Genomic DNA, 72,089 nt, shown 5'->3' with positions numbered 1-72,089 from the left:
ACAACTGCAATTTTCCCAAGTCCCTCTTTGTGGCACCTGACCACACAACTGAACAGTAGTCCAGGTACGACAAAACTAGAGCCTGTCTGCCTTGTTGATAGTCTTGTTTAAAAGGCAGAGTAGGGCTTAATTATGGACAAACTTCTCCCCATTTTAGCTACTGTTACATCAATATGTTTTTGACCAATTTTACCTTTTTTGTAGTTAATAAATCCAATGTGAAACGTGATAACTACAGTATCCTTAACTAGCATTGACATTTTTTATATATTTTTTCAGAATTTAAAATCTCTCTCCCTAATTTCTGAATCAGGCCTGAAACATCAGTGGCTACAGTAGACTATGCTACGAAGGGGGGAGGGGCTACAAGAGACGGAGGGGGGAGGGGCTACAGTAGACTATGCTACGAAGGGGGGAGGGGCTACAAGAGACGGAGGGGGGAGGGGCTACAGTAGACTATGCTACGAAGGGGGGAGGGGCTAAAAGAGACGGAGGGGGGAGGGGCTACAGTAGACTATGCTACGAAGGGGGGAGGGGCTACAAGAGACAGAGGGGGGAGTGGCTACAGTAGACTATGCTACGAAGGGGGGAGGGGCTACAAGAGACAGAGGGGGGAGGGGCCACAGTAGACTATGCTACGAAGGGGGGGAGGGGCTACAGTAGACTACACTTCGGAGGGGGGAAGGGCTACAGTAGACTACACAGAGGGGGGAGGGGCTACATTAGACTATGCTACGGAGGGGGGAGGGGCTACAGTAGAATATGCTACGGAGGGGGGAGGGGCTACATTAGACTATGCTACGGAGGGGGGAGGGGCTACAGTAGACTATGCTACGGAGGGGGGAGGGGCTACAGTAGACTACACTTCGGAGGGGGGAAGGGCTACAGTAGACTACACATAGAGGGGGGAGGGGCTACATTAGACTATGCTACGGAGGGGGGAGGGGCTACAGTAGAATATGCTACGGAGGGGGGAGGGGCTACATTAGACTATGCTACGGAGGGGGGAGGGGCTACAGTAGACTATGCTACGGAGGGGGGAGGGGCTACAGTAGACTACACTTCGGAGGGGGGAGGGGCTACATTAGACTATGCTACGGAGGGGGGAGGGGCTACAGTAGACTACACTTCGGAGGGGGGAGGGGATACAGTAGACTATGCTACGGAGGGGGGAGGGGCTATAATAGACTATGCTACGGAGGGGGGAGGGGCTACAATAGAATATGCTACGGAGGGGGGAGGGGCTACAGTAGACTACACTTCGGATGGGGGAGGGGCTACATTAGACTATGCTACGGAGGGGGGAGGGGCTACAGTAGACTATGCTACAGAGGGGGATGGGCTACAGTAGACTACACTTAGTAGGGGGGAGGGGCTACATTAGACTATGCTACGGAGGGGGGAGGGGCTACAGTAGACTACACTTCGGAGGGGGGAGGGGCTACATTAGACTATGCTACGGAGGGGGGAGGGGATACAGTAGAATATGCTACGGAGGGGGGAGGGGATACAGTAGACTACACTTCGGATGGGGGAGGGGCTACATTAGACTATGCTACGGAGGGGGGAGGGGCTACAGTAGACTATGCTACAGAGGGGGATGGGCTACAGTAGACTACACATAGAGGGGGGAGGGGCTACATTAGACTATGCTACGGAGGGGGGAGGGGCTACAGTAGAATATGCTACGGAGGGGGGAGGGGCTACATTAGACTATGCTACGGAGGGGGGAGGGGCTACAGTAGACTATGCTACGGAGGGGGGAGGGGCTACAGTAGACTACACTTCGGAGGGGGGAGGGGCTACATTAGACTATGCTACGGAGGGGGGAGGGGCTACAGTAGACTACACTTCGGAGGGGGGAGGGGATACAGTAGACTATGCTACGGAGGGGGGAGGGGCTATAATAGACTATGCTACGGAGGGGGGAGGGGCTACAATAGAATATGCTACGGAGGGGGGAGGGGCTACAGTAGACTACACTTCGGATGGGGGAGGGGCTACATTAGACTATGCTACGGAGGGGGGAGGGGCTACAGTAGACTATGCTACAGAGGGGGATGGGCTACAGTAGACTACACTTCGGAGGGGGGAGGGGCTACATTAGACTATGCAACGGAGGGGGGAGGGGATACAGTAGAATATGCTACGGAGGGGGGAGGGGATACAGTAGACTACACTTCGGAGGGGGGAGGGGATACAGTAGAATATGCTACGGAGGGGGGAGGGGCTACAGTAGACTATGCTACGGAGGGGGGAGGGGCTACAGTAGACAACACTTTGGAGGGGGGAGGGGCTACATTCAACTATGCTACGGAGGGGGAGGGGCTACAGTAGAGGGAGGGGGGGTGGCTACATTAGACTATGCTACGGAGGGGGAGGGGCTACAGTAGAGGGAAGGGCTACATTAGACTATGCTACGGAGGGGGAGGGGCTACAGTAGAGGGAGGAGGGGCTACAGTAGAGGGAGGGGGGGTGGCTACATTAGACTATGCTACGGAGGGGGAGGGGCTACAGTAGAGGGAGGGGCTACATTAGACTATGCTACGGAGGGGGAGGGGCTACAGTAGAGGGAGGAGGGGCTACATTAGACTATGCTACGGAGGGGGGAGGGGCTACATTAGACTATGCTACGGAGGGGGAGGGGCTACAGTAGAGGGAGGGGGGGCAACATTAGACTATGCTACGGAGGGGGAGGGGCTACAGTAGAGGGAGGGGGGGGCTACATTAGACTATGCTACAGAGGGGGGAGGGGCTACAGTAGAGGGAGGGGGGGGCTACATTAGACTATGCTACGGAGGGGGAGGGGCTACAGTAGAGGGAGGGGGGGCTACATTAGACTATGCTACGGAGGGAGAGGGGCTACAGTAGACTATGCTACGGAGGGGGAGGGGCTACAGTAGAGGGAGGGGGGGGGCTACATTAGACTATGCTACGGAGGGGGAGGGGCTACAGTAGAGGGAGGGGGGGGGCTACATTAGACTATGCTACGGAGGGGGGAGGGGCTACAGTAGAGGGAGGGGCTACATTAGACTATGCTACGGAGGGGGAGGGGCTACAGTAGAGGGAGGGGGGGGCTACATTAGACTATGCTACGGAGGGGGAGGGGCTACAGTAGAGGGAGGGGGGGGCTACATTAGACTATGCTACGGAGGGGGAGGGGCTACAGTAGACTATGCTACGGAGGGGGAGGGGCTACAGTAGAGGGAGGGGGGGGCTACATTAGACTATGCTACGGAGGGGGAGGGGCTACAGTAGACTATGCTACGGAGGGGGAGGGGCTACAGTAGAGGGAGGGGGGGGGCTACATTAGACTATGCTACGGAGGGGGAGGGGCTACAGTAGAGGGAGCGGCTACATTAGACTATGCTACGGAGGGGGAGGGGCTACAGTAGAGGGAGGGGGGAGGCTACATTAGACTATGCTACGGAGGGGGGAGGGGCTACAGTAGAGGGAGGGGCTACATTAGACTATGCTATGGAGGGGGAGGGGCTACAGTAGAGGGAGGGGGGGCTACATTAGACTATGCTACGGAGGGGGAGGGGCTACAGTAGAGGGAGGGGGGGGCTACATTAGACTATGCTACGGAGGGGGAGGGGCTACAGTAGACTATGCTACGGAGGGGGAGGGGCTACAGTAGAGGGAGGGGGGGGCTACATTAGACTATGCTACGGAGGGGGAGGGGCTACAGTAGAGGGAGGGGGGGCTACATTAGACTATACTACGGAGGGGGAGGGGCTACAGTAGAGGGAGGGGGGGACTACAGTAGACTATGCTACAGAGGGGGAGGGGCTACAGTAGAGGGAGGGGGGGGGCTACATTAGACTATGCTACGGAGGGGGAGGGGCTACAGTAGAGGGAGGGGGGGGCTACATTAGACTATGCTACGGAGGGGGAGGGGCTACAGTAGACTATACTACGGAGGGGGAGGGGCTACAGTAGAGGGAGGGGGGACTACAGTAGACTATGCTACAGAGGGGGAGGGGCTACAGTAGAGGGAGGGGGGGCTACATTAGGCTATACTACGGAGGGGGAGGGGCTACAGTAGAGGGAGGGGGGGGCTACATTAGACTATGCTACGGAGGGGGAGGGGCTACAGTAGAGGGAGGGGGGGGCTACATTAGACTATGCTACGGAGGGGGAGGGGCTACAGTAGAGGGGGGAGGGGCTACATTAGACTATGCTACGGAGGGGGAGGGGCTACAGTAGAGGGGGGAGGGGCTACATTAGACTATACTACGGAGGGGGAGGGGCTACAGTAGAGGGAGGGGGGGGCTACATTAGACTATGCTACGGAGGGGGAGGGGCTACAGTAGAGGGAGGGGGGGGCTACATTAGACTATGCTACGGAGGGGGAGGGGCTACAGTAGACTATGCTACGGAGGGGGAGGGGCTACAGTAGAGGGAGGGGGGGGCTACATTAGACTATGCTACGGAGGGGGAGGGGCTACAGTAGAGGGAGGGGGGGGCTACATTAGACTATACTACGGAGGGGGAGGGGCTACAGTAGAGGGAGGGGGAGCTACATTAGACTATGCTACAGAGGGGGGAGGGGCTACATTAGACTATACTACGGAGGGGGAGGGGCTACAGTAGAGGGAGGGGGGGGCTACATTAGACTATGCTACGGAGGGGGGAGGGGCTACAGTAGAGGGAGGGGGGGGCTACATTAGACTATGCTACGGAGGGGAGGGGCTACAGTAGAGGGAGGGGGGGCTACAGTAGACTATGCTACGGAGGGGGGAGGGGCTACAGTAGAGGGAGGGGGGGGCTACATTAGACTATGCTACGGAGGGGAGGGGCTACAGTAGAGGGAGGGGGGGGCTACATTAGACTATGCTACGGAGGGGAGGGGCTACAGTAGAGGGAGGGGGGGGCTACAGTAGACTATGCTACGGAGGGGCAGGTAGCCGACACACAGACACTGGAAAAGAAGTTCAACTGGCAGGCAGACAGACATTGGAATACGTTTCTGAGTGACAGTAAGGGCTTTGCATAGACGCTTTGTTGCGTTTCTTGTGGGACTGGAAAAAAATGCCTGGAACGTAAAATAATGTTATTAACCGGTTCCCAGCCCTGCCCCACACACACACACACACACACACAAACACACACACAGTCAGTAATGTTGAAGCCCAGTGTGTGCAGCAGTAATTAGTAAACAGGCTATAAGGTTGATTTACAGGAGGGAGACAGAGAGAGAGACGGTCTTTCACTGGCTGATAGACCATTAGGAATATGCTGTGTGGGCACGTGTGTGTGTGTGTGTGTGTGTGTGTGTGTGTGTGTGTGTGTGTGTGTGTGTGTGTGTGTGTGTGTGTGTGTGTGTGTGTGTGTGTGTGTGTGTGTGTGTGTGTGTGTGTGTGTGTGTGTGTGTGTGTGTGTGTGTGTGTGTGTGTGTCTTGAGACAGTATGAGATACCCAAGACAAGCTTTCATTCAATTAATTCACCATCCCCTCTCTCTCTCTCTCTCTCTGTGTAATCAGTTAAAGGTCTATACATCAGATGGATGGACCATCAGGACACCACTATATCACTGGTCACTACCACCTCTACTCTAACGCACACACTCCGGGTCGTTTCCTCTCACCATGTCCATGTATCTCTGTCTCTCTTCCTGTCTCTGCTTCTGATGGCGAGCCTCCTGCAGCCTGTCCTCCTGTCTCTGCTTCTGATGGCGAGCCTCCTGCAGCCTCTCTCCTGTTTCAAACACACACAGGGTTGGGGAGTAAAGGATACATGTAAGGGATTATAATGTAAGGGATTATAATGTAAGGGATTATAATGTAAGGGATTACAATGTAAGGGATTACAATGTAAGGGATTACAATGTAAGGGATTACAATGTAAGGGATTACAATGTAAGGGATTACAATGTAAGGGATTACAAAAAAAACGGTAACTGTAATCCGTTACGTTACCAGCAAAAATATTGTAATCGGATTACAGATACTTTAGAAAAACTAGATGATTACTTTGTACAGTCGTCTCAAATAAAACTGTGAAAGACCTCAGCGTTACTCTGGACATTGATCTCTGTTTTGACGAACATATCAAGACTGTTTCAAGGACAGCTTTTTTCCATCTACGTAACATTGCAAAAATCTGAAACTTTCTGTCCAAAAATGATGCAGAAAAATTCATCCATGCATTTGTTACCTCTAGGTTAGACTACTGCAATGCTCTACTTTCCGGCTACCCGGATAAAACACTAAATAAACTTCAGTTAGTGCTAAATACGGCTGCTAGAATCCTGACTAGAACCAAAAATGTGATCATATTACTCCAGTGCTAGCCTCCCTACACAGGCTTCCTGTTAAGGCAAGGGCTGATTTCAAGGTTTTACTGCTAACCTACAAAGCATTACATGGGCTTGCTCCTACCTATCTTTCCGATTTGGTCCTGCCGTACATACCTACACGTACGCTAAGGTCACAAGACGCAGGCCTCCTAATTGTCCCTAGAATTTCTAAGCAAACAGCTGAAGGAAGGGCTTTCTCCTATAGAGCTCCATTTTTATGGAATGGTCTGCCTACCCATGTGAGAGACGCAGACTCGGTCTCAACTTTCAAGTCTTTACTGAAGACTCATCTCTTCAGTGGGTCATATGATTGAGTGTAGTCTGGCCCAGGAGTGTGAAGATGAACGGAAAGGCTCTGGAGCAACGAACCGCCCTTGCTGTCTCTGCCTGGCCGGTTCCCCTCTCTCCACTGGGATTCTCTGCCTCTAACCCTATTACAGGGGCTGAGTCACTGGCTTACTGGTGCTCTTTCATGCCGTCCCTAGGAGGGGTGCGTCACTTGAGTGGGTTGAGTCACTGACGTGATCTTCATGTCTGGGTTGGCGCCCCCCCTTGGGTTGTGCCGTGGCAGAGATCTTTGTGGGCTATACTCGGCCTTGTCTCAGGATGGTAAGTTGGTGGTTGAAGATATCCCTCTAGTGGTGTGGGGGCTGTGCTTTGGCAAAGTGGGTGATGTTATATCCTTTCTGTTTGGCCCTCATCGGATGGGGCCACAGTGTCTCCTGACCCCTCCTGTCTCAGCCTCCAGTATTTATGCTGCAGTAGTTGATGTGTCGGGGGGCAAGGGTCAGTCTGTTATATCTGGAGTACTTCTCCTGTCTTATCTGGTATCCTGTGTGAATTTAAGTATGCTCTCTCTAATTCTCTCTTTCTCTCTTTCTTTCTCTCTCTCGAGGACCAGAGCCCTACAACCATAACCCAGGACTACCTGGCATGATGACTCCTTCCTGTTCCCAGTCCACCTGGCCGTGCTGCTGCTCCAGTTTCAACTGTTCTGCCTGCGGCTATGGAACCCTGACCTGTTCACCGGACGTGCTACCTGTCCCAGACCTGCTGTTTTCAACTCTCTAGAGACCGCAGGAGCGGTAGAGATACTCTTAATGATCGGCTATGAAAAGCCAACTGACATTTACTCCTGAGGTGCTGACTTGCTGCACCCTCGACAACTACTGTGATTATTATTATTTGACCATGCTGGTCATTTATGAACATTTGAACATCATGGCCATGTTCTGTTATAATCTCCACCCGGCACAGCCAGAAGAGGACTGGCCACCCCCCATAGCCTGGTTCCTCTTTAGGTTTCTTCCTAGATTTTTGCCTTTCATGTGAGTTTTTCCTAGCCACCGTGCTTCTACACCTGCATTGCTTGCTGTTTGGGGTTTTAGGCTGGGTTTCTGTACAGCACTTTGATATATCAGCTGATGTAAGAAGGGCTATATACAGTGGGGCAAAAAAGTATTTAGTCAGCCACCAATTGTGCAAGTTCTCCCACTTAAAAAGATGAGAGAGGCCTGTAATTTTCATCATAGGTACACTTCAACTATGACAGACAAAATGAGAAAAAGAAATCCAGAAAATCACATTGTAGGATTTTTAATGATTTTTAATTTAATTGTATTATTATATGTACTGGAAAGCAATGGGTTAGAAGAAGCTTACATAACCAACCCGTAAAGTAACATTTTACATCCATATATGGCCAGCTATGTAAACTTTAACATTGATTTATCCTGTAATAGATGTGGTTCAACTGGTAACATACATTTTTGTTTTCTTCTAATGTCTCTTCAGGGGAAAGTAATCTAAAAGTAACTGAATGTAATCAGATTACGTTACTGAGTTTGGGTAATCCAAAAGTTACGTTACTGATTACAATTTTGGACAAATAAAATACAATTTTACTGGTCACATACACATGATTAGAGCAGATGTTATTGCGAGTGTAGCGAAATGCTTATGAAAAATAAATGCTGTGCTCATGGAATGGTATTGTCACGACTTCCGCCGAAGTCGGTCCCTCTCCTTGTTCGGGCGGCGTTCGGCGGGCGACGTCGCCGGTCTTCTAGCCATCGCCGATCCACCTTTCATTTTCCATTTGTTTTGTCTTGTTTTCCCACACACCTGGTTTACATTTCCCTCATTACTTGTCATGTATTTAACCCTCTGTTCCCCCCATGTCTGTGTGTGAAATAGTTTATTGTCGGGTTGGCACTCTTCCGGCTGGTTTGCGCCGGGTTTTATTTTACACCCGTGCTTTTTGACAGCCTGTACTTTGTACTTTGTTATTTTTGTACTTAGTGCTGCCTCACTTGTTCTGAGGGCATTTGTTTTTGTGACGCGGTTGTGTTCTATTCATATATTGCCTCAGTAAAGGGCCTTGTCCAATCATCTATGCTCTCCTGCGCCTGACTTCCAATGCACCAGCTACGCCCACACCGTGACAGGCATACTTTGAGCACTACTGAAAAGTGATATTCACATGTGAAAAATGAATGCCATATGCTGCATTTGCTACAGGCCTATTGTTTACCTTTTTGTTGGTGACAGGTAACTAATAACTGCAAAGAAAATAACCTACCCAACCCTGAACACACACACACACACACACACACATATTGATGTTTTCATGACTTTGATATCTAAGGTAGGGCTGTATACAGAAGAAGATGGTTTGAGAGCAGCATTGGTGACTAAAAAGGAAAAATAAAAGGTTATTTAATTGTTTTGGCACATGACCTCAAATTGAGACTAGAAATGCAGGTGTTTTGAAATGAAATGGTTAATTCCCTAGTTAAAGCTGTGTGTTCATATCCACTCAATATTAGTTCCCGCACTCCCAACACATAACAATGACATTAAAGCTCATTATAATAATGCAAAAGGGTCTTAGTTGACACTCAAATGTTTTATTCTATACCCATTTGAGGAAAGAAACGTTCTTAATTTGTTTGATGATAAGATTAAATATTTCCAGGGGACCTCATGGGGTCCCGACCCCATGTTTGGGAACCACTGACCTAAACTATCCAGGAGGTAGATCACAGGAGGCTGCATATGTTACACAATACACAGTCCTGTAATAGTATAACTAAATATCTCATAAGGAAAAAAATATTGCGTCAGAAATAAGCGTGACAGCAGGTGAACCGAGCAGTGTGCCTCGCATGGTTTGGCCGGGCTAACGTTACTTTACCGACTACCAGAAGTGTCTCATCATGGTTTGTCGGGGCTATCGGCAGCCTCTGGCGGATGTCTGCGTTGACCAGGCGGGACTCTAGCGGAGGCAGCAGTGACAGAGAGGTCCACAGCTGCTTGGCGTGAGACACATCTTCAGGAGACGAGCCGTCAAACACTGTGAAGAAGTATTTATCCAACTCTGTCTCTAACTGCTCTGCCTCTCTCCTCTCCTCCTCCGTTACTCCAGCCCGCGGCTCTGACTCACACATTACGATAGCCAGTGTGTTTTTACCAACCAACAACAGAGCGGATATCACCGAATCATCAATATTATAAAGTAACCGAGCCACAGACGAACATTGATATTGCTAGCTAGCTAAATGGAGAGATGATACAATGTGAAAATGTTTCGTTTTTGGCAACCCGGAAGTGTGGAGAGCGCGTCTGTTACCAAGGCGACAGGACGCTCCAGGAGGACGCCAGCAAAAGCACCGTTTATCTGCCAGGTGAGTGTGTGTTGCATAAGGAATGAGGGGGGAATACATGTAACACTAGTATAGTGTGTGTTGCATAAGGAATGAGGGGGGAATACGTGTAACACTATTATAGTGTGTGTTGCATAAGGAATGAGGGGGGAATACATGTAACACTAGTATAGTGTGTGTTGCATAAGGAATGAGGGGGGAATACATTTAACACTAGTATAGTGTGTGCGTGTGTCTGAAACAGAATAACATATTAGAACGTGGAATAAAATATGTTATGTTGGCAGAATGGTTAGTAATTGCAGTGTGTTTAGACAGCTCTGTCCGCCCCGTAGACTAGTGGTAAGATGAGTGGACGTGTCATAATACTCAAACAACCTGGCAGTCAAACAGGGAAATAGTTCCAATTGTTTTCCCACCATTCATTTTTCCCATAGGGGATTCTAGAAACACTTCAAATAAGGGCTGTGTTTCGTGTTGACTTACCCTGGCGTGACGTTTTGATAACCGTGTAAATCTCTCTCGGACAAGGTGACTTTTAGCAGTAGTACTAGTAGTAGTAGTAGTAGTACAGACAGAGCTGTCCATGTGAAGGTTCTGACAGACAGAGCAGTCTATTGTACTGAGTCTGGTTACCATATCAATGAATGAGACGGTACTGAGTCTGGTTACCATATCAATGAATGAGACGGTACTGAGTCTGGTTACCATATCAATGAATGAGACGGTACTGAGTCTGTTTAACATATCAATGAATGAGACGGTACTGAGTCTGGTTAACATATTAATGAATGAGACGGTACTGAGTCTGGTTAACATATTAATGAATGAGACGGTACTGAGTCTGTTTAACATATCAATGAATGAGACGGTACTGAGTCTGGTTAACATATTAATGAATGAGACGGGACTGAGTCCGGTTACCATATCAATGAATGAGACGGTACTGAGTCTGTTTAACATATCAATGAATGAGACGGGACTGAGTCTGTTTAACATATCAATGAATGAGACGGTACTGAGTCTGGTTAACATATTAATGAATGAGACGGTACTGAGTCTGGTTAACATATTAATGAATGAGACGGTACTGAGTCTGGTTAACATATTAATGAATGAGACGGTACTGAGTCTGGTTAACATATTAATGAATGAGACGGTACTGAGTCTGGTTAACATATTAATGAATGAGACGGTACTGAGTCTGGTTAACATATTAATGAATGAGATGGTACTGAGTCTGGTTAACATATTAATGAATGAGACGGTACTGAGTCTGGTTAACATATCAATGAATGAGACGGTACTGAGTCTGGTTACCATATCAATGAATGAGACGGGACTGAGTCTGGTTACCATATCAATGAATGAGACGGTACTGAGTCTGTTTAACATATCAATGAATGAGACGGTACTGAGTCTGTTTAACATATCAATGAATGAGACGGTACTGAGTCTGGTTACCATATTAATGAATGAGACGGGACTGAGTCTGGTTACCATATCAATGAATGAGACGGTACTGAGTCTGTTTAACATATCAATGAATGAGACGGTACTGAGTCTGGTTACCATATCAATGAATGAGACGGTACTGAGTCTGTTTAACATATCAATGAATGAGACGGTACTGAGTCTGTTTAACATATCAATGAATGAGACGGTACTGAGTCTGGTTACCATATCAATGAATGAGACGGTACTGAGTCTGTTTAACATATCAATGAATGAGACGGTACTGAGTCTGTTTAACATATCAATGAATGAGACGGTACTGAGTCTGGTTACCATATCAATGAATGAGACGGGACTGAGTCTGGTTAACATATTAATGAATGAGACGGTACTGAGTCTGGTTACCATATCAATGAATGAGACGGTACTGAGTCTGTTTAACATATCAATGAATGAGACGGTACTGAGTCTGGTTACCATATCAATGAATGAGACGGTACTGAGTCTGGTTACCATATTAATGAATGAGACGGGACTGAGTCTGGTTACCATATCAATGAATGAGACGGTACTGAGTCTGTTTAACATATCAATGAATGAGACGGTACTGAGTCTGTTTAACATATCAATGAATGAGACGGTACTGAGTCTGGTTAACATATTAATGAATGAGATGGTACTGAGTCTGGTTAACATATCAATGAATGAGACGGGACTGAGTCTGGTTACCATATCAATGAATGAGACGGTACTGAGTCTGTTTAACATATCAATGAATGAGACGGTACTGAGTCTGTTTAACATATCAATGAATGAGACGGTACTGAGTCTGGTTACCATATTAATGAATGAGACGGGACTGAGTCTGGTTACCATATCAATGAATGAGACGGTACTGAGTCTGTTTAACATATCAATGAATGAGACGGTACTGAGTCTGGTTAACATATCAATGAATGAGACGGTACTGAGTCTGGTTACCATATCAATGAATGAGACGGTACTGAGTCTGGTTACCATATCAATGAATGAGACGGTACTGAGTCTGTTTAACATATCAATGAATGAGACGGTACTGAGTCTGGTTAACATATCAATGAATGAGACGGTACTGAGTCTGGTTAACATATCAATGAATGAGACGGGACTGAGTCTGGTTACCATATCAATGAATGAGACGGTACTGAGTCTGTTTAACATATCAATGAATGAGACGGGACTGAGTCTGGTTATCATCTCCATGGTGCATTCCTTCTGTCAGAGGCACTACCTCAGGCTGCTGTCAATCAGTCAGGACCTGCAATCACATTGGAACTCGCATCACCTGTGCTCTTCCCTCACACACAGCTGATTTAAATGAGGTGTGTTTAGCAACAGGCTCTTATACAGAAACGGTTTGTTCTGGGCTCAAGTTGCTGCTAACTGCCCTGAACGAACTGGCTGTTATCTAGAAGAGTCCAGAGAGAAACGGTAACATTTAAAAGCAGATTTGTTTGCTAGGTATTGGGACATTTTGTCGTATGGTTTCTAAAGCTGCAGTTTAATTAAGCCTTTAGGTAGTGTCTGTTGCTAAGGTAGTTGGCTCAAGGTTGTGTTAAGGTTAGGTGGTTTGACGTTCTAACGATGAAGGAAGAGATCGCAGCAGCAGTGTTCTTTGTTGCTCGGCTGGCGAAGCGCCACGGTAGTTTAGATGCTGAGAGCAGAGAGGGGTTTGCTGCTGCCCTCACCTCAGCCCTGTTTGACACCTACAAGACCCACTGGTACCCTCACACACCTGTCAAGGGACAGGCCTACCGGTCAGTAACTACACACACACCTGTCAAGGGACAGGCCTACCGGTCAGTAACTACACACACACACACACACACACCTGTCAAGGGACAGGCCTACCGGTCAGTAACTACACACACACCTGTCAAGGGACAGGCCTACCGGTCAGTAACTACACACACACACACACACACCTGTCAAGGGACAGGCCTACCGGTCAGTAACTACTCACACACCTGTCAAGGGACAGGCCTACCGGTCAGTAACTACACACACACACACACACACCTGTCAAGGGACAGGCCTACCGGTCAGTAACTACACACACACACACACACACACACCTGTCAAGGGACAGTTCTACCGGTCAGTAACTACCCTCACACACCTGTCAAGGGACAGGCCTACCGGTCAGTAACTACACACACACCTGTCAAGGGACAGGTCTACCGGTCAGTAACTACACACACACCTGTCAAGGGACAGGTCTACCGGTCAGTAACTACACACACACCTGTCAAGGGACAGGCCTACCGGTCAGTAACTACACACACACACCTGTCAAGGGACAGGTCTACCGGTCAGTAACTACACACACACCTGTCAAGAGACGGGCCTACTTGTGTTCCGGTGTGTATAACCATTGTGCATGTGTTAGGTGTCTACGTATGAACCGAGCTCAGCTGAGGGACCCTGTGTTGGAGAGGGCGTGTTTACGGAGCGATGTCTGTTACGAGGACCTGGGGTTGCCACGGGAGATGACAATCTGGGTCGACCCTGGAGAAGTGTCCTGCAGGTGAGTGCTATTGTACTGAGGCACTACTATACTGGTATGTCTTACTGTAGACTCTCAACAGATTGTCACCTGGTGTGCCAAATTCAGCCCCTTGGCATGTTAAATGTAGACATAAATAGACAAACTGTAAAACCCACTTGGAATTCACCTCAAAATGATCTATTTTAAGAAATCTATACCCAACTATTTCCATTCATAAATGGACTTATGTGAACATGTACAAATGTAAGGTTTGAAGTTGTTAAATACAATGTCTGTTTGTGCTTCTTGGCTCAATTTGCGGCGTACATGTTCCGTCCCCCGAACCTCCAGAACAACTCAATCTAGTTGACACCTACGCTAGGGTTCCAGAAGGTTCTACTCGGCTCCACAGCACCAGTTTGTGGATAACTGAGAAGCCGGGGTCATGTGTCATTAGGGTGGAGCCAGCCGGGGGTCGTGTTCATTAGGGTGGAGCCAGCCGGGGGTCGTGTTCATTAGGGTGGAGCCAGCCGGGGGTCGTGTTCATTAGGGTGGAGCCAGCCGGGGGTCGTGTTCATTAGGGTGGAGCCAGCCGGGGGTCGTGTTCATTAGGGTGGAGCCAGCCGGGGGTCGTGTTCATTAGGGTGGAGCCAGCCGGGGGTCGTGGTCATTAGGGCGGAGCCAGGGCTAGAATAAAACTGTAAAGTCTGGGGGGGTCCCGAGGAGAGGTTTGAAAAACGTATTGTCTGGTTCAGCTAGAACCTCCCTCTGCTTGTTAACCTGAGCCCAGGGAAAGGGTTTACTGTGTTGTGGCAGGAAGATGTTGTGATGCGTTTCCTGTGTAGGTACGGAGAGCGCAGCGTTCCCTTCTGTGTGATGCAGCTGCAGAGCTGTCACCAAGGTGACAAGGAGTTTTCCCGACGCATACATAATGCAGTGGAGAGGGCTGCCTCCGACATCCAATCAGGTGCGCTGGTTTTCTGTTTCTCAGATAAATATTAGTTTTTCTTACCCTGATTATCAAATGTGTTGCAACATGTATGGGTGGATTGGATTATGCTGAGCTGCGGGGACCGGTCTTTGGCACGTGATGTGAATGGTCAAAGCGCTGATGGAGGAGCGCCCTTCTCAAATTGAACAGTAATCTGCGCAGCTTGGTCATGTTGTCGTCATGGCAGCTTGGTCATGTTGTCGTCATGGCAGCTTGGTCATGTTGTCGTCATGGCAGCTTGGTCATGTTGTCGTCATGGCAGCTTGGTCATGTTGTCGTCATGGCAGCATGGTGCATCGTCTACAAACATCTATTGTCAATAAAATGCATATGTTCTAACTAGTTTTCACTGGAAGGCAGTTCCAAATTAACTGTTCTAGAAGGTTCTACAGTTGTTTTACTGTAGCCTGTAGGGCAGGGATCGTAAACTGCTTTTGATAACACCAATCACTTTATCCCTTGAACAGACTTCTACTCCTTATCCACATCATTTAGGCTACGTCACTTTTGTTTTGAGCCGACTTCGCCGCGGGCTTTGAACGGGGCACCTGGGTCACGCCTGGGAGGCAGCCCTGTTCCAAAACGAATACAACAACTTTTCACCCGGTGCAAGCTCCTCTTACCGGGATAACCCAGGCCAGATAATCGAATCCATTTACTGTGAAAAGTGTTTAATGCTTTGATTTGATCCAATCAGGCTCTTCCTCTGACGAGGAGGGCGGTGACACCAGCATGGGTAGCAGCTGCAGCAGCCTATCCGCTCCCTGCCCTGCCCCCAACCCGAAACCCAAAACCATCCCAACAGTCAGCAACCCCAACAGTGTCTACCAGGTAACTAACCAGGTAACTGCAGCTCTAGAGGTGTCTACCAGGTAACTAACAAACTAATGTTAAGAGCGCTGACGTAACAAACCAGGACTGGACGAAGCTCTAGGGCAGGGGTACTCAACTCAAGGTCCGGAGCCTCCTGGTTTTCTGTTCTACCTGATAATTGCACCCAACCGGTGTCCCAGGTCTAAACCAGTCTAATTTAGAGGGGAACAATGAAGGGGGGAGAAAATGCAGTGAAACTGAAAGTCCAGAGTTGAATTTGAGAGCTCTGGGGATGTGTGGTTTAGATAATAGTTGTCTACTATACAGTAACAGATGTGGTCCAGGCGTTGTAAGAGCTGGCAGGCATCAATGATGTGGTTGTGATGTGACTCGTTCTCTCTGTTCCAGTTCAGTGAGTTCGCTCTAGTGCCACCCCCTCCGGCCTGGGCAGCTTACTCCAACAGGAAGGCCTTCCCTGGGGAGGGCTACCTTCACGGCCCCCCCTCTGGAGGGCTGTTTGCCCAGCAACACAGCAGCCAGTTCCAGCCTCCTAAAGGATTCAAACCCTACAGAGCCACCTCCTCATTCACCGGGCCCAGGCAGGACAAGTACCACTGGGTCAGCAAGAACCGCTCCTAGAATGTCGACCTAGAACCTACTGGAAACTAAACCCCACTGGCTGCTTGGAGCCCAGAACACTTAAAAATATTAAAAAGGTCAAAGTATTATAAAATGGTTAAAGCAATGCTGTTTCAGCATTTTTAAAGTTGCAGTATTTTTATCGAAAAAATATTTTATGTCTTAACTATTGTGATTGTTAAACTGGAAAATATTGCCTGAATAAAATTATTGATTTATTTTTAATAAACTGGTTGTCTGTTTGTAGTGGGGATTGTCTAGGACCTCTTTCAGATGAATGTTTTCAGAGGAACGCTGGGTGCGAGTGTCCAGGTTTACATTGGTCCATATTATTCAGTGGGGTTAATTTGGTTAGTGAATGAGCTTCAATATTTGTAAACCAACTAGAGGTGGGCAGTATACCGGTATGACGTTGTGCCAGGATATGGATTTTTGCCATATTGTGCATATGATAAATTAATGTATGAAATTAAGCGCGTTTGTTATTTTCAGTCACGTGATCCAGCCTAGTGGGCCAATTCAAATTGTTTCTTACTAAAATATTTTTTTTAGCAAAGAAAACAAAGCATGGACGTTACACTCAATCTGCCTGCCAAAGTCAACAAGCATGCAAACATTTAGTGAACTCCTTTCATTATCAAGTGTCAAATCATGCACTGACGACAAGGATAACAACGCTGAGTTGTAGGACGAAGAATAATTTGTTTGAAAAAAGGGGGAACTCTTGTCGTTTGGCTTCAAGATATTCGACCTCGACCAACAGTAAATTGACGCATTGTGCTAGCCAAAGGTGGAAACGCCAGCGGTTTTTACCACCTGAGAACCCTGCATGTGCGCGAATCTACCAGAATGCATGCATCAAGTCCCTAGACGTCAAGCCAGACCTGCACTCCGCTATCACTCAAGGTGTCATTTCTTAGTGGTACTCCCTACGGCAAGACGTGGAATGAGAACGAGTGCAATTACGTATCACATAGCGAAAGACATGGAACCAATTCAGAAAGTTGATTCGAAATCTAGATACCTAGCCGTATCTGCAAAACATGTCTGCCAGAACTCTACACAGAATGCGGGACAGTTGTCAACGAAATCTGTAACGCTGCATTCTCTACCACTGCAGACTTACGGTCAAGCCGGACCACAGAGCCATACATTAGCCTCACGATTCATTACATTGACAGCTGGAAGCTGCAAAGCAAATGCCTTCAGACCTTATTTCCCAGGATAAATAATTGCAGCTGGGCTGAGGGAGGCACTTTCATCTTGGGGCTTGAAAGTCGTGTCAAGTATGTATGACTACTGGCTGTACATGTTGGATCAGAACCCATGCTGACTCTGGTATGCTAGGTTGTACATGTTGTACCTTATATCAGTTAGCAAGGATGGCCATCCTGCTAGCTGATATAAAGTAGTTGAGGATGGCCATCCTGCTAGCTGATATAAAGTAGTTGAGGATGGTCATCCTGCTAGCTGATATAAGGTAGTTGAGGATGGCCATCCTGCTAGCTGATATAAGGTAGTTGAGGATGGCCATCCTGCTAGCTGATATAAGGTAGTTGAGGATGGTCATCCTGCTAGCTGATATAAGGTAGTTGAGGATGGCCATCCTGCTAGCTGATATAAGGTAGTTGAGGATGGTCATCCTGCTAGCTGATATAAGGTAGTTGAGGATGGCCATCCTGCTAGCTGATATAAGGTAGTTGAGGATGGCCATCCTGCTAGCTGATATAAGGTAGTTGAGGATGGCCATCCTGCTAGCTGATATAAGGTAGTTGAGGATGGTCATCCTGCTAGCTGATATAAGGTAGTTGAGGATGGCCATCCTGCTAGCTGATATAAGGTAGTTGAGGATGGCCATCCTGCTAGCTGATATAAGGTAGTTGAGGATGGCCATCCTGCTAGCTGATATAAGGTAGTTGAGGATGGCCATTGTACTAACTGACAATGAGAATACACAAGGACCACTCACAGCAAGCTGCCAGCCAGACTTCCTAGTCTACATCATAGCTCCTCCCATCAGCTGAAGGTTGGCCAGTTTAACCAAACGGTGCTCAGACGGCCTGCCGGAGACACAGCAGGGTTCTGACGAAGAGTGGCGACGACTACAACTCAGACAGGGAACTTCTCCATTGGACAACAATACACGACATGCAAAAGAGCCTCAAACACTCCTATTTCCTCCAGAAAACAGAATAAACGGACTGAAAATGACATGGTTAAAGGGATGCGTGTGTAATAAGGTGGAATTTTAGGATGTGTGTGATATGCTTTTCTGTTATTTAACCGGTTTTACCCTCATTCATCCCCAGAAAAGTATATTGTTTGGTGTCTGTGGAAGACGTTATGAGAGTGTACAAAGTACCCTCCATTTATGTGGACAGTTGATTAACTCGTGCCCTGCCATGTCACCGAACAATGCAGATGATGAATGGGGGCTGACCCAGCCTCAGGAACTATTCCATCACCCGAGCCAATCAGAGCACTCCTGATGGGAGGCCTCACCTCTTCCTGTCCAGTACTATATAAACTGAATGTGTGAACATGACTTGTGTTCGGATGGCGACCAGACATATGATTGCTGTCAATTATGTGCTACAAAATCATTCCAGGACTACCCCCCGCCGGGACCTTGATACTGGACTTCTGAAATGCTTTGTTTGGACTCTACACCATGGAGAGCTCCCTGAAGACCATTGGTACCAGACAGGATATATGTACGAGTATCCAGCTCCATCTCAGACAGGATATATGTGTATGAGTATCCAGCTCCATCTCAGACAGGATATATGTACGAGTATCCAGCTCCATCTCACCTATCTTTTCCCTGATTTGAATGTGAGCGTGTAACCTACAGGCTTGTTATAGTCCTATAATCCCTGATTTGAATGTGAGCGTGTAACCTACAGGCTTGTTATAGTCCTATAATCCCTGATTTGAATGTGAGCGTGTAACCTATAGGCTTGCTATAGTCCTATAATCCCTGATTTGAATGTGAGCGTGTAACCTACAGGCTTGCTATAGTCCTATAAACCCTGATTTGAATGTGAGCGTGTAACCTACAGGCTTGCTATAGTCCTATAATCCCTGCGTTGTTTCCTTCTGAAATATCAAGAGTAACTCTTTGATTTTAGGCCCTCTAATCCCCATTCCCTGTTTCTGACTCAGGCTAGAGAATCAATCACATTAGTAAATCATTTTGCCATCAAAATCTCCATTATTAATGTGTACTGTTATCACTCTAAGGTGTAGTCCCGAAAAGTTAGACAGCTAAACTCTTAACAACACTAACGTCCAAGGAACAGGCAGGTGTTGTCTTTTGGCAGGTTTAATGCAAAGTGTATAACTAACTATAATAACTAATACTTATGTCATGTAATAAAATGCAAATTAATTACTTAAAAATCATACAATGTGATTTTCTGGATTTTTGTTTTAGATTTCGTCTCTCACAGTTGAAGTGTACCTATGATAAAAATTACAGACCTCTACATGCTTTGTAAGTAGGAAAACCTGCAAAATCGGCAGTGTATCAAATACTTGTTCTCCCCACTGTATATCCACAGTAAAACAAGTACTATATCGACATAACCTGAAAGGCCGCTCAGCACGGAAGGCACTGCTCCAAAACCACCATAAAAAAGCCAGACTACAGTTTGCAACTGCACATCGTCTCGGTGAAAGATCATACTTTTTGATCAAAGATCATACTTTTTGTAGAAAAGTCCTCTGGTCTGACGAAACATAAATAGAACTGTTTGGCCATAATGACCATCGTTATGTTTGGAGGAAAAAGGGGGCGGCTTGCAAGCCGAAGAACACCATCCCAACCGTGAAGCACAGGGGTGGCAGCATTGTGTTGTGGGGCTGCTTTGCTGCAGGAGGGACTGGTGCACTTCACAAAATAGATGGCATCATAGGGAAGGACAATTATGTGGATATATTGAAGCAACAGCTCAAGACATCAGTCAAGAAGTTAAAGCTTGGTTGCAAATGGGTCTTCCAAATGGACAATGACCCCAAGCATACTTCCAAAGTTGTGGCAAAATGGCTTAAGGACAACAAAGTCAAGGTATTGGAGTGGCCATCACAAATCCTTGACCTCAATTCTACAGAAAATTTGTGAGCAGAACTGAAAGAAAATGTGTACGAGCAAGGAGGCCTACAAACCTGACTCAAGTTACACCAACTCTGTCAGAAGGAAGGAATTCACCCAACTTATTGTTGGATGCTTGTGGAAGGCTACCCAAAACATTTGACCCAAGTTAAACAATTTTAAGGCAATCCTACTAAATACTAATTGAGTGCATGTAAACTTCTGACCCACTGGGAATGTGATGAAAGAAATAAATCATTCTCTCTACTATTATTCTGACATTTCACATTCTGGGGTGTGGTGATCCTAATTGACCAAAGACAAGGAAGTTTTATTAGGATTAAAAATGTCAGGAATTGTGAAAAGCTGAGTTTAAATGCATTTGGCTAAGGTGCTCGTTAACTTCCGACTTTAACTGTATCTGATTGGCTGCTGCTGGTCGGGATATTATCCAGAGGAGAGCAGAAAGAAGCAGATTTCCCTTGATGACGTTGGTCAGCATCGTGTCCACTGAGGTTGACTCTGTGGCATCACAACAGCTCTCTTCTGAAAGTCGACGATCATCCAGACCATCAAACAGAACTTTGTACTTGTCAAAGTTGGAGATTCCAGATGATTTGGGTTCCATAGAGAAGTGGAGAAGACGTTCTATCAAGCTGAGCTTCTTCTCCTTCATCAAATTCAGCTTTCAAAAAGGAAGTGAAAATCTGAACTGGATTGGCTTTTCCTTCAGCCCAGTTCAGAATGAACTTCTGCGCTGATTTTCCGATGCCAGCGACGCCCTTTGTCAACACAGTTCTGATAGGTCTGTCTTGTCCAGGTTGAAGATATGATGTTGCATTTGATTGGTGTCTTTCGTGTTGATTGTCTCCTTCATGCGGTTTCAACCTTTCTCAGCTCATGTTCATGATTGACCCTTCCACTTCGACCCTCTGTGATGTAGAGCTCTGTGTGGCTCTTATCGAGAAGGGTTTCCTTGTTAAGCTTCCACTTCCACCCTCTGTGATGTAGAGCTCTGTGTGGCTCTTATCGAGAAGGGTTTCCTTGTTAAGCTTCCACCCTCTGTGATGTAGAGCTCTGTGTAGCTCTTATCGAGAAGGGTTTCCTTGTTAAGCTATTCACTGAAACTTCTTCAGGTTGGATTTAACTTTACAATGACATTCCAAGCTCATCTAAATGGCAGAGTAGCAGAAAACAGTTTCAGACATTCAACTGTTAAATAATTTGTCCTCTTATATATTAATTCAGTAATGTTGAATACTGCAATCTAAAGTTTGAAATATCTTACTCTTCTCCAGTGTGTCAGCGAGCTCCTTCTGGTTCATGTTCCTTAGGACGTGCAGTGTGATCTTCAGCACCCCCTGTCTGGCCCTGCTCCTTCTCTTCATCGTCCACCACTTTCTCATCCTCCTTCTGACTCTCAAAGCATTCTGGGAGATCTGGACTCCTCTTGAACCTCTTCAGATTTTCCTCACTAAATTGATGAGTTTGTTTAAGTGGCTGAGATCGGGGTAAATAATTCTGTTGAAATAAAACTGATTTCAAACTCATATAAGATTGAAATAAATATTTGTATGGAGATCACACATCTCACTGTGAATATGGAGTCCAGGTCTCTTTGATGACTCTGGGCAGACTGACCCCTGGGAATCTCTGGCTCTGATCTCTCCTGTTGGTTTCTGTGGACAAAACATCCTAATAATGATACATGCACTTAGTATAGCGCTTTTCATTAAGTTCTCAAAGCTCTGCTGAGGAAAAAAGGTATATACAATAAAAACAACTACCGGACAACTAGGACAAGCTCAAACCAAGTTTATTCACCCAATGGGTCAGACAGCTGAACAGACAAAGACTTGTTCCCACCAGCACAAGTATATATACCCCCCTTTAGGGGAAGTCTCCTCCTTCCCTGTAAACATTACATCTTTGTTGCTAGGCAGGAAGTTAAGTGATGCGGGTAATAAATTGTTCCTTCTCCCTTAATGTGACCTGACCTCGGCCCCCATTCCTCACTAATCCACAGCTATCCACCCTTATGAGTGACCTCAGCCATGTGATTGCCTTTTCCCCTCACTCAGTAACATTCCAGGCCCCTGGCTCTTATGCACCCTCCATACAGTCCTACTACAGATAACCAGTAACTTCTGGTGTTGCAAGTATTTCAAATTACAACCCAACAACTGAAACCAGGCTGTGGCCCTTCTCCTCTCCATAGGATACCGGATGTCAACCCAACAACTGAAACCAGGCTGTGGCCCTTCTCCTCTCCATAGGATACCGGATGTCAACCCAACAACTGAAACCAGGCTGTGGCCCTTCTCCTCTCCATAGGATACCGGATGTCAACCCAACAACTGAAACCAGGCTGTGGCCCTTCTCCTCTCCATAGGATACCGGATGTCAACCCAACAACTGAAACCAGGCTGTGGCCCTTCTCCTCTCCATAGGATACCGGATGTCAACCCAACAACTGAAACCAGGCTGTGGCCCTTCTCCTCTCCATAGGATACCGGATGTCAACCCAACAACTGAAACCAGGCTGTGGCCCTTCTCCTCTCCATAGGATACCGGATGTCAACCCAACAACTGAAACCAGGCTGTGGCCCTTCTCCTCTCCATAGGATACCGGATGTCAACCCAACAACTGAAACCAGGCTGTGGCCCTTCTCCTCTCCATAGGATACCGGATGTCAACCCAACAACTGAAACCAGGCTGTGGCCCTTCTCCTCTCCATAGGATACCGGATGTCAACCCAACAACTGAAACCAGGCTGTGGCCCTTCTCCTCTCCATAGGATACCGGATGTCAACCCAACAACTGAAACCAGGCTGTGGCCCTTCTCCTCTCCATAGGATACCGGATGTCAACCCAACAACTGAAACCAGGCTGTGGCCCTTCTCCTCTCCATAGGATACCGGATGTCAACCCAACAACTGAAACCAGGCTGTGGCCCTTCTCCTCTCCATAGGATACCGGATGTCAACCCAACAACTGAAACCAGGCTGTGGCCCTTCTCCTCTCCATAGGATACCGGATGTCAACCCAACAACTGAAACCAGGCTGTGGCCCTTCTCCTCTCCATAGGATACCGGATGTCAACCCAACAACTGAAACCAGGCTGTGGCCCTTCTCCTCTCCATAGGATACCGGATGTCAACCCAACAACTGAAACCAGGCTGTGGCCCTTCTCCTCTCCATAGGATACCGGATGTCAACCCAACAACTGAAACCAGGCTGTGGCCCTTCTCCTCTCCATAGGATACCGGATGTCAACCCAACAACTGAAACCAGGCTGTGGCCCTTCTCCTCTCCATAGGATACCGGATGTCAACCCAACAACTGAAACCAGGCTGTGGCCCTTCTCCTCTCCATAGGATACCGGATGTCAACCCAACAACTGAAACCAGGCTGTGGCCCTTCTCCTCTCCATAGGATACCGGATGTCAACCCAACAACTGAAACCAGGCTGTGGCCCTTCTCCTCTCCATAGGATACCGGATGTCAACCCAACAACTGAAACCAGGCTGTGGCCCTTCTCCTCTCCATAGGATACCGGATGTCAACCCAACAACTGAAACCAGGCTGTGGCCCTTCTCCTCTCCATAGGATACCGGATGTCAACCCAACAACTGAAACCAGGCTGTGGCCCTTCTCCTCTCCATAGGATACCGGATGTCAACCCAACAACTGAAACCAGGCTGTGGCCCTTCTCCTCTCCATAGGATACCGGATGTCAACCCAACAACTGAAACCAGGCTGTGGCCCTTCTCCTCTCCATAGGATACCGGATGTCAACCCAACAACTGAAACCAGGCTGTGGCCCTTCTCCTCTCCATAGGATACCGGATGTCAACCCAACAACTGAAACCAGGCTGTGGCCCTTCTCCTCTCCATAGGATACCGGATGTCAACCCAACAACTGAAACCAGGCTGTGGCCCTTCTCCTCTCCATAGGATACCGGATGTCAACCCAACAACTGAAACCAGGCTGTGGCCCTTCTCCTCTCCATAGGATACCGGATGTCAACCCAACAACTGAAACCAGGCTGTGGCCCTTCTCCTCTCCATAGGATACCGGATGTCAACCCAACAACTGAAACCAGGCTGTGGCCCTTCTCCTCTCCATAGGATACCGGATGTCAACCCAACAACTGAAACCAGGCTGTGGCCCTTCTCCTCTCCATAGGATACCGGATGTCAACCCAACAACTGAAACCAGGCTGTGGCCCTTCTCCTCTCCATAGGATACCGGATGTCAACCCAACAACTGAAACCAGGCTGTGGCCCTTCTCCTCTCCATAGGATACCGGATGTCAACCCAACAACTGAAACCAGGCTGTGGCCCTTCTCCTCTCCATAGGATACCGGATGTCTAACAATAACATGTTCAGACAAAAGGTAAACGCCCTGCTCTCCCTCAGTGACATGAACAAGGATATTTCAAGGTTAGAAGTCAGAACCCATCACCAAGCTACCAATTACCTTACTCTGGAAGAAGTCACATCCAAACGACTTTGTGAACTATTATCAGATCTAAATATGAGATATCATAGAATATAAATTGCAATAACATATCACTCTGTAGTCAGATGTTAACAGAATGTGCAATAGATCCTTTTAAACACAAAAAGGATGTTTCAAGTGAAAATTAAGCAGGTCTGATCACGAAAAATAAAATTCATTCTTGCCTACTTTACCCATATTTTAACTACTGAAACCACTGCCGAGTCATTAACTACTGAAACCACTGCAGAGTCATTAACTACTGAAAACACACTGCCGAGTCATTAACTACTGAAAACACACTGCCGAGTCATTAACTACTGAAAACACACTGCCGAGTCATCAACTACTGAAAACACACTGCCGAGTCATTAACTACTGAAACCACTGCCGAGTCATTAACTACTGAAACCACTGCCGAGTCATTAACTACTGAAACACACTGCCGAGTCATTAACTACTGAAACACACTGCCGAGTCATTAACTACTGAAAACACACTGCCGAGTCATTAACTACTGAAAACACACTGCCGAGTCATTAACTACTGAAAACACACTGCCAAGACTTGAATTTATTGAAAATAACACCAAACTACTGAAGGTTTAGTTGAATTACTAGTTGAGCCTCATGTAGTTCACTACTCCCCAACTCTGATCTTTACTAGTAAATTACAAATTTAATTTATGTGTTACTATAGAGACACAGATGTAGAGGCTCCCGAGTGGTACAGCGGTCTAAGGCACTGCATCACAGTGCTCGAGGCATCACTACAGACCCTGGTTCAATACCGGGTTGTATCACAACTGGCCGTGATCGGGAGTCCCATAGGGCGGCGCACAATTAGCCCAGTGTCGTCCAGGTTAGGGGAGGGTTTGGCTGGGGTAGGCCGTCATTGTAAATAAGAAATTGTTCTTAACTGACTTGCCTGGTTAAATAAAGGTTAAATAATAAATACATCTACTGTATTAGGCACTGCGGACATGCAGTACCAGTCAAAAGGTCGGACACACCCATTCCAATGAGTAAGTGTCCAACCTTTTGACTGGTACTATACATCTCTTCTGATCTGGAATACAGGTGATCAATGTGTTGTTACTACTTCTGGTTCACTGGTCACTGGTCTCTCTTCATGGACAGACAGCTTGGTACAGGGGAGGCTGGTCTCTCTTCATGAACAGACAGCTTGGTACAGGGGAGGCTGGTCTCTCTTCATGGACAGACAGCTTGGTACAGGGGAGGCTGGTCTCTCTTCATGGACAGACAGCTTGGTACAGGGGAGGCTGGTCTCTCTTCATGAACAGACAGCTTGGTACAGGGGAGGCTGGTCTCTCTTCATGGACAGACAGCTGGGTACAGGGGAGGCTGGTCTCTCTTCATGGACAGACGGCTGGGTACAGGGGAGGCTGGTCTCTCTTCATGGACAGACGGCTGGGTACAGGGGAGGCTGGTCTCTCTTCATGGACAGACAGCTGGGTACAGGGGAGGCTGGTCTCTCTTCATGGACAGACAGCTGGGTACAGGGGAGGCTGGTCTCTCTTCATGGACAGACAGCTGGGTACAGGGGAGGCTGGTCTCTCTTCATGGACAGACAGCTGGGTGCAGGGGAGGCTGGTCTCTCTTCATGGACAGACAGCTGGGTACAGGGGAGGCTGGTCTCTCTTCATGGACAGACGGCTGGGTACAGGGGAGGCTGGTCTCTCTTCATGGACAGACGGCTGGGTACAGGGGAGACTGGTCTCTCTTCATGGACAGACAGCTGGGTACAGGGGAGGCTGGTCTCTCTTCATGGACAGACAGCTGGGTACAGGGAAGACTGGTCTCTCCATGGACAGACAGCTGGGTACAGGGAAGACTGGTCTCTCTTCATGGACAGACAGCTGGGTACAGGGAAGACTGGTCTCTCTTCATGGACAGACAGCTGGGTACAGGGAAGACTGGTCTCTCCATGGACAGACAGCTGGTTACAGGGAAGACTGGTCTCTCTTCATGGACAGACAGCTGGGTACAGGGGAGGCTGGTCTCTCCTGATGGAGCCTGACAAACACAGGAAGTGTAACTTCTGTCTAATTAGTTTATTTACAATTTGAGGCATTACACATAGTATCAACAACAATGAAGAGCTGAATAACCTGATACAATGTTACACAATAAATTGGCAAACACAGTACAAATTGAAAATCTATTTTCTTCAAACCTGTCACAGTGCTGGAGGCATAGCCGCGGGAAGTAGGGGTGCTGGGTGTGCTGCAGCACCCCCTGACAAACCGGAATAAAAAATATATTAATACATTTAAATACAAATCTCACAAAGGTAGTGCTCTGGGCCACAGCAAATTAATCTCTCTCTCCTCAGCCATTTGTGTCGCAAAAGCAAAGTTCAATATTTAAAGTTCACTGAGAAAATTTAAAAAGTGACATTCAACTCCCATTGAGCAAAATCATTGGGTTAGTGGAGTAGGTCCATGTCAGCTCAGCAACTTCCCGATTAAAGTCCAGCCAACTTAGATATTGACGTTGTGTTTTTCAGAGTGTGCCTTGAGCAGCCGTATCATTTAGTAACAGTCATCAACGGTTACATTTTCAGCACACATCTTTGCTTTGGTGTCGTTGTCATATTCCCTAAAAATACTTTTAGAGGCTGTGGTCCCCTTCTCACTCACCCACCTGGGTTATTCCACCAAATATTGATTTCTGAACTCGTCCTAAGTTAAAACATTAGCGTTGTTTAAAAATGAATATTAACTTACTTTACTTGCATTATTCGAGGTCTGACAACACCGCATCTTTTTTGTTATTTTAACCAGTTGTCATTTTCTGCAAATAAATGCTCTAAATGACAATATTTTTATGTGAAATTTGGGAGAAATGTTGCTGGTTTATAGAATAAAACAAATACGTTAATTTTATCCAAACACATACCTATAAATAGTAAAACCAGAGAAACTGATAATTTTGCAGTCGTCTCTTAATTTCCTCCAGAGCTGTATATTTATGAAGACTACTCTTCATTGACAAAACAAAATAGAAAACGCGGCATTTCGTGACGTTCATTGCACTGTGTGTCCCTCGGTCCTCTCCGTTCCCTAATTTCAAAATGGCTGCGTCCACGAATGACAGTAAAGGAGCGTCTCTCTCCAAATCCGAGTATCTGAAACGTTATTTATCTGCAGATGGAGACGCCAAGAAGTCAAAGGAGAAGAAGGCTAAAAAGAAATGCATTAAAGTTACAGGAAAGGGGTGAGTAGGTGTGAAAATACCGGGGGAATATGGAGTTAAACAGTCAGGCAGTAGCTAACGTTAGCTACATAGTTACGTTAGCCTGCTAGCCCTACTACACTGTGATAACGTTAGCTGGCTAGCATAGCTAGCATAACAAACTTAGCTGGTCGATGTTTCGCTGTAGTTTCTGACCTCTGTTGGCGAACTCCAGTAGCTAGTTACTTGTTGTTATTTGGCAGTAATTTCTAACCGCTCTGTTACTCGGTCTGAGCAGGATGAAGATAGTAGATGACGATGTGGATTGGAAACAGATGACCGGCGAGAAGGGGAACGAAGAGGGAGGAGGAGGAAGAAGAGGAGGCGCCAGTGGTAAATAATGCTACATAACTAGCTAACTTTACCGTCACTTTGTTTTCAGTCGGGGTGACCTTTACCAAAGACATCACTTTAGAGTGGCTAGCTAGACCTCTGATCCACTCACCTGTGTCTCTCGCTCTGTATTGTGTGTCAGGTTGCTGAGATGGTAGACGACCGTCCAGATGAGATCAAACGCCTGGAAGCCTTCAGGACCAGCAACAAATGGAGAGTGATGGGAGGTGAGCCAGACTGCAGCAGAGGTGCACTCAGGTGTTGTCTGCTGCATGGTGTGTGTCCTAATATATATATTCTCTCTGCTCAGCTGATGAAGAGGTCCCAGAGGAGGAGGAGGAGGAACAGAGAGTTCGACACGATTCGCCAGAGCCCCTGTCGATCAAAAAGACGCGACATGATTCGCCAGAGCCCCTGGCACTCAGAAAGCAGCGTCATGATTCGCCGGACGTCTCTCCGCCTAGGAGGATTGGACATGAATCCCCCGATGCGTCTCTTCGTAGACTGAAGCCTAGCGTTCCTCCCTCATCATCATCCCAACCCCCCCACAGGACACACAGCAGAGGTGAGACCTGCCCCCTAACCTCTGACCCTGAAATCAGTGTTCTTATTGGACAAGTTCAGAGGTGTATTCACTTGGAACCAAACTGAGAAGGACCAACCTCAATTTGTCCAATAGAAACACATTTGTTGCAGAATTTTTTTTCTCTGTTTGAAGTAAACAGTTTCTGTTGCAAAACGTTTTGCTACAGTTTGCGACCAATGAATACAGTCCATGTTAACATCCATTCAAAGACAAATCTCTCTATATAACCCTGGGGTGTATTCATTTAGTACCAGTTTTGCAACGGAAACCGTTTACTCCAAATGGAAATTGTTTTCTGATTTAAAAAAAGTTTTATAATGGACAAATTGTGGTGTGTCCCTCCCTGTTTCATTCTGTTTGGTTCTGTTGGTTCCTAATTAATACTCCCCTACTCTACAGGGTTGGTTGTAGTTCACCATACTCCCCTACTCTACAGGGTTGTAGTTCACCATACTCCCCTACTCTACAGGGTTGTAGTTCACCATACTCCCCTACTCTACAGGGTTGGTTGTAGTTCACCATACTCCCCTACTCTACAGGGTTGTAGTTCACCATACTCCCCTACTCTACAGGGCTGTAGTTCACCATACTCCCCTACTCTACAGGGCTGTAGTTCACCATACTCCCCTACTCTACAGGGCTGTAGTTCACCATACTCCCCTACTCTACAGGGTTGTAGTTCACCATACTCCCCTACTCTACAGGGTTGGTTGTAGTTCACCATACTCCCCTACTCTACAGGGTTGTAGTTCACCATACTCCCCTACTCTACAGGGCTGTAGTTCACCATACTCCCCTACTCTACAGGGTTGGTTGTAGTTCACCATACTCCCCTACTCTACAGGGTTGTAGTTCACCATACTCCCCTACTCTACAGGGCTGTAGTTCACCATACTCCCCTACTCTACAGGGTTGGTTGTTGTTCACCATACTCCCCTACTCTACAGGGCTGTAGTTCACCATACTCCCCTACTCTACAGGGCTGTAGTTCACCATACTCCCCTACAGGGCTGTAGTTCACCATACTCCCCTACTCTACAGGGCTGTAGTTAACCATACTCCCCTACTCTACAGGGTTGTAGTTCACCATACTCCCCTACTCTACAGGGTTGGTTGTTGTTCACCATACTCCCCTACTCTACAGGGTTGGTTGTTGTTCACCATACTCCCCTACTCTACAGGGCTGTAGTTCACCATACTCCCCTACAGGGTTGTAGTTCACCATACTCCCCTACAGGGTTGTAGTTCACCATACTCCCCTACTCGACAGGGTTGGCTGTAGTTCACCATACTCCCCTACTCTACAGGGTTGTAGTTCACCATACTCCCCTACTCTACAGGGTTGTAGTTCACCATACTCCCCTACTCTACAGGGTTGTAGTTCACCATACTCCCCTACTCTACAGGGTTGTAGTTCACCATACTCCCCTACTCTACAGGGTTGTAGTTCACCATACTCCCCTACTCTACAGGGCTGTAGTTCACCATACTCCCCTACTCTACAGGGTTGGCTGTAGTTCACCATACTCCCCTAATCTACAGGGTTGGTTGTAGTTCACCATACTCCCCTACTCTACAGGGTTGGTTGTAGTTCACCATACTCCCCTACTCTACAGGGTTGGTTGTAGTTCACCATACTCCCCTACTCTACAGGGTTGTAGTTCACCATACTCCCCTACTCTACAGGGTTGTAGTTCACCATACTCCCCTACTCTACAGGGTTGTAGTTCACCATACTCCCCTACTCTACAGGGTTGTAGTTCACCATACTCCCCTACTCTACAGGGCTGTAGTTCACCATACTCCCCTACTCTACAGGGTTGGCTGTAGTTCACCATACTCCCCTAATCTACAGGGTTGTAGTTCACCATACTCCCCTACTCTACAGGGTTGGTTGTAGTTCACCATACTCCCCTACTCTACAGGGTTGTAGTTCACCATACTCCCCTACTCTACAGGGTTGTAGTTCACCATACTCCCCTACTCTACAGGGCTGTAGTTCACCATACTCCCCTACTCTACAGGGTTGGCTGTAGTTCACCATACTCCCCTAATCTACAGGGTTGTAGTTCACCATACTCCCCTACTCTACAGGGTTGGTTGTAGTTCACCATACTCCCCTACTCTACAGGGTTGGTTGTAGTTCACCATACTCCCCTACTCTACAGGGCTGTAGTTCACCATACTCCCCTACTCTACAGGGCTGTAGTTCACCATACTCCCCTACTCTACAGGGCTGTAGTTCACCATACTCCCCTACTCTACAGGGTTGGTTGTAGTTCACCATACTCCCCTACTCTACAGGGTTGGTTGTAGTTCACCATACTCCCCTACTCTACAGGGTTGGTTGTAGTTCACCATACTCCCCTACTCTACAGGGTTGGTTGTAGTTCACCATACTCCCCTACTCTACAGGGTTGGTTGTAGTTCACCATACTCCCCTACTCTACAGGGTTGGTTGTAGTTCACCATACTCCCCTACTCTACAGGGCTGTAGTTCACCATACTCCCCTACTCTACAGGGCTGTAGTTCACCATACTCCCCTACTCTACAGGGTTGGTTGTAGTTCACCATACTCCCCTACTCTACAGGGCTGTAGTTCACCATACTCCCCTACTCTACAGGGCTGTAGTTCACCATACTCCCCTACTCTACAGGGTTGTAGTTCACCATACTCCCCTACTCTACAGGGTTGTAGTTCACCATACTCCCCTACTCTACAGGGTTGTAGTTCACCATACTCCCCTACTCTACAGGGTTGTAGTTCACCATACTCCCCTACTCTACAGGGTTGTAGTTCACCATACTCCCCTACTCTATAGGGTTGGTTGTAGTTCACCATACTCCCCTACTCTACAGGGTTGGTTGTAGTTCACCATACTCCCCTACTCTACAGGGTTGTAGTTCACCATACTCCCCTACTCTACAGGGTTGTAGTTCACCATACTCCCCTACTCTACAGGGTTGTAGTTCACCATACTCCCCTACTCTACAGGGTTGGTTGTAGTTCACCATACTCCCCTACTCTACAGGGTTGTAGTTCACCATACTCCCCTACTCTACAGGGCTGTAGTTCACCATACTCCCCTACTCTACAGGGTTGGTTGTAGTTCACCATACTCCCCTACTCTACAGGGTTGGTTGTAGTTCACCATACTCCCCTACTCTACAGGGTTGTAGTTCACCATACTCCCCTACTCTACAGGGTTGTAGTTCACCATACTCCTCTACTCTACAGGGTTGTAGTTCACCATACTCCTCTACTCTACAGGGTTGTAGTTCACCATACTCCCCTACTCTACAGGGTTGTAGTTCACCATACTCCCCTACTCTACAGGGCTGTAGTTCACCATACTCCCCTACTCTACAGGGTTGGTTGTAGTTCACCATACTCCCCTACTCTACAGGGCTGTAGTTCACCATACTCCCCTACTCTACAGGGTTGTAGTTCACCATACTCCCCTACTCTACAGGGCTGTAGTTCACCATACTCCCCCTACTCTACAGGGTTGTAGTTCACCATACTCCCCTACTCTACAGGGCTGTAGTTCACCATACTCCCCTACTCTACAGGGCTGTAGTTCACCATACTCCCCTACTCTACAGGGTTGTAGTTCACCATACTCCCCTACTCTACAGGGTTGTAGTTCACCATACTCCCCTACTCTACAGGGTTGTAGTTCACCATACTCCCCTACTCTACAGGGTTGTAGTTCACCATACTCCCCTACTCTACAGGGTTGGTTGTAGTTCACCATACTCCCCTACTCTACAGGGTTGGTTGTAGTTCACCATACTCCCCTACTCTACAGGGTTGGTTGTAGTTCACCATACTCCCCTACTCTACAGGGCTGTAGTTCACCATACTCCCCTACTCTACAGGGCTGTAGTTCACCATACTCCCCTACTCTACAGGGTTGTAGTTCACCATACTCCCCTACTCTACAGGGTTGTAGTTCACCATACTCCCCTACTCTACAGGGCTGTAGTTCACCATACTCCCCTACTCTACAGGGTTGTAGTTCACCATACTCCCCTACTCTACAGGGTTGGTTGTAGTTCACCATACTCCCCTACTCTACAGGGTTGTAGTTCACCATACTCCCCTACTCTACAGGGTTGTAGTTCACCATACTCCCCTACTCTACAGGGTTGTAGTTCACCATACTCCCCTACTCTACAGGGTTGTAGTTCACCATACTCCCCTACTCTACAGGGTTGTAGTTCACCATACTCCCCTACTCTACAGGGTTGGTTGTAGTTCACCATACTCCCCTACTCTACAGGGCTGTAGTTCACCATACTCCCCTACTCTACAGGGCTGTAGTTCACCATACTCCCTTACTCTACAGGGCTGTAGTTCACCATACTCCCCTACTCTACAGGGTTGTAGTTCACCATACTCCCCTACTCTACAGGGTTGTAGTTCACCATACTCCCCTACTCTACAGGGTTGTAGTTCACCATACTCCCCTACTCTACAGGGTTGGTTGTAGTTCACCATACTCCCCTACTCTACAGGGCTGTAGTTCACCATACTCCCTTACTCTACAGGGCTGTAGTTCACCATACTCCCCTACTCTACAGGGCTGTAGTTCACCATACTCCCCTACTCTACAGGGTTGTAGTTCACCATACTCCCCTACTCTACAGGGTTGTAGTTCACCATACTCCCCTACTCTACAGGGTTGTAGTTCACCATACTCCCCTACTCTACAGGGTTGGTTGTAGTTCACCATACTCCCCTACTCTACAGGGTTGTAGTTCACCATACTCCCCTACTCTACAGGGCTGTAGTTCACCATACTCCCCTACTCTACAGGGCTGTAGTTCACCATACTCCCCTACTCTACAGGGCTGTAGTTCACCATACTCCCCTACTCTACAGGGTTGTAGTTCACCATACTCCCCTACTCTACAGGGTTGGTTGTAGTTCACCATACTCCCCTACTCTACAGGGTTGTAGTTCACCATACTCCCCTACTCTACAGGGCTGTAGTTCACCATACTCCCCTACTCTACAGGGTTGGTTGTAGTTCACCATACTCCCCTACTCTACAGGGTTGTAGTTCACCATACTCCCCTACTCTACAGGGCTGTAGTTCACCATACTCCCCTACTCTACAGGGTTGGTTGTTGTTCACCATACTCCCCTACTCTACAGGGCTGTAGTTCACCATACTCCCCTACTCTACAGGGCTGTAGTTCACCATACTCCCCTACAGGGCTGTAGTTCACCATACTCCCCTACTCTACAGGGCTGTAGTTAACCATACTCCCCTACTCTACAGGGTTGTAGTTCACCATACTCCCCTACTCTACAGGGTTGGTTGTTGTTCACCATACTCCCCTACTCTACAGGGTTGGTTGTTGTTCACCATACTCCCCTACTCTACAGGGCTGTAGTTCACCATACTCCCCTACAGGGTTGTAGTTCACCATACTCCCCTACAGGGTTGTAGTTCACCATACTCCCCTACTCGACAGGGTTGGCTGTAGTTCACCATACTCCCCTACTCTACAGGGTTGTAGTTCACCATACTCCCCTACTCTACAGGGTTGTAGTTCACCATACTCCCCTACTCTACAGGGTTGTAGTTCACCATACTCCCCTACTCTACAGGGTTGTAGTTCACCATACTCCCCTACTCTACAGGGTTGTAGTTCACCATACTCCCCTACTCTACAGGGCTGTAGTTCACCATACTCCCCTACTCTACAGGGTTGGCTGTAGTTCACCATACTCCCCTAATCTACAGGGTTGGTTGTAGTTCACCATACTCCCCTACTCTACAGGGTTGGTTGTAGTTCACCATACTCCCCTACTCTACAGGGTTGGTTGTAGTTCACCATACTCCCCTACTCTACAGGGTTGTAGTTCACCATACTCCCCTACTCTACAGGGTTGTAGTTCACCATACTCCCCTACTCTACAGGGTTGTAGTTCACCATACTCCCCTACTCTACAGGGTTGTAGTTCACCATACTCCCCTACTCTACAGGGCTGTAGTTCACCATACTCCCCTACTCTACAGGGTTGGCTGTAGTTCACCATACTCCCCTAATCTACAGGGTTGTAGTTCACCATACTCCCCTACTCTACAGGGTTGGTTGTAGTTCACCATACTCCCCTACTCTACAGGGTTGTAGTTCACCATACTCCCCTACTCTACAGGGTTGTAGTTCACCATACTCCCCTACTCTACAGGGCTGTAGTTCACCATACTCCCCTACTCTACAGGGTTGGCTGTAGTTCACCATACTCCCCTAATCTACAGGGTTGTAGTTCACCATACTCCCCTACTCTACAGGGTTGGTTGTAGTTCACCATACTCCCCTACTCTACAGGGTTGGTTGTAGTTCACCATACTCCCCTACTCTACAGGGCTGTAGTTCACCATACTCCCCTACTCTACAGGGCTGTAGTTCACCATACTCCCCTACTCTACAGGGCTGTAGTTCACCATACTCCCCTACTCTACAGGGTTGGTTGTAGTTCACCATACTCCCCTACTCTACAGGGTTGGTTGTAGTTCACCATACTCCCCTACTCTACAGGGTTGGTTGTAGTTCACCATACTCCCCTACTCTACAGGGTTGGTTGTAGTTCACCATACTCCCCTACTCTACAGGGTTGGTTGTAGTTCACCATACTCCCCTACTCTACAGGGTTGGTTGTAGTTCACCATACTCCCCTACTCTACAGGGCTGTAGTTCACCATACTCCCCTACTCTACAGGGCTGTAGTTCACCATACTCCCCTACTCTACAGGGTTGGTTGTAGTTCACCATACTCCCCTACTCTACAGGGCTGTAGTTCACCATACTCCCCTACTCTACAGGGCTGTAGTTCACCATACTCCCCTACTCTACAGGGTTGTAGTTCACCATACTCCCCTACTCTACAGGGTTGTAGTTCACCATACTCCCCTACTCTACAGGGTTGTAGTTCACCATACTCCCCTACTCTACAGGGTTGTAGTTCACCATACTCCCCTACTCTACAGGGTTGTAGTTCACCATACTCCCCTACTCTATAGGGTTGGTTGTAGTTCACCATACTCCCCTACTCTACAGGGTTGGTTGTAGTTCACCATACTCCCCTACTCTACAGGGTTGTAGTTCACCATACTCCCCTACTCTACAGGGTTGTAGTTCACCATACTCCCCTACTCTACAGGGTTGTAGTTCACCATACTCCCCTACTCTACAGGGTTGGTTGTAGTTCACCATACTCCCCTACTCTACAGGGTTGTAGTTCACCATACTCCCCTACTCTACAGGGCTGTAGTTCACCATACTCCCCTACTCTACAGGGTTGGTTGTAGTTCACCATACTCCCCTACTCTACAGGGTTGGTTGTAGTTCACCATACTCCCCTACTCTACAGGGTTGTAGTTCACCATACTCCCCTACTCTACAGGGTTGTAGTTCACCATACTCCTCTACTCTACAGGGTTGTAGTTCACCATACTCCTCTACTCTACAGGGTTGTAGTTCACCATACTCCCCTACTCTACAGGGTTGTAGTTCACCATACTCCCCTACTCTACAGGGCTGTAGTTCACCATACTCCCCTACTCTACAGGGTTGGTTGTAGTTCACCATACTCCCCTACTCTACAGGGCTGTAGTTCACCATACTCCCCTACTCTACAGGGTTGTAGTTCACCATACTCCCCTACTCTACAGGGCTGTAGTTCACCATACTCCCCCTACTCTACAGGGTTGTAGTTCACCATACTCCCCTACTCTACAGGGCTGTAGTTCACCATACTCCCCTACTCTACAGGGCTGTAGTTCACCATACTCCCCTACTCTACAGGGTTGTAGTTCACCATACTCCCCTACTCTACAGGGTTGTAGTTCACCATACTCCCCTACTCTACAGGGTTGTAGTTCACCATACTCCCCTACTCTACAGGGTTGTAGTTCACCATACTCCCCTACTCTACAGGGTTGGTTGTAGTTCACCATACTCCCCTACTCTACAGGGTTGGTTGTAGTTCACCATACTCCCCTACTCTACAGGGTTGGTTGTAGTTCACCATACTCCCCTACTCTACAGGGCTGTAGTTCACCATACTCCCCTACTCTACAGGGCTGTAGTTCACCATACTCCCCTACTCTACAGGGTTGTAGTTCACCATACTCCCCTACTCTACAGGGTTGTAGTTCACCATACTCCCCTACTCTACAGGGCTGTAGTTCACCATACTCCCCTACTCTACAGGGTTGTAGTTCACCATACTCCCCTACTCTACAGGGTTGGTTGTAGTTCACCATACTCCCCTACTCTACAGGGTTGTAGTTCACCATACTCCCCTACTCTACAGGGTTGTAGTTCACCATACTCCCCTACTCTACAGGGTTGTAGTTCACCATACTCCCCTACTCTACAGGGTTGTAGTTCACCATACTCCCCTACTCTACAGGGTTGTAGTTCACCATACTCCCCTACTCTACAGGGTTGGTTGTAGTTCACCATACTCCCCTACTCTACAGGGCTGTAGTTCACCATACTCCCCTACTCTACAGGGCTGTAGTTCACCATACTCCCTTACTCTACAGGGCTGTAGTTCACCATACTCCCCTACTCTACAGGGTTGTAGTTCACCATACTCCCCTACTCTACAGGGTTGTAGTTCACCATACTCCCCTACTCTACAGGGTTGTAGTTCACCATACTCCCCTACTCTACAGGGTTGGTTGTAGTTCACCATACTCCCCTACTCTACAGGGCTGTAGTTCACCATACTCCCTTACTCTACAGGGCTGTAGTTCACCATACTCCCCTACTCTACAGGGCTGTAGTTCACCATACTCCCCTACTCTACAGGGTTGTAGTTCACCATACTCCCCTACTCTACAGGGTTGTAGTTCACCATACTCCCCTACTCTACAGGGCTGTAGTTCACCATACTCCCCTACTCTACAGGGTTGGTTGTAGTTCACCATACTCCCCTACTCTACAGGGTTGGTTGTAGTTCACCATACTCCCCTACTCTACAGGGTGGGTTGTAGTTCACCATACTCCCCTACTCTACAGGGCTGTAGTTCACCATACTCCCCCTACTCTACAGGGTTGTAGTTCACCATACTCCCCTACTCTACAGGGCTGTAGTTCACCATACTCCCCTACTCTACAGGGCTGTAGTTCACCATACTCCCCTACTCTACAGGGTTGTAGTTCACCATACTCCCCTACTCTACAGGGTTGTAGTTCACCATACTCCCCTACTCTACAGGGTTGTAGTTCACCATACTCCCCTACTCTACAGGGTTGTAGTTCACCATACTCCCCTACTCTACAGGGTTGTAGTTCACCATACTCCCCTACTCTACAGGGTTGTAGTTCACCATACTCCCCTACTCTACAGGGTTGTAGTTCACCATACTCCCCTACTCTACAGGGTTGGTTGTAGTTCACCATACTCCCCTACTCTACAGGGTTGGTTGTAGTTCACCATACTCCCCTACTCTACAGGGTTGGTTGTAGTTCACCATACTCCCCTACTCTACAGGGCTGTAGTTCACCATACTCCCCTACTCTACAGGGTTGTAGTTCACCATACTCCCCTACTCTACAGGGCTGTAGTTCACCATACTCCCCTACTCTACAGGGTTGTAGTTCACCATACTCCCCTACTCTACAGGGTTGTAGTTCACCATACTCCCCTACTGTACAGGGTTGTAGTTCACCATACTCCCCTACTCTACAGGGTTGGTTGTAGTTCACCATACTCCCCTACTCTACAGGGTTGGTTGTAGTTCACCATACTCCCCTACTCTACAGGGTTGGTTGTAGTTCACCATACTCCCCTACTCTACAGGGTTGGTTGTAGTTCACCATACTCCCCTACTCTACAGGGTTGTAGTTCACCATACTCCCCTACTCTACAGGGTTGTAGTTCACCATACTCCCCTACTCTACAGGGTTGGTTGTAGTTCACCATACTCCCCTACTCTACAGGGCTGTAGTTCACCATACTCCCTTACTCTACAGGGCTGTAGTTCACCATACTCCCCTACTCTACAGGGTTGTAGTTCACCATACTCCCCTACTCTACAGGGCTGTAGTTCACCATACTCCCCTACTCTACAGGGTTGTAGTTCACCATACTCCCCTACTCTACAGGGTTGTAGTTCACCATACTCCCCTACTCTACAGGGTTGGTTGTAGTTCACCATACTCCCCTACTCTACAGGGTTGTAGTTCACCATACTCCCCTACTCTACAGGGCTGTAGTTCACCATACTCCCCTACTCTACAGGGTTTGTAGTTCACCATACTCCCCTACTCTACAGGGTTGGTTGTAGTTCACCATACTCCCCTACTCTACAGGGTTGGTTGTAGTTCACCATACTCCCCCTACTCTACAGGGTTGGTTGTAGTTCACCATACTCCCCCTACTCTACAGGGCTGTAGTTCACCATACTCCCCTACTCTACAGGGTTGTAGTTCACCATACTCCCCTACTCTACAGGGCTGTAGTTCACCATACTCCCCTACTCTACAGGGCTGTAGTTCACCATACTCCCCTACTCTATAGGGCTGTAGTTCACCATACTCCCCTACTCTACAGGGTTGTAGTTCACCATACTCCCCTACTCTACAGGGTTGTAGTTCACCATACTCCCCTACTCTACAGGGTTGTAGTTCACCATACTCCCCTACTCTACAGGGTTGTAGTTCACCATACTCCCCTACTCTACAGGGTTGTAGTTCACCATACTCCCCTACTCTACAGGGTGGGTTGTAGTTCACCATACTCCCCTACTCTACAGGGTGGGTTGTAGTTCACCATACTCCCCTACTCTACAGGGTGGGTTGTAGTTCACCATACTCCCCTACTCTACAGGGCTGTAGTTCACCATACTCCCCTACTCTACAGGGTTGTAGTTCACCATACTCCCCTACTCTACAGGGTTGGCTGTAGTTCACCATACTCCCCTACTCTACAGGGTGGGTTGTAGTTCACCATACTCCCCTACTCTACAGGGTGGGTTGTAGTTCACCATACTCCCCTACTCTACAGGGTGGGTTGTAGTTCACCATACTCCCCTACTCTACAGGGTTGTAGTTCACCATACTCCCCTACTCTACAGGGTTGTAGTTCACCATACTCCCCTACTCTACAGGGTTGTAGTTCACCATACTCCCCTACTCTACAGGGCTGTAGTTCACCATACTCCCCTACTCTACAGGGCTGTAGTTCACCATACTCCCCTACTCTACAGGGCTGTAGTTCACCATACTCCCCTACTCTACAGGGCTGTAGTTCACCATACTCCCCTACTCTACAGGGCTGTAGTTCACCATACTCCCCTACTCTACAGGGTTGTAGTTCACCATACTCCCCTACTCTACAGGGTTGGTTGTAGTTCACCATACTCCCCTACTCTACAGGGTTGTAGTTCACCATACTCCCCTACTCTACAGGGTTGTAGTTCACCATACTCCCCTACTCTACAGGGTTGTAGTTCACCATACTCCCCTACTCTACAGGGCTGTAGTTCACCATACTCCCCTACTCTACAGGGTTGTAGTTCACCATACTCCCCTACTCTACAGGGCTGTAGTTCACCATACTCCCCTACTCTACAGGGTTGTAGTTCACCATACTCCCCTACTCTACAGGGTTGTAGTTCACCATACTCCCCTACTCTACAGGGTTGTAGTTCACCATACTCCCCTACTCTACAGGGCTGTAGTTCACCATACTCCCCTACTCTACAGGGCTGTAGTTCACCATACTCCCCTACTCTACAGGGCTGTAGTTCACCATACTCCCCTACTCTACAGGGTTGTAGTTCACCATACTCCCCTACTCTACAGGGCTGTAGTTCACCATACTCCCCTACTCTACAGGGTTGTAGTTCACTATACTCCCCTACTCTACAGGGCTGTAGTTCACCATACTCCCCCTACTCTACAGGGCTGTAGTTCACCATACTCCCCTACTCTACAGGGCTGTAGTTCACCATACTCCCCTACTCTACAGGGTGGGTTGTAGTTCACCATACTCCCCTACTCTACAGGGTGGGTTGTAGTTCACCATACTCCCCTACTCTACAGGGCTGTAGTTCACCATACTCCCCTACTCTACAGGGTTGTAGTTCACCATACTCCCCTACTCTACAGGGCTGTAGTTCACCATACTCCCCTACTCTACAGGGTTGGTTGTAGTTCACCATACTCCCCTACTCTACAGGGTGGGTTGTAGTTCACCATACTCCCCTACTCTACAGGGTGGGTTGTAGTTCACCATACTCCCCTACTCTACAGGGTTGTAGTTCACCATACTCCCCTACTCTACAGGGTTGTAGTTCACCATACTCCCCTACTCTACAGGGTTGTAGTTCACCATACTCCCCTACTCTACAGGGTTGTAGTTCACCATACTCCCCTACTCTACAGGGCTGTAGTTCACCATACTCCCCTACTCTACAGGGCTGTAGTTCACCATACTCCCCTACTCTACAGGGCTGTAGTTCACCATACTCCCCTACTCTACAGGGCTGTAGTTCACCATACTCCCCTACTCTACAGGGTTGTAGTTCACCATACTCCCCTACTCTACAGGGTTGGTTGTAGTTCACCATACTCCCCTACTCTACAGGGTTGGTTGTAGTTCACCATACTCCCCTACTCTACAGGGCTGTAGTTCACCATACTCCCCTACTCTACAGGGTTGTAGTTCACCATACTCCCCTACTCTACAGGGCTGTAGTTCACCATACTCCCCTACTCTACAGGGCTGTAGTTCACCATACTCCCCTACTCTACAGGGTTGTAGTTCACCATACTCCCCTACTCTACAGGGTTGTAGTTCACCATACTCCCCTACTCTACAGGGCTGTAGTTCACCATACTCCCCTACTCTACAGGGCTGTAGTTCACCATACTCCCCTACTCTACAGGGCTGTAGTTCACCATACTCCCCTACTCTACAGGGCTGTAGTTCACCATACTCCCCTACTCTACAGGGCTGTAGTTCACCATACTCCCCTACTCTACAGGGTTGTAGTTCACTATACTCCCCTACTCTACAGGGCTGTAGTTCACCATACTCCCCCTACTCTACAGGGCTGTAGTTCACCATACTCCCCTACTCTACAGGGCTGTAGTTCACCATACTCCCCCTACTCTACAGGGTTGTAGTTCACCATACTCCCCCTACTCTACAGGGCTGTAGTTCACCATACTCCCCCTACTCTACAGGGCTGTAGTTCACCATACTCCCCTACTCTACAGGGCTGTAGTTCACCATACTCCCCTACTCTACAGGGCTGTAGTTCACCATACTCCCCTACTCTACAGGGCTGTAGTTCACCATGCTCCCCTACTCTACAGGGCTGTAGTTCACCATACTCCCCTACTCTACAGGGCTGTAGTTCACCATACTCCCCTACTCTACAGGGCTGTAGTTCACCATACTCCCCTACTCTACAGGGCTGTAGTTCACCATACTCCCCTACTCTACAGGGTTGGTTGTAGTTCACCATACTCCCCTACTCTACAGGGTTGGTTGTAGTTCACCATACTCCCCTACTCTACAGGGTTGGTTGTAGTTCACCATACTCCCCTACTCTACAGGGTTGGTTGTAGTTCACCATACTCCCCTACTCTACAGGGTTGGTTGTAGTTCACCATACTCCCCTACTCTACAGGGTTGGTTGTAGTTCACCATACTCCCCTACTCTACAGGGTTGGTTGTAGTTCACCATACTCCCCTACTCTACAGGGTTGGTTGTAGTTCACCATACTCCCCTACTCTACAGGGCTGTAGTTCACCATACTCCCCTACTCTACAGGGCTGTAGTTCACCATACTCCCCTACTCTACAGGGCTGTAGTTCACCATACTCCCCTACTCTACAGGGCTGTAGTTCACCATACTCCCCTACTCTACAGGGTTGTAGTTCACCATACTCCCCTACTCTACAGGGCTGTAGTTCACCATACTCCCCTACTCTACAGGGCTGTAGTTCACCATACTCCCCTACTCTACAGGGTTGTAGTTCACCATACTCCCCTACTCTACAGGGCTGTAGTTCACCATACTCCCCTACTCTACAGGGTTGTAGTTCACCATACTCCCCTACTCTACAGGGCTGTAGTTCACCATACTCCCCTACTCTACAGGGCTGTAGTTCACCATACTCCCCTACTCTACAGGGTTGTAGTTCACCATACTCCCCTACTCTACAGGGTTGTAGTTCACCATACTCCCCTACTCTACAGGGTTGTAGTTCACCATACTCCCCTACTCTACAGGGTTGGTTGTAGTTCACCATACTCCCCTACTCTACAGGGTTGTAGTTCACCATACTCCCCTACTCTACAGGGTTGTAGTTCACCATACTCCCCTACTCTACAGGGCTGTAGTTCACCATACTCCTGGTTAAGTTCTGAAGTCATTTTAAATATGTTTTTCTTCAGATTCATCTCCGTCCAGGAGGCGGGCTCAGAACGGGCCCGGCTCAGACTCAGACCAATCACCTCCAAGGAAAAGGACACCGATGGGAGGGGCCTCTGATTCGGACCAATCACCGCCCAGGAGAAGGCGAAAGGGAGGGCAGAACTGTGATTCTGACCAATCACCGCCCAGGAGGCGACCCCATGGTGGGAGGGGCTCAGACTCTGACCTCTCCCCACCTCGCAGGCCTGACCAATCACAGGTGAGCATGTGGAGCTGAAGGGACGAGGCACAGAAATTCAAGTTTTGGGCCACGTTCAGTTGACGTATGTTGTGGAATGTTGCAGATAGAAATGTCATGAATAGAGCCGACATAAATGCCTTATTCTACATGTCCGAGAGGCATGTTTCTTCCACATAGCATATTTCTATCTGAACGTCCCGAAACAATGCGTCCTGCTGAACACGCCCCTGTAGCTTGGTAAGAAGTTTTGTGGAAGCTTTGCCTATTCTAACGTACGTGTGTGTGTGTGTGTGTGTGTGTGTGTGTGTGTGTAGTCTCGGAGCATGCTGTCAGGAGGCGCAGCAGGACTGGTATCAGTGGAGGTTCTAAGAAGAGAACAGGAGGAGAACCGACGCAGAGACAAGATCAACCAACCGCTAGAAGGTACTACTCACACACTACTCACACACTACACACTACTCACACACTACACACACTACTCACACACTACACACACTACACAGAGACAAGATCAACCACACACCCTCCCACTGTATGTTACTATAGTACACCTACTACATTCACTAGGTAGTGTTAGCTAGCGCTAGTCTGCTGTACCTACTCCACTCACTAGGTAGTGTTAGCTAGCGCTAGTCTGCTCTACCTACTCCACTCACTAGGTAGTGTTAGCTAGCGCTAGTCTGCTCTACCTACTCCACTCACTAGGTAGTGTTAGCTAGCGCTAGTCTGCTGTACCTACTCCACTCACTAGGTGGTGTTAGCTAGCGCTAGTCTGCTGTACCTACTCCACTTACTAGGTGGTGTTAGCTAGCGCTAGTCTGCTCTACTTACTCCACTCACTAGGTAGTGTTAGCTAGCGCTAGTCTGCTGTACCTACTCCACTCACTAGGTAGTGTTAGCTAGCGCTAGTCTGCTGTACCTACTCCACTCACTAGGTAGTGTTAGCTAGCGCTAGTCTGCTGTACCTACTCCACTTACTAGGTGGTGTTAGCTAGCGCTAGTCTGCTCTACTTACTCCACTCACTAGGTAGTGTTAGCTAGCGCTAGTCTGCTGTACCTACTCCACTCACTAGGTAGTGTTAGCTAGCGCTAGTCTGCTGTACCTACTCCACTCACTAGGTAGTGTTAGCTAGCGCTAGTCTGCTGTACCTACTACATTCACTAGGTGGTGTTAGCTAGCGCTAGTCTGCTGTACCTACTACATTCACTAGGTAGTGTTAGCTAGCGCTAGTCTGCTGTACCTACTCCACTCACTAGGTAGTGTTAGCTAGCGCTAGTCTGCTGTACCTACTCCACTCACTAGGTAGTGTTAGCTAGCGCTAGTCTGCTCTACTTACTCCACTCACTAGGTAGTGTTAGCTAGCGCTAGTCTGCTCTACTTACTCCACTCACTAGGTAGTGTTAGCTAGCGCTAGTCTGCTCTACCTACTCCACTCACTAGGTAGTGTTAGCTAGCGCTAGTCTGCTGTACCTACTCCACTCACTAGGTAGTGTTAGCTAGCGCTAGTCTGCTGTACCTACTACATTCACTAGGTGGTGTTAGCTAGCGCTAGTCTGCTCTACTTACTCCACTTACTAGGTAGTGTTAGCTAGCGCTAGTCTGCTCTACTTACTCCACTCACTAGGTAGTGTTAGCTAGCGCTAGTCTGCTGTACCTACTCCACTCACTAGGTAGTGTTAGCTAGCGCTAGTCTGCTGTACCTACTCCACTCACTAGGTAGTGTTAGCTAGCGCTAGTCTGCTCTACCTACTCCACTCACTAGGTAGTGTTAGCTAGCGCTAGTCTGCTCTACCTACTCCACTCACTAGGTAGTGTTAGCTAGCGCTAGTCTGCTGTACCTACTCCACTCACTAGGTGGTGTTAGCTAGCGCTAGTCTGCTGTACCTACTCCACTTACTAGGTGGTGTTAGCTAGCGCTAGTCTGCTCTACTTACTCCACTCACTAGGTAGTGTTAGCTAGCGCTAGTCTGCTGTACCTACTCCACTCACTAGGTAGTGTTAGCTAGCGCTAGTCTGCTGTACCTACTCCACTCACTAGGTAGTGTTAGCTAGCGCTAGTCTGCTGTACCTACTCCACTTACTAGGTGGTGTTAGCTAGCGCTAGTCTGCTCTACTTACTCCACTCACTAGGTAGTGTTAGCTAGCGCTAGTCTGCTGTACCTACTCCACTCACTAGGTAGTGTTAGCTAGCGCTAGTCTGCTGTACCTACTCCACTCACTAGGTAGTGTTAGCTAGCGCTAGTCTGCTGTACCTACTACATTCACTAGGTGGTGTTAGCTAGCGCTAGTCTGCTGTACCTACTACATTCACTAGGTAGTGTTAGCTAGCGCTAGTCTGCTGTACCTACTCCACTCACTAGGTAGTGTTAGCTAGCGCTAGTCTGCTGTACCTACTCCACTCACTAGGTAGTGTTAGCTAGCGCTAGTCTGCTCTACTTACTCCACTCACTAGGTAGTGTTAGCTAGCGCTAGTCTGCTCTACTTACTCCACTCACTAGGTAGTGTTAGCTAGCGCTAGTCTGCTCTACCTACTCCACTCACTAGGTAGTGTTAGCTAGCGCTAGTCTGCTGTACCTACTCCACTCACTAGGTAGTGTTAGCTAGCGCTAGTCTGCTGTACCTACTACATTCACTAGGTGGTGTTAGCTAGCGCTAGTCTGCTCTACTTACTCCACTTACTAGGTAGTGTTAGCTAGCGCTAGTCTGCTCTACTTACTCCACTCACTAGGTAGTGTTAGCTAGCGCTAGTCTGCTGTACCTACTCCACTCACTAGGTAGTGTTAGCTAGCGCTAGTCTGCTCTACCTACTCCACTCACTAGGTAGTGTTAGCTAGCGCTAGTCTGCTGTACCTCCTCCACTCACTAGGTGGTGTTAGCTAGCGCTAGTCTGCTCTACCTACTCCACTCACTAGGTAGTGTTAGCTAGCGCTAGTCTGCTCTACCTACTCCACTCACTAGGTAGTGTTAGCTAGCGCTAGTCTGCTGTACCTACTCCACTCACTAGGTAGTGTTAGCTAGCGCTAGTCTGCTCTACCTACTCCACTCACTAGGTAGTGTTAGCTAGCGCTAGTCTGCTGTACCTCCTCCACTCACTAGGTGGTGTTAGCTAGCGCTAGTCTGCTGTACCTACTCCATTCACTAGGTAGTGTTAGCTAGCGCTAGTCTGCTCTACCTACTCCACTCACTAGGTAGTGTTAGCTAGCGCTAGTCTGCTCTACCTACTCCACTCACTAGGTAGTGTTAGCTAGCGCTAGTCTGCTGTTCCTACTCCACTCACTAGGTAGTGTTAGCTAGCGCTAGTCTGCTGTACCTACTCCACTCACTAGGTAGTGTTAGCTAGCGCTAGTCTGCTGTACCTACTCCACTCACTAGGTAGTGTTAGCTAGCGCTAGTCTGCTGTACCTACTCCACTTACTAGGTGGTGTTAGCTAGCGCTAGTCTGCTCTACTTACTCCACTCACTAGGTAGTGTTAGCTAGCGCTAGTCTGCTGTACCTACTCCACTCACTAGGTAGTGTTAGCTAGCGCTAGTCTGCTGTACCTACTCCACTCACTAGGTAGTGTTAGCTAGCGCTAGTCTGCTGTACCTACTACATTCACTAGGTAGTGTTAGCTAGCGCTAGTCTGCTGTACCTACTCCACTCACTAGGTAGTGTTAGCTAGCGCTAGTCTGCTGTACCTACTCCACTCACTAGGTAGTGTTAGCTAGCGCTAGTCTGCTCTACTTACTCCACTCACTAGGTAGTGTTAGCTAGCGCTAGTCTGCTCTACTTACTCCACTCACTAGGTAGTGTTAGCTAGCGCTAGTCTGCTCTACCTACTCCACTCACTAGGTAGTGTTAGCTAGCGCTAGTCTGCTGTACCTACTCCACTCACTAGGTAGTGTTAGCTAGCGCTAGTCTGCTGTACCTACTACATTCACTAGGTGGTGTTAGCTAGCGCTAGTCTGCTCTACTTACTCCACTTACTAGGTAGTGTTAGCTAGCGCTAGTCTGCTCTACTTACTCCACTCACTAGGTAGTGTTAGCTAGCGCTAGTCTGCTGTACCTACTCCACTCACTAGGTAGTGTTAGCTAGCGCTAGTCTGCTCTACCTACTCCACTCACTAGGTAGTGTTAGCTAGCGCTAGTCTGCTGTACCTCCTCCACTCACTAGGTGGTGTTAGCTAGCGCTAGTCTGCTCTACCTACTCCACTCACTAGGTAGTGTTAGCTAGCGCTAGTCTGCTCTACCTACTCCACTCACTAGGTAGTGTTAGCTAGCGCTAGTCTGCTGTACCTCCTCCACTCACTAGGTGGTGTTAGCTAGCGCTAGTCTGCTGTACCTACTCCATTCACTAGGTAGTGTTAGCTAGCGCTAGTCTGCTCTACCTACTCCACTCACTAGGTAGTGTTAGCTAGCGCTAGTCTGCTCTACCTACTCCACTCACTAGGTAGTGTTAGCTAGCGCTAGTCTGCTGTTCCTACTCCACTCACTAGGTAGTGTTAGCTAGCGCTAGTCTGCTGTACCTACTCCACTCACTAGGTAGTGTTAGCTAGCGCTAGTCTGCTGTACCTCCTCCACTCACTAGGCGGTGTTAGCTAGCGCTAGTCTGCTGTACCTACTCCACTCACTAGGTAGTGTTAGCTAGCGCTAGTCTGCTGTACCTACTCCACTCACTAGGTAGTGTTAGCTAGCGCTAGTCTGCTGTACCTACTCCACTCACTAGGTAGTGTTAGCTAGCGCTAGTCTGCTGTACCTACTCCACTCACTAGGTAGTGTTAGCTAGCGCTAGTCTGCTGTACCTACTCCATTCACTAGGTAGTGTTAGCTAGCGCTAGTCTGCTGTACCTACTGTTAGCTAGCGCTAGTCTGCTGTACCTACTCCACTCACTAGGTAGTGTTAGCTAGCGCTAGTCTGCTGTACCTACTCCACTCACTAGGTAGTGTTAGCTAGCGCTAGTCTGCTGTACCTACTCCACTCACTAGGTAGTGTTAGCTAGCGCTAGTCTGCTGTACCTACTCCACTCACTAGGTAGTGTTAGCTAGCGCTAGTCTGCTGTACCTACTCCACTCACTAGGTAGTGTTAGCTAGCGCTAGTCTGCTGTACCTACTCCACTCACTAGGTAGTGTTAGCTAGCGCTAGTCTGCTGTACCTACTCCACTTACTAGGTGGTGTTAGCTAGCGCTAGTCTGCTCTACTTACTCCACTCACTAGGTAGTGTTAGCTAGCGCTAGTCTGCTGTACCTACTCCACTCACTAGGTAGTGTTAGCTAGCGCTAGTCTGCTGTACCTACTCCACTCACTAGGTAGTGTTAGCTAGCGCTAGTCTGCTGTACCTACTACATTCACTAGGTAGTGTTAGCTAGCGCTAGTCTGCTGTACCTACTCCACTCACTAGGTAGTGTTAGCTAGCGCTAGTCTGCTGTACCTACTCCACTCACTAGGTAGTGTTAGCTAGCGCTAGTCTGCTCTACTTACTCCACTCACTAGGTAGTGTTAGCTAGCGCTAGTCTGCTCTACTTACTCCACTCACTAGGTAGTGTTAGCTAGCGCTAGTCTGCTCTACCTACTCCACTCACTAGGTAGTGTTAGCTAGCGCTAGTCTGCTGTACCTACTCCACTCACTAGGTAGTGTTAGCTAGCGCTAGTCTGCTGTACCTACTACATTCACTAGGTGGTGTTAGCTAGCGCTAGTCTGCTCTACTTACTCCACTTACTAGGTAGTGTTAGCTAGCGCTAGTCTGCTCTACTTACTCCACTCACTAGGTAGTGTTAGCTAGCGCTAGTCTGCTGTACCTACTCCACTCACTAGGTAGTGTTAGCTAGCGCTAGTCTGCTCTACCTACTCCACTCACTAGGTAGTGTTAGCTAGCGCTAGTCTGCTGTACCTCCTCCACTCACTAGGTGGTGTTAGCTAGCGCTAGTCTGCTCTACCTACTCCACTCACTAGGTAGTGTTAGCTAGCGCTAGTCTGCTCTACCTACTCCACTCACTAGGTAGTGTTAGCTAGCGCTAGTCTGCTGTACCTACTCCACTCACTAGGTAGTGTTAGCTAGCGCTAGTCTGCTCTACCTACTCCACTCACTAGGTAGTGTTAGCTAGCGCTAGTCTGCTGTACCTCCTCCACTCACTAGGTGGTGTTAGCTAGCGCTAGTCTGCTGTACCTACTCCATTCACTAGGTAGTGTTAGCTAGCGCTAGTCTGCTCTACCTACTCCACTCACTAGGTAGTGTTAGCTAGCGCTAGTCTGCTCTACCTACTCCACTCACTAGGTAGTGTTAGCTAGCGCTAGTCTGCTGTTCCTACTCCACTCACTAGGTAGTGTTAGCTAGCGCTAGTCTGCTGTACCTACTCCACTCACTAGGTAGTGTTAGCTAGCGCTAGTCTGCTGTACCTCCTCCACTCACTAGGCGGTGTTAGCTAGCGCTAGTCTGCTGTACCTACTCCACTCACTAGGTAGTGTTAGCTAGCGCTAGTCTGCTGTACCTACTCCACTCACTAGGTAGTGTTAGCTAGCGCTAGTCTGCTGTACCTACTCCACTCACTAGGTAGTGTTAGCTAGCGCTAGTCTGCTGTACCTACTCCACTCACTAGGTAGTGTTAGCTAGCGCTAGTCTGCTGTACCTACTCCACTCACTAGGTAGTGTTAGCTAGCGCTAGTCTGCTGTACCTACTCCATTCACTAGGTAGTGTTAGCTAGCGCTAGTCTGCTGTACCTACTGTTAGCTAGCGCTAGTCTGCTGTACCTACTCCACTCACTAGGTAGTGTTAGCTAGCGCTAGTCTGCTGTACCTACTCCACTCACTAGGTAGTGTTAGCTAGCGCTAGTCTGCTGTACCTACTCCACTCACTAGGTAGTGTTAGCTAGCGCTAGTCTGCTGTACCTACTCCACTCACTAGGTAGTGTTAGCTAGCGCTAGTCTGCTGTACCTACTCCACTCACTAGGTAGTGTTAGCTAGCGCTAGTCTGCTGTACCTACTCCACTCACTAGGTAGTGTTAGCTAGCGCTAGTCTGCTGTACCTACTCCACTCACTAGGTAGTGTTAGCTAGCGCTAGTCTGCTGTACCTACTCCATTCACTAGGTAGTGTTAGCTAGCGCTATTCTGCTGTACCTACTCCACTCACTAGGTAGTGTTAGCTAGCGCTAGTCTGCTGTACCTACTCCACTCACTAGGTAGTGTTAGCTAGCGCTAGTCTGCTGTACCTACTCCATTCACTAGGTAGTGTTAGCTAGCGCTAGTCTGCTCTACTTACTCCACTCACTAGGTAGTGTTAGCTAGCGCTAGTCTGCTGTACCTACTCCACTCACTAGGTAGTGTTAGCTAGCGCTAGTCTGCTCTACCTACTCCATTCACTAGGTAGTGTTAGCTAGCGCTAGTCTGCTCTACCTACTCCACTCACTAGGTAGTGTTAGCTAGCGCTAGTCTGCTGTACCTACTACATTCACTAGGTAGTGTTAGCTAGCGCTAGTCTGCTGTACCTACTCCACTCACTAGGTAGTGTTAGCTAGCGCTAGTCTGCTCTACCTACTCCACTCACTAGGTAGTGTTAGCTAGCGCTAGTCTGCTCTACCTACTCCACTCACTAGGTAGTGTTAGCTAGCGCTAGTCTGCTGTACCTACTCCACTCACTAGGTAGTGTTAGCTAGCGCTAGTCTGCTGTACCTACTCCATTCACTAGGTAGTGTTAGCTAGCGCTAGTCTGCTGTACCTACTCCACTCACTAGGTAGTGTTAGCTAGCGCTAGTCTGCTGTACCTACTCCACTCACTAGGTAGTGTTAGCTAGCGCTAGTCTGCTGTACCTACTCCACTCACTAGGTAGTGTTAGCTAGCGCTAGTCTGCTCTACCTACTCCACTCACTAGGCGGTGTTAGCTAGCGCTAGTCTGCTGTACCTACTCCACTCACTAGGTAGTGTTAGCTAGCGCTAGTCTGCTGTACCTACTCCATTCACTAGGTAGTGTTAGCTAGCGCTAGTCTGCTGTACCTACTCCACTCACTAGGTAGTGTTAGCTAGCGCTAGTCTGCTGTACCTACTCCACTCACTAGGTAGTGTTAGCTAGCGCTAGTCTGCTGTACCTACTCCATTCACTAGGTAGTGTTAGCTAGCGCTAGTCTGCTGTACCTACTCCACTCACTAGGTAGTGTTAGCTAGCGCTAGTCTGCTGTACCTACTCCATTCACTAGGTAGTGTTAGCTAGCGCTAGTCTGCTGTACCTACTCCACTCACTAGGTAGTGTTAGCTAGCGCTAGTCTGCTGTACCTACTCCATTCACTAGGTAGTGTTAGCTAGCGCTAGTCTGCTGTACCTACTCCACTCACTAGGTAGTGTTAGCTAGCGCTAGTCTGCTGTACCTACTCCACTCACTAGGTAGTGTTAGCTAGCGCTAGTCTGCTGTACCTACTCCACTCACTAGGTAGTGTTAGCTAGCGCTAGTCTGCTGTACCTACTCCACTCACTAGGTAGTGTTAGCTAGCGCTAGTCTGCTGTACCTACTCCACTCACTAGGTAGTGTTAGCTAGCGCTAGTCTGCTCTACCTACTCCACTCACTAGGCGGTGTTAGCTAGCGCTAGTCTGCTGTACCTACTCCACTCACTAGGTAGTGTTAGCTAGCGCTAGTCTGCTGTACCTACTCCACTCACTAGGTGGTGTTAGCTAGCGCTAGTCTGCTGTACCTACTCCACTCACTAGGTAGTGTTAGCTAGCGCTAGTCTGCTGTACCTACTCCATTCACTAGGTAGTGTTAGCTAGCGCTAGTCTGCTGTACCTACTCCACTCACTAGGTAGTGTTAGCTAGCGCTAGTCTGCTGTACCTACTCCATTCACTAGGTAGTGTTAGCTAGCGCTAGTCTGCTGTACCTACTCCACTCACTAGGTAGTGTTAGCTAGCGCTAGTCTGCTGTACCTACTCCACTCACTAGGTAGTGTTAGCTAGCGCTAGTCTGCTGTACCTACTCCACTCACTAGGTAGTGTTAGCTAGCGCTAGTCTGCTGTACCTACTCCACTCACTAGGTAGTGTTAGCTAGCGCTAGTCTGCTGTACCTACTCCACTCACTAGGTAGTGTTAGCTAGCGCTAGTCTGCTGTACCTACTACATTCACTAGGTAGTGTTAGCTAGCGCTAGTCTGCTGTACCTACTCCACTCACTAGGTAGTGTTAGCTAGCGCTAGTCTGCTGTACCTACTCCATTCACTAGGTAGTGTTAGCTAGCGCTAGTCTGCTGTACCTACTCCACTCACTAGGTAGTGTTAGCTAGCGCTAGTCTGCTGTACCTACTCCATTCACTAGGTAGTGTTAGCTAGCGCTAGTCTGCTGTACCTACTCCACTCACTAGGTAGTGTTAGCTAGCGCTAGTCTGCTGTACCTACTCCACTCACTAGGTAGTGTTAGCTAGCGCTAGTCTGCTGTACCTACTCCATTCACTAGGTAGTGTTAGCTAGCGCTAGTCTGCTCTACCTACTCCATTCACTAGGTAGTGTTAGCTAGCGCTAGTCTGCTGTACCTACTCCACTCACTAGATGTAATACTATGTGCTATATTATACTAATCTATCTGTGTTTTGTCTCCTGCAGATGCGTCTCGTAATGCGGAGACTGTGTTCAGAGATAAGAGTGGGAAGCGGAGAGACATCGAGACGGAGAGAGAAGAGCAGAGGAGGATGGCAGGAGAGAAGGCAGAGAAAGACCTTAAATATGCTCAGTGGGGGAAAGGGTGAGAGAGACTGTGTGTGTAGATATGTATAGTATGAGTGTATATTTATCTTGACTTTTCTACATTGTAGAATAATACTGGAGACATCAAAACTATGAAATAACACATATGGAATCATGTAGTAACCAACAAAGTGTTAAACAAATCAACATATATTTTATATTTGAGATTCTTCAAAGTAGCCACCCTTTGCCTTGATGACAGCTTTGCACACTCTTGCAATCTCACACCATGGATTAAACAAGTGACATCAATAAGGGATCATAGCTTTCATCTGGTCAGTCTGTCTTATGTCATCTACGTGTGTGTGTGTGTGTGTAGTGTGGCCCAGGGCCAGATGCAGCAGCAGAATGTTGAGGACGCGTTGAGGGAATCCCAGAAGCCTCTAGCACGTTCCTGTAATGACCAGGACCTGGACAGGATGTTGAGAGAGCAGGAGAGAGAGGGAGACCCCATGTTGGCCATGATGAGACGCAAAAAGGACCGAGACAACAAACTACGAGGACTCAAAGGTGTGTGTGGGGGGGGGTTATTGTGGCTCTAGGGCCACATCAGGATTTCAACGTTCAGCAAAAGGCCGCATCGATTCATTTTGGCGACAGCTTCTTCTTTTTTTTCTCGACAAAATCAATTTGTAGGCCAGAAAAACAGCAGTTATTTGACAATCTATATAGTAGGTTAAAGGATGTTGTGTTCTTTGTTTCTGTCTGGTGTGTGAAGGGTTAACATGAAACAAATGCTCAGATTCTACTTGTGATGTAACACAGGTTTCCAACCCTCCTCGGCCAATCACAATGAATCTCTCTGACACTTCCTGTTGTTGTTTACAGAGAAGCCTCGCTACAAAGGCCCGGCTCCGCCCCCAAACCGCTTCGACATTCCACCAGGCTACCGTTGGGACGGAGTGGACAGGTACACCTCTCACCCGCTGTGTGTGTGTGTTGGGGGGGGGGTTGTTTGTGTGTGTGTGTGTTGGGGCTTCGACATTCCACCAGGCTACCGTTGGGACGGAGTGGACAGGTACACCTCTCACCCCCTGTGTGTGTGTGTTGGGGGGGTCTGTGTGTGTTGGGAGGGGGTTTGTTTGTGTGTGTGTGTTGGGGGGGGGGGGTTGTGTGTGTTGGGAGGGGGGTTGTTTGTGTGTGTGTGTGTGTTGGGGGGTGGGGTTGTGTGTGTGTGTTGGGGGGGGGGTTGTTTGTGTTGGGGGGGGGGGTTGTTTGTGTTGGGAGGGGGGTTGTTTGTGTGTGTTGGGAGGGGGGTTGTGTGTGTTGGGAGGGGGGTTGTGTGTGTGTGTGTGTTGGGGGGGGGGGGTTGTGTGTGTTGGGAGGGGGGTTGTTTGTGTGTGTGTGTTGGGGGGGGGGGGGGGTTGTGTGTGTATAGCGCCACGTTGATATATAATTAGAATTAATATAATGTATCATTAAAATTAACATTATAATTAGAATTAACATAATATATAATTAACAGTATCATTATAATATATAATTACTCTTGTTTTTCTTGCTCGCCCATATCATTGTATCTGTAATAACGTGTGTGTGTGTGTGTGTGTGTGTGTGTGTGTGTGTTTCAGGTCGAATGGTTTTGAACAGAAGCGTTACACCAGAATGGCTGATAAGAAGGCTGTGCAGGAGATGGCCTACAAGTGGAGCGTAGAGGATATGTAGAGGAGAAATGGAGACAGAGGCCCTGGCTGGCTGACTGACTGGCTGGCTGGCTGGCTGTTAAGAGAACATCTACACCATCAAACTGCTTCAACAAACCACGCAGGCTCTACTGTACTGTGTAAAGGAAGTCAACGATGTGTCCTGTTTTTTTCTGCTTTATTAAACACTGTTTCGTAACTCTGTGGTTCCTGATGTATATTACTGTATGTTAACGGCAGACTCCGTGATGTGATGACCAGCAGCACCGCAGATATCAAGATGAGCCCTTACCCAGTCAGAGTATCAAGATGAGCCCTTACCCAGTCAGAGTATCAAGATGAGCCCTTACCCAGTCAGAGTATCAAGATGAGCCCTTACCCAGTCAGAGTATCAAGATGAGCCCTTACCCAGTCAGAGTATCAAGATGAGCCCTTACCCAGTCAGAGTATCAAGATGAGCCCTTACCCAGTCAGAGTCTCAAGATGAGCCCATACCCAGTCACACAGTCTCAAGATGAGCCCTTACCCAGTCAGAGTATCAAGATGAGCCCTTACCCAGTCAGAGTCTCAAGATGAGCCCTTACCCAGTCAGAGTCTCAAGATGAGCCCTTACCCAGTCAGAGTCTCAAGATGAGCCCTTACCCAGTCAGAGTCTCAAGATGAGCCCTTACCCAGTCAGAGTCTCAAGATGAGCCCTTACCCAGTCAGAGTCTCAAGATGAGCCCTTACCCAGTCAGAGTCTCAAGATGAGCCCTTACCCAGTCAGAGTCTCAAGATGAGCCCTTACCCAGTCAGAGTCTCAAGATGAGCCCTTACCCAGTCAGAGTCTCAAGATGAGCCCTTACCCAGTCAGACAGATATCAAGATGAGCCCTTACCCAGTCAGAGTCTCAAGATGAGCCCTTACCCAGTCACACAGAGTCTCAAGATGAGCCCTTACCCAGTCAGAGTCTCAAGATGAGCCCTTACCCAGTCAGAGTATCAAGATGAGCCCTTACCCAGTCAGAGTATCAAGATGAGCCCTTACCCAGTCACACACAGTCAAGATGAGCCCTTACCCAGTCAGAGTATCAAGATGAGCCCTTACCCAGTCAGAGTCTCAAGATGAGCCCTTACCCAGTCAGAGTCTCAAGATGAGCCCTTACCCAGTCAGACAGAGTCAAGATGAGCCCTTACCCAGTCACACAGAGTCAAGATGAGCACTTACACAGTCACACAAGTCTCAAGATGAGCCCTTACCCAGTCACACAGAGTCAAGATGAGCCCTTACCCAGTCAGAGTCTCAAGATGAGCCCTTACCCAGTCACACAGAGTCAAGATGAGCCCTTACCCAGTCAGAGTATCAAGATGAGCCCTTACCCAGTCAGAGTATCAAGATGAGCCCTTACCCAGTCAGAGTATCAAGATGAGCCCTTACCCAGTCAGAGTCTCAAGATGAGCCCTTACCCAGTCAGAGTCTCAAGATGAGCCCTTACCCAGTCAGAGTCTCAAGATGAGCCCTTACCCAGTCAGAGTCTCAAGATGAGCCCTTACCCAGTCAGAGTCTCAAGATGAGCCCTTACCCAGTCAGAGTATCCAGATGAGCCCTTACCCAGTCAGAGTCTCAAGATGAGCCCTTACCCAGTCAGAGTCTCAAGATGAGCCCTTACCCAGTCAGAGTATCAAGATGAGCCCTTACCCAGTCAGAGTCTCAAGATGAGCCCTTACCCAGTCAGAGTATCAAGGTGAGCCCTTACCCAGTCAGAGTATCAAGATGAGCCCTTACCCAGTCAGAGTATCAAGATGAGCCCTTACCCAGTCAGAGTATCAAGATGAGCCCTTACCCAGTCAGAGTATCAAGATGAGCCCTTACCCAGTCAGAGTATCAAGATGAGCCCTTACCCAGTCACACAGAGTCAAGATGAGCCCTTACCCAGTCAGACAGATATCAAGATGAGCCCTTACCCAGTCAGAGTCTCAAGATGAGCCCTTACCCAGTCACACAGAGTCTCAAGATGAGCCCTTACCCAGTCAGAGTCTCAAGATGAGCCCTTACCCAGTCAGAGTCTCAAGATGAGCCCTTACCCAGTCAGAGTCTCAAGATGAGCCCTTACCCAGTCAGACAGAGTCAAGATGAGCCCTTACCCAGTCACACAGAGTCAAGATGAGCACTTACACAGTCACACAAGTCTCAAGATGAGCCCTTACCCAGTCACACAGAGTCAAGATGAGCCCTTACCCAGTCAGAGTCTCAAGATGAGCCCTTACCCAGTCACACAGAGTCAAGATGAGCCCTTACCCAGTCAGAGTATCAAGATGAGCCCTTACCCAGTCAGAGTATCAAGATGAGCCCTTACCCAGTCAGAGTATCAAGATGAGCCCTTACCCAGTCAGAGTCTCAAGATGAGCCCTTACCCAGTCAGAGTCTCAAGATGAGCCCTTACCCAGTCAGAGTATCCAGATGAGCCCTTACCCAGTCAGAGTCTCAAGATGAGCCCTTACCCAGTCAGAGTCTCAAGATGAGCCCTTACCCAGTCAGAGTATCAAGATGAGCCCTTACCCAGTCAGAGTCTCAAGATGAGCCCTTACCCAGTCAGAGTATCAAGATGAGCCCTTACCCAGTCAGAGTATCAAGATGAGCCCTTACCCAGTCAGAGTATCAAGATGAGCCCTTACCCAGTCAGAGTATCAAGATGAGCCCTTACCCAGTCAGAGTATCAAGATGAGCCCTTACCCAGTCAGAGTATCAAGATGAGCCCTTACCCAGTCACACAGAGTCAAGATGAGCCCTTACCCAGTCAGAGTATCAAGATGAGCCCTTACCCAGTCAGAGTATCAAGATGAGCCCTTACCCAGTCAGAGTATCAAGATGAGCCCTTACCCAATCAGAGTCTCAAGATGAGCCCTTACCCAGTCACACAGAGCACTGTGTATCTGCACCTATAACTTGGTAGAAGACCAAAAAAGAGGAGAACTTGTTTATTTAGGGCCAAAATTGTGATTAATCATGATTAACTAATGCCATTAACTTGATTTAAATATTTTCATTGTTTGACAGCCTTAATAACTACTCAATATCAGATCAGTCAGAATTTAGCCATGTCAGTTGTCACCAGATGGTTCTGTGTGTGTGTCAGTTGTCACTAGAGGGTTCTGTTTTCATGTCAGTTGTCACCAGAGGGTTCTATTGGGTTCTGTTTGTGTGTCAGTTGTCACTAGAGGGTTCTGTTGGGTTCTGTTTGTGTGTCAGTTGTCACTAGAGGGTTCTGTTGGGTTCTGTTTGTGTGTCAGTTGTCACTAGAGGGTTCTATTGGGTTCTGTTTGTGTGTCAGTTGTCACCAGAGGGTTCTATTGGGTTCTGTTTGTGTCAGTTGTCACCAGAGGGTTCTGTTTGTGTGTCAGTTGTCACTAGAGGGTTCTATTGGGTTCTGTTTGTGTGTCCGTTGTCACTAGAGGGTTCTATTGGGTTCTGTTTGTGTCAGTTGTCACCAGAGGGTTCTGTTTGTGTGTCAGTTGTCACTAGAGGGTTCTATTGGGTTCTGTTTGTGTGTCAGTTGTCACTAGAGGGTTCTATTTGTGTGTCAGTTGTCACCAGAGGGTTCTATTGGGTTCTGTTTGTGTCAGTTGTCACCAGAGGGTTCTGTTTGTGTGTCAGTTGTCACTAGAGGGTTCTATTGGGTTCTGTTTGTGTGTCAGTTGTCACCAGAGGGTTCTGTTTGTGTGTCAGTTGTCACTAGAGGGTTCTGTTTGTGGCCTGGTATTCAGTATGACAGCTTTTCAGCTAAGGCCCTGTCTAGACTTGACAGTTCATGCAGCTTTAGTATTCTGATCATGGAGATCTGATCATGAAATTCTGAACACATCATGCATCTACATTTAAATGTGTCTACCAGGTCCCGATCCCCTTTTCTAGCACTATATTAAAATGCCAGTATGCATTAATGGTAGAATCGGCTAAATATGATAACCCAACAACAGCTTGATGATGCTTACTACTGTAGTTAGCTAGCTAGCCAGCTACACTATATATACAAAAGTATGTGGACACCTCTTCAAATTAGTGGAATCGTTTTTTTCAGCCACACCTGTGACCGGTGTATAAAATCGAGCACACGGCCATGCAATCTCCATAGACAAACATCGGCAGTAGAATGGCCTGTACTGAGGAGCTCAGTGAATCGACCTTGCACTGTCATAGGATGCCACCTTTCCAATAAGTCAGTTTGTCAAATATCTGTCCTTCTAGAGCTGCCCCTGACAACTGTAAGTGCTGGTATTGTGAAGGAGCAATAACAGCTCAGCCGTGAAGTGGTAGGCCACACGTGCTCACAGAATGGGACCGCCCAGAGCTGTAACGTGTAAAAATCGTCTGTCCTCTGGAAGCAACATCAGCACAAGAACTGTTCGTTGGAAAACCTCATGAAATGGGTTTCCATGGTCGAGCAGCTACACACAAGCCTAAGATCACCAATACCAAGCGTCAGGTGGAGTGGTGTAAAGCTCGCCGCCATTGGACTCATGAAACGCATTCTCTGGAGTGATGTATCATGCTTCACCATCTGGCAGTCCGGTGGACAAATCTGGGTTTGGCAGGATGACAGGAGAATCTTAATGCTACAGCACACAATGAAATTCTAGATGATGATTCTGTGATTCTAGATGATGATTCTGTGATTCTAGATGATGATTCTGTGATTCTAGATGATGATTCTGTGATTCTAGATGATGATTCTGTGATTCTAGATGATGATTCTGTGATTTTAGATGATGATTCTGTGATTCCAACTTTGTGGCAATAGTTTCCTGTTTCAGCATGCCAATGCCCCCGTGCAAAAACCGAGGTCTATACAGAAATGGTTTGTCGAGATCGGTGTAGAAGAACTTGACTGGCCTGCACAAAGCCCTGACCTCAACCCTATCGAACACCTTTGGGATGAATTGGAACGCCGACTGCGAGCCAGGCCTAATCGCCCAACATCAGTTTCCGACCTCACTAATGCTCTTGTGGCTGAATGGAAGCAAGTCCCCGCAGCAATGTTCCACCATCTAGTGGAAAGCCTTCCCAGAAGAGTGGAGGCTGTTATAGCAGCAAAGTGGGGGACCAGCTCCATATTAATGACTTCCCAGAAGAGTGGAGGCTGTTATAGCAGCAGAAGGGGGACCAACTCCATATTAATGACTTCCCAGAAGAGTGGAGGCTGTTATAGCAGCAAAGGGGGGACCAACTCCATATTAATGACTTCCCAGAAGAGTGGAGGCTGTTATCGCAGCAAAGGGGGGACCAACTCCATATTAATGACTTCCCTGAAGAGTGGAGGCTGTTATAGCAGCAGAAGGGGGACCAACTCCATATTATTGCCCATGACTTTGGAATGAGATGTTCAACTAGCAGGTGTCCAGATACTTTTAGTCATGTAGTGGAGCTAGCAAAGCTAAAAGGAAAGCAGGGATGGGCAGGGCTGGGGAGTAACGGATTACATGTAATCGATTACATGTAAGGGATTACAAAAACCCGGTAACTGTAATCCGTTACATGTAAGGGTTTACAAAAACCCGGTAACTGTAATCCGTTACATGTAAGGGTTTACAAAAACCCGGTAACTGTAATCCGTTACATGTAAGGGTTTACAAAAACCCGGTAACTGTAATCCGTTACATGTAAGGGATTACAAAAACCCGGTAACTGTAATCCGTTACTTTACCAGCAAATATATTGTAATCAGATTACAGATACTTTAGAAAAACTATATGATTACTTCGAGGATAACTTTTAAATGGACACTTCTCTGTTTTCTCAATGACATTCAAGTCAACATTGAAAAAAGGCGCAAGTTTAAGTTTGTTCCACCTGAGCGAGTCTGACCACAAGTCAGAGACCACTATGTTGACACACCAAATGGGTTTGATCAATCGTGGGAAAAGAGCAGGAATAGGTTTCTTTTTAGGTTACAGTCCAAGCTATGTCTTCTAATGGTGCGACTGCTGTCGGCATCCAAAGAGGTTCCAACTTGAATAAACGCTTGGAGGAAAGGACGACATCAGGATGACAGCGGTGGTGTAGTCTACGGCGATACGGACATCACTTACTATTGATATCTACATAGAGCAGTGATGTGAATCACACTGCTGCTCCCTCATTTAGCTATTTGTGCCTTGCGGATTGTGGTTGATCTAAATGTGTATTTAAACCCAATAATGGTTAAATTCAAGAAGTTTAAGCTGCCTATCAATCATTGTTTTTGAAACCAGTGGACAGCCAGTGAAAAATGTGCTCGTGTAACAGCTGCATAGTGAGGATCCCAGCCTATAGAATAACAGCTGCATAGTGTAGATCCCAGCCTATAGAATAACAGCTGCATAGTGAGGATCCCAGCCTATAGAACAACAGCTGCATAGTGTGGATCCCGGCCTATAGAACAACAGCTGCATAGTGTGGATCCCAGCCTATAGAATAACAGCTGCATAGTGCAGATCCCGGCCTATAGAATAACAGCTGCATAGTGCAGATCCCGGCCTATAGAATAACAGCTGCATAGTGTGGATCCCGGCCTATAGAATAACAGCTGCATAGTGTGGATCCCGGCCTATAGAATAACAGCTGCATAGTGTGGATCCCGGCCTATAGAATAACAGCTGCATAGTGTGGATCCCGGCCTATAGAATAACAGCTGCATAGTGTGGATCCCGGCCTATAGAATAACAGCTGCATAGTGTGGATCCCGGCCTATAGAATAACAGCTGCATAGTGTGGATCCCGGCCTATAGAATAACAGCTGCATAGTGTGGATCCCAGCCTATAGAATAACAGCTGCATAGTGTGGATCCCGGCCTATAGAATAACAGCTGCATAGTGTGGATCCCAGCCTATAGAATAACAGCTGCATAGTGTGGATCCCAGCCTATAGAATAACAGCTGCATAGTGTGGATCCCAGCCTATAGAATAACAGCTGTATAGTGAGGATCCTAGCCTATAGAATAACAGCTGCATAGTGAGGATCCCAGCCTATAGAATAACAGCTGCATAGTGCGGATCCCAGCCTATAGAATAACAGCTGCATAGTGTGGATCCCAGCCTATAGAATAACAGCTGCATAGTGCAGATCCCAGCCTATAGAATAACAGCTGCATAGTGCAGATCCCAGCCTATAGAATAACAGCTGCATAGTGCAGATCCCAGCCTATAGAATAACAGCTGCATAGTGGGGATCCCAGCCTATAGAATAACAGCTGCATAGTGGGGATCCCAGCCTATAGAATAACAGCTGCATAGTGTAGATCCCAGCCTATAGAATAACAGCTGCATAGTGTGGATCCCAGCCTATAGAATAACAGCTGCATAGTGTGGATCCCAGCCTATAGAATAACAGCTGCATAGTGTAGATCCCAGCCTATAGAATAACAGCTGCATAGTGTGGATCCCAGCCTATAGAATAACAGCTGCATAGTGTGGATCCCAGCCTATAGAATAACAGCTGCATAGTGTAGATCCCAGCCTATAGAATAACAGCTGCATAGTGTGGATCCCAGCCTATAGAATAACAGCTGCATAGTGTGGATCCCAGCCTATAGAATAACAGCTGCATAGTGAGGATCCCAGCCTATAGAATAACAACTGCCTGATGTGGATCCCAGCCTATAGAATAACAGCTGCATAGTGAGGATCCCAGCCTATAGAATAACAGCTGCATAGTGTGGATCCCAGCCTATAGAATAACAGCTGCATAGTGAGGATCCCAGCCTATAGAATAACAGCTGCATAGTGAGGATCCCAGCCTATAGAATAACAGCTGTATAGTGTGGATCCCAGCCTATAGAATAACAGCTGCATAGTGTGGATCCCAGCCTATAGAATAACAGCTGCATAGTGTGGATCCCAGCCTATAGAATAACAGCTGCATAGTGAGGATCCCAGCCTATAGAATAACAGCTGCATAGTGAGGATCCCAGCCTATAGAATAACAGCTGCCTGATGTGGATCCCAGCCTATAGAATAACAGCTGCATAGTGAGGATCCCAGCCTATAGAATAACAGCTGCATTGTGTGGATCCCAGCCTATAGAATAACAGCTGCATAGTGAGGATCCCAGCCTATAGAATAACAGCTGCATAGTGTGGATCCCAGCCTATAGAATAACAGCTGCATAGTGTGGATCCCAGCCTATAGAATAACAGCTGCATAGTGTGGATCCCAGCCTATAGAATAACAGCTGTATAGTGTGGATCCCAGCCTATAGAATAACAGCTGTATTGTGTGGATCCCAGCCTATAGAATAACAGCTGCATAGTGTGGATCCCAGCCTATAGAATAACAGCTGCATAGTGTGGGTCCCAGCCTATAGAATAACAGCTGCATAGTGTGGATCCCAGCCTATGTAATAACAGCTGCATAGTGTGGATCCCAGCCTATAGAATAACAGCTGCATAGTGTGGATCCCAGCCTATAGAATAACAGCTGCATAGTGTGGATCCCAGCCTATAGAATAACAGCTGCATAGTGTGGATCCCAGCCTATAGAATAACAGCTGTATTGTGTGGATCCCAGCCTATAGAATAACAGCTGCATAGTGTGGATCACAGCCTATAGAATAACAGCTGTATAGTGTGGATCCCAGCCTATAGAATAACAGCTGCATAGTGTGGATCCCAGCCTATAGAATAACAGCTGCATAGTGTGGATCCCAGCCTATAGAATAACAGCTTTATAGTGTGGATCCCAGCCTATAGAATAACAGCTGTATTGTGTGGATCCCAGCCTATAGAATAACAGCTGCATAGTGTGGATCCCAGCCTATAGAATAACAGCTGTATAGTGTGGATCCCAGCCTATGGAATAACAGCTGCATAGTGTGGATCCCAGCCTATAGAATAACAGCTGCATAGTGTGGATCCCAGCCTATAGAATAACAGCTGCATAGTGTGGATCCCAGCCTATAGAATAACAGCTGCATAGTGCAGATCCCAGCCTATAGAATAACAGCTGCATAGTGTGGATCCCAGCCTATAGAATAACAGCTGCATGGTGTGGATCCCATCCTATGGAACAACAGCTGCATGGTGTGGATCCCATCCTATAGAATAACAGCTGCATAGTGTGGATCCCAGCCTATAGAATAACAGCTGCATAGTGTGGATCCCAGCCTATAGAATAACAGCTGCATAGTGTGGATCCCAGCCTATAGAATAACAGCTGCATAGTGTGGATCCCAGCCTATAGAATAACAGCTGCATAGTGTGGATCCCAGCCTATAGAATAACAGCTGTATAGTGTGGATCCCAGCCTATGGAATAACAGCTGCATAGTGTGGATCCCAGCCTATAGAATAACAGCTGTATAGTGTGGATCCCAGCCTATAGAATAACAGCTGCATAGTGTGGATCCCAGCCTATAGAATAACAGCTGAATAGTGTGGATCCCAGCCTATAGAATAACAGCTGCATAGTGCAGATCCCAGCCTATAGAATAACAGCTGTATAGTGTGGATCCCAGCCTATAGAATAACAGCTGCATAGTGAGGATCCCAGCCTATGGAACAACAGCTGCATAGTGTGGATCCCAGCCTATAGAATAACAGCTGCATGGTGTGGATCCCATCCTATAGAATAACAGCTGCATAGTGAGGATCCCAGCCTATAGAATAACAGCTGCATAGTGTGGATCCCAGCCTATAGAATAACAGCTGCATAGTGTGGATCCCAGCCTATAGAATAACAGCTGCATAGTGTGGATCCCAGCCTATAGAATAACAGCTGCATAGTGAGGATCCCAGCCTATAGAATAACAGCTGCATAGTGTGGATCCCAGCCTATAGAATAACAGCTGCATAGTGTGGATCCCAGCCTATAGAATAACAGCTGCACAGTGTGGATCCCAGCCTATAGAATAACAGCTGCATAGTGAGGATCCCAGCCTATAGAATAACAGCTGCATAGTGTGGATCCCAGCCTATAGAATAACAGCTGCATAGTGTGGATCCCAGCCTATAGAATAACAGCTGCATGGTGTGGATCCCATCCTATAGAATAACAGCTGCATAGTGAGGATCCCAGCCTATAGAATAACAGCTGCATAGTGTGGATCCCAGCCTATAGAATAACAGCTGCATAGTGTGGATCCCAGCCTATAGAATAACAGCTGCATAGTGTGGATCCCAGCCTATAGAATAACAGCTGCATAGTGAGGATCCCAGCCTATAGAATAACAGCTGCATAGTGAGGATCCCAGCCTATAGAACAACAGCTGCATAGTGTGGATCCCAGCCTATAGAATAACAGCTGCATAGTGTGGATCCCAGCCTATAGAATAACAGCTGCATAGTGTGGATCCCAGCCTATGGAATAACAGCTGCATAGTGAGGATCCCAGCCTATAGAATAACAGCTGCATAGTGTGGATCCCAGCCTATAGAATAACAGCTGCATAGTGTGGATCCCAGCCTATAGAATAACAGCTGTATAGTGTGGATCCCAGCCTATAGAATAACAGCTGCATAGTGTGGATCCCAGCCTATGGAATAACAGCTGTATAGTGTGGATCCCAGCCTATAGAATAACAGCTGCCTGGTGTGGATCCCAGCCTATAGAATAACAGCTGCATAGTGTGGATCCCAGCCTATGGAATAACAGCTGCATAGTGTGGATCCCAGCCTATAGAATAACAGCTGCATAGTGTGGATCCCAGCCTATGGAATAACAGCTGCATAGTGTGGATCCCAGCCTATAGAATAACAGCTGCATAGTGTGGATCCCAGCCTATAGAATAACAGCTGCATAGTGAGGATCCCAGCCTATAGAACAACAGCTGCATAGTGTGGATCCCAGCCTATAGAATAACAGCTGTATAGTGAGGATCCCAGCCTATAGAATAACAGCTGTATAGTGAGGATCCCAGCCTATGGAATAACAGCTGCATAGTGAGGATCCCAGCCTATAGAACAACAGCTGCATAGTGTGGATCCCAGCCTATAGAATAACAGCTGTATAGTGAGGATCCCAGCCTATAGAATAACAGCTGCATAGTGAGGATCCCAGCCTATAGAATAACAGCTGCATAGTGTGGATCCCAGCCTATAGAATAACAGCTGCATAGTGTGGATCCCAGCCTATAGAATAACAGCTTCATAGTATGGATCCCAGCCTATAGAATAACAGCTGCATAGTGTGGATCCCAGCCTATAGAATAACAGCTGCATAGTGTGGATCCCAGCCTATGGAATAACAGCTGCATAGTGTGGATCCCAGCCTATAGAATAACAGCTGCATAGTGTGGATCCCAGCCTATGGAATAACAGCTGCATAGTGTGGATCCCAGCCTATAGAATAACAGCTGCATAGTGTGGATCCCAGCCTATAGAATAACAGCTGCATAGTGTGGATCCCAGCCTATAGAATAACAGCTGCATAGTGAGGATCCCAGCCTATAGAATAACAGCTGCATAGTGTGGATCCCAGCCTATAGAATAACAGCTGCATAGTGAGGATCCCAGCCTATAGAATAACAGCTGCATAGTGTGGATCCCAGCCTATGGAATAACAGCTGCATAGTGTGGATCCCAGCCTATAGAATAACAGCTGCATAGTGTGGATCCCAGCCTATAGAATAACAGCTGCATAGTGAGGATCCCAGCCTATAGAATAACAGCTGCATAGTGTGGATCCCAGCCTATAGAATAACAGCTGTATAGTGTGGATCCCAGCCTATAGAATAACAGCTGTATAGTGTGGATCCCAGCCTATAGAATAACAGCTGCATAGTGTGGATCCCAGCCTATGGAATATCAGCTGCATAGTGTGGATCCCAGCCTATAGAATAACAGCTGTATAGTGTGGATCCCAGCCTATAGAATAACAGCTGCATAGTGTGGATCCCAGCCTATAGAATAACAGCTGCATAGTGTGGATCCCAGCCTATAGAATAACAGCTGCATAGTGAGGATCCCAGCCTATAGAATAACAGCTGCATAGTGAGGATCCCAGCCTATAGAATAACAGCTGCATAGTGTAGATCCCAGCCTATAGAATAACAGCTGCATAGTGAGGATCCCAGCCTATGGAACAACAGCTGCATAGTGAGGATCCCAGCCTATAGAAAAACAGCTGCATAGTGTGGATCCCAGCCTATAGAATAACAGCTGCATAGTGAGGATCCCAGCCTATAGAATAACAGCTGCATAGTGAGGATCCCAGCCTATGGAATAACAGCTGCATAGTGCGGATCCCAGCCTATAGAATAACAGCTGCATAGTGAGGATCCCAGCCTATAGAATAACAGCTGTATTGTGTGGATCCCAGCCTATAGAATAACAGCTGCATAGTGAGGATCCCAGCCTATAGAATAACAGCTGTATAGTGTGGATCCCAGCCTATAGAATAACAGCTGCATAGTGTGGATCCCAGCCTATAGAATAACAGCTGCATAGTGTGGATCCCAGCCTATAGAATAACAGCTGTATAGTGTGGATCCCAGCCTATGGAATAACAGCTGTATAGTGTGGATCCCAGCCTATAGAATAACAGCTGCATAGTGAGGATCCCAGCCTATAGAATAACAGCTGCATAGTGAGGATCCCAGCCTATAGAATAACAGCTGCATAGTGTGGATCCCAGCCTATAGAATAACAGCTGTATAGTGTGGATCCCAGCCTATGGAATAACAGCTGTATAGTGAGGATCCCAGCCTATAGAATAACAGCTGCATAGTGAGGATCCCAGCCTATAGAATAACAGCTGCATAGTGTGGATCCCAGCCTATGGAATAACAGCTGCATAGTGTGGATCCCAGCCTATAGAATAACAGCTGCATAGTGAGGATCCCAGCCTATAGAATAACAGCTGCATAGTGTGGATCCCAGCCTATAGAATAACAGCTGCATAGTGAGGATCCCAGCCTATAGAATAACAGCTGCATAGTGAGGATCCCAGCCTATAGAATAACAGCTGCATAGTGTGGATCCCAGCCTATGGAATAACAGCTGCATAGTGTGGATCCCAGCCTATAGAATAACAGCTGCATAGTGAGGATCCCAGCCTATAGAATAACAGCTGCATAGTGAGGATCCCAGCCTATAGAATAACAGCTGCATAGTGTGGATCCCAGCCTATGGAACAACAGCTGCATAGTGAGGATCCCAGCCTATAGAATAACAGCTGCATAGTGAGGATCCCAGCCTATAGAATAACAGCTGCATAGTGAGGATCCCAGCCTATAGAATAACAGCTGCATAGTGAGGATCCCAGCCTATAGAATAACAGCTGCATAGTGTGGATCCCAGCCTATAGAATAACAGCTGCATAGTGAGGATCCCAGCCTATAGAATAACAGCTGCATAGTGTGGATCCCAGCCTATAGAATAACAGCTGCATAGTGAGGATCCCAGCCTATAGAATAACAGCTGCATAGTGAGGATCCCAGCCTATAGAATAACAGCTGCATAGTGTGGATCCCAGCCTATAGAATAACAGCTGTATAGTGAGGATCCCAGCCTATAGAATAACAGCTGCATAGTGTGGATCCCAGCCTATAGAATAACAGCTGCATAGTGCAGATCCCAGCCTATAGAATAACAGCTGCATGGTGTGGATCCCAGCCTATAGAATAACAGCTGCATAGTGTGGATCCCAGCCTATAGAATAACAGCTGCATAGTGGGGATCCCAGCCTATAGAATAACAGCTGCATAGTGGGGATCCCAGCCTATAGAATAACAGCTGCCTGGTGTGGATCCCAGCCTATAGAATAACAGCTGCATAGTGAGGATCCCAGCCTATAGAATAACAGCTGCATAGTGTGGATCCCAGCCTATAGAATAACAGCTGCATAGTGTGGATCCCAGCCTATAGAATAACAGCTGCATAGTGTGGATCCCAGCCTATAGAATAACAGCTGCATAGTGTGGATCCCAGCCTATAGAATAACAGCTGCATAGTGTGGATCCCAGCCTATAGAATAACAGCTGCATAGTGTGGATCCCAGCCTATGGAATAACAGCTGCATAGTGTGGATCCCAGCCTATGGAATAACAGCTGCATAGTGTGGATCCCAGCCTATAGAATAACAGCTGTATAGTGAGGATCCCAGCCTATAGAATAACAGCTGCATGGTGTGGATCCCAGCCTATGGAATAACAGCTGCATAGTGTGGATCCCAGCCTATGGAATAACAGCTGCATAGTGTGGATCCCAGCCTATAGAATAACAGCTGTATAGTGAGGATCCCAGCCTATAGAATAACAGCTGCATAGTGAGGATCCCAGCCTATGGAATAACAGCTGCATAGTGAGGATCCCAGCCTATAGAATAACAGCTGCATAGTGTGGATCCCAGCCTATGGAATAACAGCTGCATAGTGTGGATCCCAGCCTATAGAATAACAGCTGTATAGTGAGGATCCCAGCCTATGGAATAACAGCTGTATAGTGAGGATCCCAGCCTATAGAATAACAGCTGCATAGTGTGGATCCCAGCCTATAGAATAACAGCTGCATAGTGTGGATCCCAGCCTATGGAATAACAGCTGCATAGTGTGGATCCCAGCCTATAGAATAACAGCTGTATAGTGAGGATCCCAGCCTATAGAATAACAGCTGCATGGTGTGGATCCCAGCCTATAGAATAACAGCTGCATAGTGTGGATCCCAGCCTATAGAATAACAGCTGCATAGTGTGGATCCCAGCCTATAGAATAACAGTTGCATAGTGTGGATCCCAGCCTATGTAATAAAAGTTGTGCTTTAATTGCTCAGTCTAATTCATGGTGATAAAATAAATAAATCTATAGGCCTAATGGACACATGCTCAAACACACACGCTTTTCTAGACTTAAAGGGGCAATCTGTAGTTGCTACATCCAGTTTTAGACATTATACAGTTGAAGTCGGAAGTTTACATACACTTTAGCCAAATACATTTAAACTCAGTTTTTCACAATTCCTGACATTTAATCCGAGTAAAAATTCCCTGTCTTAGGTCAGTTAGGATCACCACTTTATTTAAAGAATGTGAAATGTCAGAATAACAGTAGAGAGAATTATTTATTTCAGCTTTTATTTCTTTCCAGTTCTGCCCACAAAGGTTCTATAGGATTGAGGTCAAGGCTTTGTGATGGCCACTCCAATACCTTGACTTTGTTTTCCTTAAGCCATTTTGCCACAACTTTGGAAGTATGCTTGGGGTCATTGTCCATTTGGAAGACCAATTTGTGACCAAGCTTTAACTTCCTGACTGATGTCTTGAGATGTTGCTTCAATATATCCACATACTTTTGCTTTCTCATGATGTCATCTATTTTGTGAAGTGCACCAGTCCCTCCTGAAGCAAAGCACCCCTACAACATGATGCTGCCACCCCCGTGTTTCTTCGGCTTGCAAGCCTCCCCCTTTTTCCTCCAATCATAACGATGGTCATATGGCCAAACAGTTCTATTTATGTTTCATCAGACCAGAGGACATTTCTCCAAAAAGTATGATCTTTGTCCCCATGTGCAGTTGCAAACCGTAGTCTGGCTTTTCTATGGCGGTTTTGGAGCAGTGGCTTCTTCCTTGCTGAGCGGCCTTTCAGGTTATGTCGATATAGGACTCGTTTTACTGTGGATATAGATACTTTTGTACCTGTTTCCTCCAGCATCTTCACAAGGTCCTTTGCTGTTGTTCTGGGATTGATTTGCATTTTTCGCACTAAAGTACGTTCATCTCTAGGAGACAGAACGCATCTCCTTCCTGAGCGGTATGACGGCTGTGTGGTCCCATGGTGTTTATACTTGCGTACTATTGTTTGTACAGATGAACGTGGTACCTTCAGGCGTTTGGAAATTGCTCCCAAGGATGAACCAGACTTGTGGAGGTCTACATTTTCTTTTCAGAGGTCTTGGCTGATTTCTTTTCATTTTCCCATGATGTCAAGCAAAGAGGCACTGAGTTTGAAGGTAGGCCTTGAAATACATCCACAGGTACACCTCCAATTGACTCAAATTATGTCAATTAGCCTATCAGAAGCTTCTAAAGCCATGACATAATTTTCTGGAATTTTCCAAGCTGTTTAAAGGCACAGTCAACTTAGTGGGTCAGAACTGTAAACTTCTGACCCGCTGAAATTGTAATACAGTGAATTATAAGTGAAATAATCTGTCTGTAAACAATTGTTGGAAAAATTACTTGTGTCATGCACAAAGTAGATTTCCTAACTGACTTGCCAAAACTATAGTTTGTTAACAATAAATTTGTGGAGTGGTTGAAAAACGAGTTTTAAAGACTCCAACCTAAATGTATGTACATTTCTGACTTCAACTATATAAATATTGTTTATATCTCCATTGATTCTTGAATAAAATAACTTATAAAATGCCCAACCTTTGCCTTGATGACAACATTGCACACTCTTGGCAAAGCATGCCCTTCCATCAGCACAGCACTGATGTTTCAACTCGAATCAATGAGACCAATCAGTCCTCCATGACAACTAAATCATAAACAACAGAGTAGGACTGGCTAATAAGTCCTTCGTTTTGGGGTCTTGCTCAGGTAAAACAATTTGGCTGATCTATACTTCCATATTTCCAAGTCCTGTTCTTGAAGATCAAGGGGAATAACATTTATTGGAATGACTGTAATTCTGATAGACTTTGGTTTTTAATGTAAAGATATAATTTAATTGTATTATTATATGTACTAGAAAGCAATGGGTTAGAAGTAGCTTACATAACCAACCCGTAAAGTAACATGTAACATCCATATATGGACAGCTATGTAAACTTTAACACTGATTTATTCTGTAATAGATGTGGTTCAACTGGTAACATACATTTATGTCTTCTTCTAATGTCTCTTCAGGGGAAAGTCATCTAAAAGTAACTGAATGTAATCAGATTACGTTACTGAGTTTGGGGTAATAAAAAATGACGTTACTGAGTACAATTTTGGACAAATAACTAGTAACTGTAACGGA

The 72,089-nt window shown here is 47.5% G+C and overlaps 3 protein-coding genes across 4 annotated transcripts in view; 2 read left to right on the top strand and 1 right to left on the bottom strand.

Moving 5' to 3' along the window:
- The window catches only part of hoatz (HOATZ cilia and flagella associated protein), a 17,679-nt gene extending 7,766 nt beyond the window's left edge, over window positions 1-9,913 (bottom strand). Inside the window, exons 1-2 of the mRNA XM_071362924.1 lie at window positions 9,499-9,913; window positions 5,592-5,701 (exon numbers count right to left, since the gene is read on the bottom strand). Of these exons, the coding sequence (XP_071219025.1) occupies window positions 5,592-5,701; window positions 9,499-9,751 (363 nt within the window). The 5' untranslated portion in view covers window positions 9,752-9,913. The remainder of the gene's footprint in view (window positions 1-5,591; window positions 5,702-9,498) is intronic.
- A 2,887-nt stretch (window positions 9,914-12,800) lies between these two features.
- Window positions 12,801-16,621, top strand: btg4 (B-cell translocation gene 4). Of its 2 annotated transcripts, none has more exons than XM_071362923.1 (5): window positions 12,801-13,218; window positions 13,851-13,988; window positions 14,795-14,916; window positions 15,638-15,771; window positions 16,162-16,621. In XM_071362923.1, the coding sequence occupies exons 1-5, from the start codon at window positions 13,046-13,048 to the stop codon at window positions 16,390-16,392; spliced, it is 798 nt and encodes a 265-aa protein (XP_071219024.1). In that variant the 5' UTR covers window positions 12,801-13,045; the 3' UTR covers window positions 16,393-16,621. The 2 variants fall into 2 exon arrangements, with proteins under 2 accessions (XP_071219024.1, XP_071219023.1); XM_071362922.1 differs by having other exon boundaries at window positions 15,638-15,783.
- An 11,451-nt stretch (window positions 16,622-28,072) lies between these two features.
- Window positions 28,073-55,376, top strand: bud13 (BUD13 homolog). Its single transcript, XM_071362921.1, is given in 11 exon segments — window positions 28,073-28,231; window positions 28,488-28,551; window positions 28,553-28,582; window positions 28,725-28,809; window positions 28,893-29,147; window positions 43,614-43,852; window positions 44,149-44,257; window positions 53,394-53,532; window positions 53,854-54,044; window positions 54,363-54,444; window positions 55,106-55,376. Coding segments are annotated over 11 exon segments (1,431 nt in total). The 5' UTR covers window positions 28,073-28,088; the 3' UTR covers window positions 55,200-55,376.
- The last annotated feature ends 16,713 nt before the right edge of the window (window positions 55,377-72,089 follow it).

This window comes from Salvelinus alpinus, chromosome 24 (genome assembly GCF_045679555.1).
Source record: "Salvelinus alpinus chromosome 24, SLU_Salpinus.1, whole genome shotgun sequence".
In the NCBI taxonomy this organism is placed as follows: domain Eukaryota; kingdom Metazoa; phylum Chordata; class Actinopteri; order Salmoniformes; family Salmonidae; genus Salvelinus; species Salvelinus alpinus.
The sequence above is the reverse complement of the archived record's forward strand: the minus strand, read 5'-3'. Positions and strand labels throughout refer to the sequence as shown.

Bases quoted from the DNA above. Each gene is read 5' to 3' on its own strand.
- btg4 (XM_071362922.1), top strand. From the start codon at position 13,046: ATGAAGGAAGAGATCGCAGCAGCAGTGTTCTTTGTTGCTCGGCTGGCG. The intron at 13,989-14,794 runs GTGAGTGCTATT...TTTCCTGTGTAG, and splicing joins CCTGGAGAAGTGTCCTGCAG to GTACGGAGAGCGCAGCGTTC. The intron at 14,917-15,637 runs GTGCGCTGGTTT...TGATCCAATCAG, and splicing joins TGCCTCCGACATCCAATCAG to GCTCTTCCTCTGACGAGGAG.